At 42.6% G+C, this 50904-nt stretch overlaps 2 protein-coding genes across 2 annotated transcripts; both read left to right on the top strand.

The window, feature by feature from the left end:
• Positions 1–16489: 16489 nt before the first annotated feature.
• On the top strand, positions 16490–37840 carry LOC5517600 (translation elongation factor 2). Its single transcript, XM_032362055.2, has 14 exons — positions 16490–16659; positions 16934–16954; positions 17963–18156; positions 23901–24088; positions 24557–24765; positions 27054–27287; positions 29895–30170; positions 30472–30644; positions 31142–31280; positions 31405–31524; positions 32614–32721; positions 33210–33749; positions 34035–34167; positions 37381–37840. Exons 1-14 carry the CDS (start codon positions 16657–16659, stop codon positions 37572–37574), a joined length of 2532 nt encoding a protein of 843 aa, XP_032217946.2. The 5' UTR covers positions 16490–16656; the 3' UTR covers positions 37575–37840.
• Positions 37841–41420: 3580 nt separating this feature from the next.
• On the top strand, positions 41421–45269 carry LOC116618858. Its single transcript, XM_032382994.2, has one exon. It carries the CDS (start codon positions 41421–41423, stop codon positions 45267–45269), a length of 3849 nt encoding a protein of 1282 aa, XP_032238885.2.
• The last annotated feature ends 5635 nt before the right edge of the window (positions 45270–50904 follow it).

The raw sequence follows: 50904 nt of genomic DNA, 5'->3' as shown, positions 1-50904 counted from the left end.
CTAGAGCACTGGCCGATTAGTGTCCTCGTAACAAGCTAAATCCTAAAGCTAGTTACTATGCTTTTCAATTTATACTACCTGCTCATAAATATCTGTTCAATCTGTTCAAACTGGTTTTGAGGATGGAGTAAGAATATATCGGGATGTTCGACTTTGAGAAGAACATTAAAATACTAAACGACTAAGACTAAACTCCTTCGATAAGAATAAGAAGAGCAAGATGACGGAAGAGTTTGACTAAAGTATTGTGCAAATTTAAGAAAATGTATCAGCACAGGCGCGTACCCAGGATTGGCTGAGGGGGGGGGGGGGGGGGTGCGCAGTCATAGGTACAATATGGAAAAAAAGCATAGTATTTGAAGATTCCTTAATACGCAGGTATAAGCCAAGGGTATACTCAAATATAGCCAAATCCCTTAATAGTTTGACAGTTTTGTTTGTTTGAGCGGCGAGATCAAGTCAAGAAGAAAAAAATTAAAACGGGCGATAAAATCCACGGCCGTGATACCACGTTTGATTCCAATCCCGACTTCAGCTAGTATAAGTGCAATAGGTATAGGGACGTCATGGCCCAAGCAGGGGGTGGGGCACTGGAGGCATGTGCCCCCGAATATTAAAAAAAAAATCATAAGGAAGTGATCAGTAGGGGCGTGGCTGTGCCCCAATATTTTTTTCTATATTGTGCCTCTTAACATTTCTAAGGCCTGCTACGGCACTGAATGTCTAGAAACAAAGCCAAAGAGTAGTAACATCTTTTCAGCTACCTCGGCTTGCTGGGTTTGATCGTCACAAAAATGCATTCTCATAAAGTGTACGGCTTTTGTCTTGAATTCCTTCCCATCTCACCGAGATACATTCACAAAAATCAACAGCAGCAGTTCTTTTGTTTGACTCAGGAAGATAATGAATGTTTAAAAAACCACGATGAAGTCGCAAGTTCGAGCAAAAGAGGTATTTGATGCACGAGACGTTTCGCACTTGAATGAAGTCTCTATTTGGTCGCGGGGGGGGACTAGGGGGTTTCATAGAAACTAGTGGGAGGCGCGGATCGCCCCTCCGGGCCCCCCAACCCCATCTTAGGCTTGGGAGGCGCGGCGCGCCCCTCCGAGCCCCCCAGCCCTATGCTGAAATTGCTTACGCTACCCACCTCAAGCAGATAATGTTTCACGTACATAAATAGTTAGGGCAATTGTTCATGTAGGCCGGGCACGTTTCACGTACACGACTTTTTGGGGCAATTGTTCATGTAGGCCGGGCACGTTTCACGTACACGACTTTTTGGGGCAATTGTTCATGTAGGCCGGGCACGTTTCACGTACACGACTTTTTGGGGCAGTTGTTCATGTAGGCCGGGCACGTTTCACGTACACGACATTTTGGGGCAATTGTTCATGTAGGCCGGGCGCGTTTCACGTACACGGCTTTTTGGGGTAAATAGCGATGGTGTCGGGGAGGGCCGCGAAAACAAGGAGGGCCGTAAATTCAAAGCCGCTGGCGTGGCGTTTAAACCTGAGTTTTACTCGAACACCTCGCTCCCGAACTCCTCTCGAATTTCTCGCAGCCTCTTTTTCATCTTTTCGCGTGTCTCCAGGGAGTGCCCTTTCCCGCTTTTTTTCTCACGCGGTGCGAGGCCGTGCCGAGCTCTGATAGCGGCCTTGAGAGCGTAGTATCTCTCTTGTTCCTGAAGTATTAGCCGAAACTCTTCGTCTGAGATATGCCCGTCCTGCAGAGCCTTAGAGACCAGCTCGCTGATCGAGTTTTTCTTACTCTCCGCTAATACCATCGTGTCTTCGTGTTTAGCCACCTTGCTCGTAAGACCCCTAGGGACTACCCCCGCGCCCGCGCCCACGACACCGACCAGCCCGGCGACCCCTGCCAGCAGACCGCCGACCAGAACCCCTATCCCACTCAGAGAGACCCCCACCCCGGCGCTGGAAAAGCGCCCCTGCGGCGATGCCGGATGCCACAGACACAGCATGGGTAACGACAAAGGCGCGCTTATACTTTTTCCGCACCTGTCGATGATGCGTTATCTCGTTGTCTAGGACCGCCTGAGTGTCACATATTTTCTGGAGTCGGAAGCTTTGCACGTCGCCGCCGATGCTTGCCGGAGCGGTGGGCGTCATGTGCGTTTGCGGGGAGCAGACGCTGGGAAGCGAGGGGTATATGGCACCGCTGCTAACGTCGCTGTTTGCCATGCTTGTTATGTCGGACCTAGGTTAGCTCTAATACGAGGCGAACAGGCTTGCCCTTAAAGTCCACCCGTCTACCGCGGTCATCCCTGATCCATATTCGGATACCCGAGACAAACTCAGAGGAAGATGCTGCGACACAAACGGGGATGTCGGGTCCATAGACGACTTTCTCGTGCGGCCTCCCGCGGGTTTCTAGGCAGGCGAGAACGTTTGAAGGCTCGTCTAAGGCGAGGCATTGTGTGCGGTCTACGATATCGCAGAAGATGTAGAGGGCCTCTATTTTCGGCAAAGTCACCTTAAGTGGGGGGGGCCCCCACGGGCAGTACGAGGCCCCGCCCACCCAGCTGATCTCTTTAGCCTCTAGGCCAAACAGTGCGCAAAGCTCGGCATTCAGGAACGCAACGCCTTTGGACACGAGCGCGATCTTCCCGGTGAGGGGATCCAGCTTCGCGGTCAGAATCTTGCTTTTAGCGCCGTTGATCGTTTCCACGATGGACTCGGCCGTGTGGTGCCCGGCTGGCAGAGTAGCGATGGGCGGGAGGGAGGCTATAGTCGTTATCTGATGCTCCCGCTCGTGATTATACCAGCTGTTAAATAGCGAGCACTGCCGGAGCGCCACGAAGCGTGGGCGCCTTATCGGCTGCTCGAAGAAGAGCGTCAGTTCGCCTTCGGTGAACACAGCATGTAGGACCAACATTGTGTCGAACATAGCCCGCCTTCGTGTTTAATAGGGCTGAGCATGGATTGGGAGGGCTGGCGGATGCTGAACGAGGAGGCGATTCCCCGAAGGGAGGAGGAAGAGACGAAGAAGGCGGCAGTTGCGGCGGGAGCCTTTATAGCCGAACATATCAAACACGCTATAGCCGAACAAGTCAAAAAACCGGTTTCCCTAGGTCTCTGACCCCCGCGCAAAAGCTGCTCTACGCCGTGACCAGACCCCCGTGGAGAGCACGGCCTCAGACATCACCCCACTACTCACGCAGCTGGAGATACACGTGGCTGAGGACAAATCATTCACGACTAGGGTCCGGGACATATTCAAAGAGACAGTAGTCACGCACAAGTCCGCCAAGGAGTCTCGCCGGTGGCTATCGGAGCCTTCCTATGGGTACTGGCCACAGCAACTCAACTTTGCGGTCTGGTGCGCAACCGCCGGATGCGGGGTGTCCCTAGTCGACCCCGCTTTCGCCACGCTCCCCCCTGTCATCAAGTGATTTCTAAGGTTTCACGTCTACTTTACCACCCGGAGGATACTCTACGAGCTCGGCGCCCCCCTGCCTGGCGACAGCCCGTTCACGCAAAAAGGTAACCCCTACAAGAAGGCCGCTTTCGAGCGTCTATGTATAGAGTTCGGTTTGCCGCGTAGGCCGGACTTCCGATGGAAAGGCGGGCGGAACCACGGGCTAGGCGATGTGTTTGTATTCTACTCGGGGGAGGGGTATCGCAACGTGCACGTGATCCGTGGCTACGACACGGCGGCGGACGAGTACCCGAGCCACCTCAATCTGTTTAGTGACGAAGGTTGGACGTACAATAGTGGGAAGAAGGTGGGTTACATACGCAACGACGACCATGGGGGCGTGCAATATAGCAGGTTTGCGCCTCCCAAAGGTGAGGGGCTGACAAAAGCAGGGCTAGGAAGACTCGATCGCTCGGTCGAGGCGTTCGTCTACACAGTGCTTGGTGCGCAGGTAAACGTCCGTTCCTCTACCGCGGGGGCCGGTGGGCCGGCCATGGAGGCGCAGGCGGAGTTCACGAAGCTGCTTGAAGACGCGATCATAGAAAACGACATCGCTCAAAGCGTGCAAAGGTGATGAACGAGGTTTCAGCGCTTGCCCATCGTCGGGGTCAAACGGGATAAGGGGCGTCGTCTCGTCGTCCCCCGCCCCGCGATCGGCGGACGCACCCGGCAAGGTATCGTCAATGTCAACGTCAACATCACCCATGATGCGTGCGCATAACTCGTGCTATGCTATATTAGACATGTCTAACAGTCCGCACCATAGCCACGCGGCTTCGTACTTTATGTATACATATATACGTATATATATACGATGTCAGTCAGCGATAAACTTGACCCCCAACGAACACCCAGAACTCCTCTGGGGTTGAAAGCCGAGAGAACTGTTCACCGGGTCACTCTCAACCCGTCGACGGCCTCCCCAGGCGAGACGCTATATGTGGCGGTCCCAAAGCTATCGGAAGGCGTCACGCTCGTGCCTGGATCCTTGAGGGTCGGTCTCGATCTCTCCATCTCAGGCCATGCAAATAATACCGTCGTGAACAACTTCGGCCGAAATCTCGTGAGCCGCCTGAAAATCACGTTTGCAGGAGAAACGCTCCAGGACACCAACCGCTACGACGTCTTCAAGACGTATGAGGAGCCTTACCTGTCCAAGGTCGAGAGAGAGGACCGCCTGGAGTAGGGCATACAGTCAGAAAACATGCGCAAGCTTCGCTCCAAGGCTGGCGATAAAGCGACTAGTAACGCCAAGGAGAACGCTCTAAACGCCGCCCACGGGGCGAGGTACACCATCCCGCTAGACCATTCTCTGCTGACGGACCACGGCGTGCTGTACCCAAGGGCGCTCTCCGAGGCGCTGCTCTTCGAGATCACGTTCGCAGCGGTTGACCAGGTAGTAGTCGGAAGCGATGCTACCAAATTATCCTATGGCATCAAAAATCTGGAGCTGGAATACGAAAGCCTGAGGGAAGACAACCTCGCCCGGTCTGCAGCCGCCGCCTACCAAAACGGCACAACGTTCTTCTACGAGCAAGTGAACCTTCACAAGACCTTCCATATTAGCAAAGGGACGGACAGCATAATCAACGAGAGTGTCAACCTGCCGCGAAGGTCTATGAGTGGTATGCTGCTCCTCTTTGTGGAGCCATACACGGCAGGGGCTCGCGACTCTGAGAAGTTCGAATACCCCGACATCAAGAGCGTTCGCGTTACAATCGACGGCATGCCAAACTAGGTCTTCAACCAGGGGCTGCGCCCCACGGATTTCTGGAGGGAGGCGAAAAGGCGGTTCGTCCGCCCCTCCCCGGGGGGGGGGGGGGGCACAGCGGAGCGCCTGCCGCCCCGGCAATCGGCCCCGAGTCGTTCTATGGCGATAACAAGTTTGCTCTGTGGATCGACCTTCGAACGACGGACGACAGTGCTATCCATGGGGGTGGTCTCCGATTGGTCAACACCCGCGACGGTGTGCACCTCGAGATAAAACGCACGGCGAGCGGCACGGGTACCGTAAACTGTCACATGTTTGTGGTGGCCGACGCCCTAATGAACCTTATGAACGGACAGCTAGAGTCCATACAATACTTAGCACATACGCCGGAGCGTGTTTCTGCGCGAAGCGGTATGGACCCGAAAAACATCCCATTTAACGCTCTCATCGTGGGCCCGACGTCATGCGGGAAGACCCAATTCGTAGTGGACCGGCTGCGCGGCCCTTTCCGGGGCAAGTTTGACTACATCGTACTCGTGTGCCCTACCTTTGTCTACAACAAAACATACGACGGCTTCGGCGAGGGCGGCAATCGTCTGTTTGTCATCGCACCTGAGGCGGGTCAGATCGACATACTGCTGAGGTTTGTCTCCGCTCTATTCGAAGGCACTAATACGCTAATTATACTCGACGACTGTGCGGCCTCAAAAGACGTAAAGAGGCGCTCTGACCAGCTCGTCAACTTGGCGTTCAGCGCGCGCCACGTGGGTATCAGCGTGTGGGTGATCACGCAGCAGCTCACCAGCATCACGAAGCCGTTCCGTGAGAACATCGCGGCCTTGTTGGTCTTTTATACCCCGGGCAAGGCGGACATGAAAGCTGTCCTGCATGACTACGGCGCGGAGCTCTCAGAAGAAAAGATGAAAGAGTACACGAAGGCCCTCAAGACGAAAAAGTTCTCGAAGTTAGATTTTTGCTTGCGTCACCCTTATACCATCGCCCTAGTTGAACGGTAACCACCGCCCTAGGGCATAACGTGTGTGTGCACACACGTACGTACATAATCACACGTGTTGCACCTTAGCCACGGCATGATGAGCGACGAATACTTTGAGAGTCTTCTTAAGGGGGGCGCCGCCGAATCGTTGGACTGCTCGGCGCATCCTGCCGGAACGGCAACCGGAGGTGAGCAAACTGAGATAGCAGACGCGAGGGAGAAACTCGCGATTCTCGTAGCCTCGGGGAAGTCGAGAGAAATGGTAGGCAAGGCCCTGACTCACGACGACGTCAAACGCATGAGCGCCGAGGAGGTGAGGAAGTACGAGAGGCGATACGAGACCGCTCTAGCCAGCCGGACTACAGACGCCCTGGCAGACAGCTTTCTGAAGCTTACGACCAAGCTAGTAGGCATGGCGCTGCCGATAGACAGTGTGGTCGATCTTCACAATGACCTAGTGTCCGACTACATCATCAACAACGAGCTCCGCACATTGTGCGGAAGCCTGTCTCTACGCTGCGGTAGTTTGATGGCTTTAGCCGTCGGGGCGTTACACGTAGCGCGTCATGTGAACACCGCCGGAACGGCAAGCGCTGACGCGCGGTGTCAACGCGAGGTAGCAGCCGCGGACTCACCTGTGGTTTGCCTGCCGGAACGGCACACGGACAGTGGCGAGTCTGCCATCCCAGAGTAGACGTTCATTTGAAAGCTTGCCACTTCTTCAGCAGCCAAGTAGTTGACACCGCGTGTCAACACAAATGGAAGAACCTCAAGGAAGTACTAGTGCCCAGCCTGCCGGAACGTCAGCGGAACCTGACAAACAAGCTGCTGATGAGCATCGTCAAGAACCTGCACGTACGCCTTCGGCGTTGGCGGAGAGAATCACGAGCCCCGAACCACCCGCGACCCGACCTAAACACCCTGGGCGAGTTGAAGCCGGAAGGCGCTTGGCAAAGTGGAACTGGATTGACAGAGCGAAGAAAGAGACACTTCGTGTCGTGCAGTCACCGGTCGCTAGCGAGCCGCAGGGACGCGAGGGCTTGCGCGCCGACGGGTGGAGGGCTGAGCCAGGGCACCACAGGAGCCAAGCTTTAGCCGAGTCTTTCCATCGCTGGCTGGCACAGCGCCTATTTCGTGCGCAGTACTCGAAGGAGCTTGCATCCGGCAAGACAAACCGCGAGTGGGTTACTGCTTTGCCAATCGTCATCTCGGACATAAACGCAACGAAGACTCGCATGACTGGCTTTGCGCCTAAAGACGCCATAAAGCTGAGGCGCGTGCCTCTCAAAGCCGAAAAGCCCCCCTTAGAGGTCCCCTTAGAAGTAGGAACGGAGGTGTACATCGCCGTAAACGAGGAAGACCTTCAGGACAAGGGCCGACGGCGAGAGACGGACCCGTGGTGGACAAGCAAGGCATACCCAATACTAAAGAGGGTCATGGAGCCCGGACAGCCAGTGTTGTATTACACGGCGTACTCTAAGCACGGCTTCACGCGTTCGCAGTTGCGTAGCGTCACGCTAGCGTGATCAGCGCTTGTGCCTTCTATTGCAGCTGAGGCACGTGAGTCTGACATTCCACTTGTAGTGACCCTGACTGTCGTCCAGCCGGTCGATACTGAAGCATTGGGGATGACTCTTGGTGTACCCCTGAAGCAGAAGCTGAGTGCCACAAAGCGTGCACTTCTTTTCCGCGTCAGCAATCATGCCGAGTACGTGGTCTACCGTCAGAACGTGGTGCGGTCACGCGACTTTGTGCGACCCTTTTGCCTGTCGTCTATAGCGTATCGCTTGATTCGCGCCATAATGAGGTCTTCACTGTGCGCAGCCTGCAGTCCTGTGGGAACCAAGGCACCGGGGGTGTCATCGGGGGGGATCACGCGGACTATCTGGTCGGCGCGCCGCACGCGGGAGATGCCGGTGTATACAGCATTCGTGATCCAGCCCCCTAAGCTGTGGTCTATGATAAACAAACGTCTTGGAGTCTGGATAGTCTTGCCCTGCACCCGGTGGACTGTCCCCCAGCCCGCGTATTTCCATTCGAGGGGAAGCCCGTTAAGGACCGCGTCGAGAGGAACCTCGACTACCGTGCCTTTGTACGCGTCGACCTTCTCTTTCCGCAGTCTTCACACTGGCAGCGGTAGTCGGACTCGAACCAGCGGATGTTCCCTTGTGCCCACTCCTTGAGCATATCGTGAGGCCCCTCTTTATCTCCCCAGGGCGGGACCTGCCCATAGTCGCCACAACACACTACATGACACGGCCGCGTGGCGAGATACCCTAGGATGGCGCGTAGCACTTTAGTCTGTACCTTACAGCACTCGTCAATGATGATTACTTCTGCGAGACGGTCGAGTTTGTGCCCCAGCTCGGAAGGTCTCCACTCCTCTATCGGCTTCTCCGCTGGTATGCAGAGATAGTGGTGGTAGGTTTGGGCCTTCACCGCGAGGCGCGGGTTGTTGCGATGGTCGTGGGCGAGGTCGTTCTCGGGGGTGAGCACCACAACGTTGCGGCCGCGGAACATGCTCACCGCCCACTCGGTCTTCCCCGATCCTCCTCGGCCGGCTAGATACATCTTTGCAGAGGTTGCGGCCACTAGATCGCACGGCAGACTCGGCGCAGTGCTTGGCTCCCTAGCCAAGCACCCCGACCTCTTCGGACCCCAAGCCGCTTCGGGTCGCCACTCGTACCCAGGCTTCTTGTGGCGCCAATCTCCATACCTCGGGTCTCGCTCCACGAGCTTCACACCACTGGGCACCGCCTTTGCGTATATGTCATCTGTGCACACTCGGAGGACGTCTTCGCAAGGGATTTCCCTCAACATGCGTCGCAACGCTATGTTTGTGTACGCCAAGACGAAGGCCCTGATATGGTACCATTGTGAGCGCCGGACACCGTCTTTGGTATTGGATCAGATGAGCCCCGTCGGCATGCTCGAAGTTAAGTAAGTGGTCGGTGCCCGCAAGGAGGTTTGTCATATACGCGGCTTCTTCAGGGTCGCGGACTACGATCGAGGACTCGTCGCCATGGCGAGCGCACTTGCCTACGAAACGGACAGCGAGATCTCGACCCTCAGGGTACTGCGAGTCTCCGCCGCCGGGGCGGCACGCGATGGAGTGGGGGAACTTGATGGAGTCCTTTTTTCCGACGCTATACAACACCTCCCTCGCCGCGGCAATGACGAGGTCACCCGAGTCTAACAGGTCCTTGAGCTCTGGCGTGGTGATCCAGCCCTCGTTTTGTTCCAAGTGCTGCCCTACCCTCCCGGAAGTGTAGGGGTGGCAGCCCTCAAAGAACCCCCACTCGGTCAGCTGAATGGCCCCGGTCAGTTGAAGAACCTCGCTCAATGGCCGTCCCACAACATCCGCGATACGATACACGTTCGTAGGGAAGCCGTATTTCCGTACCAAATCAATGGCATCCGAGGCGCCGCCGAAGACGCTGTCCTCGCACCCTAGGTACGCCGCACGCATGTCGATGTGCGCATGAGGCTGCGCCCCTAAGTTTTCCTTGCTATTCCACACTTTGGACTCAACCTGCGCCGCTCGCCAGATGTCCCTGTATTTAAGAGGCGTTGGCCTGATGTTCTCTCTTTGGGTCCACTTCTTAAAGCGATACCCTTTGCACCGCCCATCGAGTGCGTAGCTTCGGTGTACTCTTGGTAGGCTGGGTGATCATCAGGGAGCCATTGAGGGTCATGTCCAGTCTCGTCTGTAAACGCCCTGTCGATAGCCGCTCCGTCTTGTCCCGATCGGTACAGTTTGCCTTCGTGCGTGACTATAACACGCCCACACAGCCAGATCCTTGTGCTTCTGGGGATCGCCCTGTTTATAAAGCGAATGAGCACCTCTCGCACTTTTGCCTCGCGCGTTTTTGTGGCGGCACTGGTAGCGCGAGGCGCTGCCTTCTCCTGACATAACGAACGAAGCTCCCCCTCAGCCTCGAAGTCTAGGCCGTGGACGCTCGCGATCGCAGGTGGTTCAGTCGGAAGCTCCGCCCAGGCGTGGTTATTGTGGCAAGGGATAGTGATCCTCGTCTTGTACTCCCCGAGTCCCACAGGACGTTACCCAGGGCGTCCACGGCTACTAGCTTTACCTCGGGCTTCTTTTCCATCTCAAAGAGGTCTTCTTTGGTGCATTCCGTAGTGGCCAGCTTCTTGTCGAATCGCTCGAGGATCTCGCCTCGTGTCTTGGTAAGACCAAGGGAGCGCGAGGTGCCGCGATTCCTCAAGAAGTCGGCAACATAGCTCACAACACAGTTAGCGAAGGCGTCACTCCCCTCTCGCTCAAACATCGGCCCAGGCTCACCATTTTGCTCAGGTAAAGGGCGAAGCTCGTATCTCACGTAGACGAGGTACTCACGTCCTTTCTCCCAAATACCCGCATCGATGCCTTCCAGGGCACCGACTGCGATTTGGCCCCCTCTGTTGACTAACGACCCACCGATCTTGTGCTCCGAGCGCCCTTCCTCCTCTGTGATTGGCGCCTAAGGCTCTGCGGGGGCCTTACCAACGACCGTAAAGAGTCTGTAACGCCGGTCGAGGTCTACCATCTCGAGCACCAGCGGAAGCACTGCGTTCGCCCGCAGAGACTCTCGCTCGTGCGAGACCCACCACACCGAGCCGTCGTCATTAATATCAGGCCCCCGCATAACCGGCTTTAGAGCAATGACACCTGTCCCACCAAGATCTCGTATCTCCTGGTAAACACTGGCGCTTATGTCTTGGCCCCGAAGATGGGCGCCGCCGACGAAGAGAGAATAGCAGACCCCGGGGTCTAAGCCCTCTTGGGCAAAGGGTCGACTTCCTCCGTCCACACTTTCTCCGGTACGAGCGGCTTAAGCAGCTTGTGTTTGACATCGTCGGGGAAGTCCTCGTCCAGGATGTTCTGGACCAGCCCTGCCAGTACGGCGGGCGCCTCTTTGTCAGGCATACTACCGAGAATCTCCTGGTAAACACTGGCGTTTATGTCTTGGCCCCGAAGAGTGGCATCCACGCTTGGGAACCAAAGATGGGCGACGCCGACGAAGAGAGAATAGTACTCCTCGGGGTCTAAGCTCTCCGGGCCCTCTTGCCGCCGTCCCGGCAGCAAAGGGTCGACTTCCTCTGTCCACACTTTCGCCGGTACGAGCGGCTTAAGCAGCCTGTGTTTGACATCGTCGGGGATGTCCTCGTCCAGGATGTTCTGGACCAGCCCTACCAGTACGGCGGTATGGGTATGCCCTGTGCCACCCAGTCTCTAATTGACCGTACTGCGGGCTGCGATGTCAGACAGGACGAGTGCGAACCATCCCCGAGCGCGCCTCTCGATGACACGCATCCTCTGCCCTTCACGATTCGCTCGCAGGGGCGGCACAACCGCGTCTCTGAGTCCCTATGCCGCAGACCCTGCACGGCACAGGGAGGGGGCTGCCCTTACGGAGCCTTTGGAGGTGCACCTTGCAATAGGTGTCCATGCACCTCCGGCCGCACGTGCCTGCGTGGCCGACCTTTAGCCACCCGCAATAACCCTTTTCACACCTCATCCTTCGAACGCTCGGTATACCACAGGACAGACAGATGTCTAATTGCAAGTCCTTGCGGGTTCGAACTGCAATTGCCCCAAAAAGTCGTGTACGCGAACCGCGCCCGGCCTACATGAACAATCGCCCCAAAAAGTCGTGTACGCGAACCGCGCCCGGCCTACATGAACAATCGCCCCAAAAAGTCGTGTACGTGAAACGTGCCCGGCCTACATGAACAATTGCCCCAAAAAGCCGTGTACGTGAAACGCGCCCGGCCTACATGAACAATTGCCCCAAAAAGCCGTGTACGTGAAACGCGCCCGGCCTACATGAACAACTGCCCCAAAAAGTCGTGTATGTGAAACGTGCCCGGCCTACATGAACAATTGCCCCAAAAAGTCGTGTACGTGAAACGCGCCGGGCCTACATGAACAATTGCCCCAAAAAGTCGTGTACGTGAAACGCGCCGGGCCTACATGAACAACTGCCCCAAAAAGTCGTGTACGTGAAACGTGCCCGGCCTACATGAACAATTGCCCTAACTATTTATGTACGTGAAACATTATCTGCTTGAGGTGGGTAGCGTAAGCAATTTCAGCATAGGGCTAATTCTTCAATATTATCATCCTGTTCTACTCCAAATATCACCTGTATACTAGTTTATCTGTGGTATTGCCTTAGCGCTAAGATTGCTTGTATAATAGTCCTCTAATTTTAGCTGATGATATCATTTGGATACTAGTTTATCTGTGGTATTGTCTTAGCGCTAAGATTGCTTGTATAATAGTTCTCTAATTTTAGCTGATGATGTCACTTGGATACTGGTTTATCTGTGGTATTATAAGATTGTTTGTATAATAGTCCTCTAATTTTAGCTGATAATATCACCTGGATACTAGTTTATCTGTGGTATTGTCTTAGAGCTAAGATTGCTTGTGTAATAGTCCTCTAACTTTAGCTGATGATATCTCTGCTTGTATAATAGTCCTCTAATTTTAGCTGATGATATCACTTGGATACTGGTTTATCTGTGGTATTGTCTTAGAGCTAAGATTGTTTGTCCTCTAATTTTAGCTGATAATATCACCTGGATACTAGTTTATCTGTGGTATTGTCTTAGAGCTAAGATTGCTTGTGTAATAGTCCTCTAACTTTAGCTGATGATATCTCTTGGATACTAGTTTATCTGTGGTATTGTCTTGGAGCTAAGATTGCTAGTATAATAGTCCTCTAATTTTAGCTGATGATATCACTTGGATACTAGTTTATCTGTGGTATTGTCTTAGCGCTAAGATTGCTTGTATAATAGTCCTCTAATTTTAGCTGATGATATCACTTGGATACTAGTTTATCTGTAGTATTGTCTTAGAGCTAAAATTGCTTGTATAATAGTCCTCTAATTTTAGCTGATGATATCATTTGGATACTAGTTTATCTGTGGTATTGTCTTAGTGCTAAGATTGCTTGTATAATAGTCCTCTAATTTTAGCTGATGATATCACTTGGATACTGGTTTATCTGTGGTATTGTCTCCGTAGAGCTAAGATTGCTAGTATAATAGTCCTCTTATTTTCTTTAGCTGATTCAATTATTCAATTGTTGATTATATCACTTGGATACTAGTTTATCTGTGGTATTGTCTTAGAGCTAAGATTGCTTGTATAATAGTCCTCTAATTTTAGCTGATGATATCACTTGAATACTGGTTTATCTGTGAAATTGTCTTAGAGCTAAGATTGTTTGTATAATAGTCCTCTAATTCTAGCTGATGATATCACCTGGATACTAGTTTATCTGTGGTATTGTATAGGAGCTAAGATTGCTTGTATAATAGTCCTCTAACTTTAGCTGATTATATCACTTGGATACTAGTTTATCTGTGGTATTGTCTTAGAGCTAAGATTGCTTGTATAATAGTCCTCTAATTTTAGCTGATAATATCACCTGGATACTAGTTTATCTGTGGTATTGTATAGGAGCTAAGATTGCTTGTATAATAGTCCTCTAACTTTAGCTGATTATATCACTTGGATACTAGTTTATCTGTGGTATTGTCTTAGAGCTAAGATTGCTTGTATAATAGTCCTCTAATTTTAGCTGATGATATCACTTGGATACTAGTTTATCTGTGGTATTGTCTTAGAGCTAAGATTGTTTGTATAATAGTCCTCTAATTTTAGCTGATAATATCACCTGGATACTAGTTTATCTGTAGTTATTATCTTAGAGCTAAGATTGCTTGTATAATAGTCCTCTAATTTTAGCTGATGATATCACTTGGATACTAGTTTATCTGTGGTATTGTCTTAGAGCTAAGATTGTTTGTATAATAGTCCTCTAATTTTAACTGATAATATCACCTGGATATTAGTTTATCTGTAGTATTGTCTTAGAGCTAAGATTGCTTGTATAATAGTCCTCTAACTTTAGCTGATGATATCACTTGGATACTAGTTTATTTGTTGTATTGTCTTAGAGCTAAGATTGCTTGTATAATAGTCCTCTAATTTTAGCTGATGATATCACTTGGATACTAGTTTATCTGTGGTATTGTCTTAGCGCTAAGATTGCTTGTATAATAGTCCTCTAATTTTAGCTGATGATATCACTTGGATACTAGTTTATCTGTGGTATTGTCTTAGAGCTAAAATTGCTTGTATAATAGTCCTCTAATTTTAGCTGATAATATCATTTGGATACTAGTTTATCTGTGGTATTGTCTTAGCGCTAAGATTGCTTGTATAATAGTCCTCTAATTTTAGCTTATGATATCACTTGGATACTGGTTTATCTGTGGTATTGTCTCCGTAGAGCTAAGATTGCTAGTATACTGTAATAGTCCTCTAATTTTAGCTGATGATATCACTTGGATACTAGTTTATCTGTGGTATTGCCCTAGAGCTAAGATTGTTTGTATAATAGTCCTCGAATTTTAGCTGATAATATCACCTGGATACTAGTTAATCCGTAAAATGAAGATCAATGAGACCATTGTTTTTTGTAAACATTTATTTATCAACATTAAAAAGAATACAGAAAAAGAATTGTTAGCTGGAATACAAACAGTTTAATTGAAAAATACTTTGTTAACAAAAAATCTAATTTCAAGTTTCGCTATCTCAGTATCCTCATACAAGTCTGTCCACTAGATTATCTCAATTTCGCGGGAAATCGGCCCTTCGGGGGTGTGCACGACAATTGCGGCACGTGGGTCTGGCCGACTTGGTTTTCCCTGCCCGATTTCGCGCTAGTTCTAGTTTCTGGAGTGATTCGAGCGATTCCTCTTCGTCTTCTTCGACAACTGCGTTTCCTCGCCAGCTAGCGTCTTTTTTGAACTCGTATCCAGCATTTTCTATAAGTCTAAGAAATCGCTCGATCTCAAACAACTTGTAAGAAATCCGCATAGCAACATCCCGTAAAACTGGTGGACGAAAATGATGCATCCTTTTCACACTGTCGGGCCATGGGCTCCCAAGTTCGCTGATTAAATTCAATATGAAGGCCTTTGGTACTAAATTGAATTCAATCTGGTCCTGGATGGAGAAGCTGGCAATTTCAACCCGGTGATTATCGACTTCGGGAGCGTCGTCAACGCAAGCCTGGCTAAATGCCGCGTGCCACGGGCTCACCACTTGAGCCAGACTCATACATCGCCCCCGAAGTTGTAAACGGAAAGGGCAAGCCTTCACCAAGTAGTGATATTTTTTTTCCTTTTGTAAAATGGCTATCTTTGTTGCGGCACGTTGTAATCTATCTAATGTAATCAATCCGTGATTCCGGCGATACAGCTAGCGACAAAGCAGTCGGGTGAGATGCGCCCTAAATTATAAAGCCTGAAATATCCGTTTTCCGGATTATAGAGTCGGCTAACGAAACGGCAATAAATAAGTTTTGATTACTAGATACAACACGCCTATTTACAGAAACGTTTGCTTTACTCGGTTGATATCAATTGCATTCTTTTAGTGTTTTGTTCATAAATAACGTTTTGTAAATACTGTTTTAAAGTTATAGAGTATTAAAATGATTTCTTCCTATTGTTGCTGTTATAATCAGTTTAACATTTACTTGCCTTGAGTGTAGTCATTTATGCTTCGCTACTGAAAACTGTTTGACTAGATATTGATAGAAATATAAACAAGGAACCATTAGCGGTAACATTACACTCTGTGAGATGTTAAGCGCATAAAGCCAGGCCAGGCCAGGCCGCCCAAAGGTGTTGCGGATTAAAACACCATCTCGAGTGTAAGGATGGTTTGAACTCACCCTTACGTCACTTTTTCCCTATCAAGGCTCCTCATGGGGGGGGGGGGGGGGGGGGGGGCGGAGGGGCGATCCGCGCATCCCACTAGTTTCTATGAAACCCCCTAGTCCCCCCCGGTCGCATTTTTTCCACATTTTTTCGAAGTCTTGCAAGTCTCAAAATACTGCATTCCCTAAATAATCCGCTACTGCCTGTGTCCACAATAGCCCAGGAATAGGTCATTGCAGGATGGCCCAGTTGATTCGTATGAATAAATCATGGCTTTAATGTAAAATCAATCTTCACAGGTATTTGGGCAAAAAAGAGTGAACCAAATTGTCATAATCAGAGCCCCCGTGTACATTGCAGTTGCTCTCCAACAGGGCAGGTTGACGGAGACTTTAGACCGAGGTCTTGAAATCTCTTAAAAAAAAACTGAACACCAAAAATTGCTACCCTACCCTAGAAGCAAAAATTTTCACTAAAAATACCAAAACACAGATTACAATTGTATAACAAACTCTCGAAAAACGTCCCTCAGATACCCCCTAAAAAATACCTGAGGCCCGATTGGATGGCGGTTTTGACCACTTAAAAATACGACGAGAACTCGGGCCCTCATACCCAGTCTCCGTTTTTTCACGGCAACACGATACCGAGGCTAAGTAACGTCACATGGTGCAACTCGTCCTTCCTTCGTTCCTTTTCATCGTTGGTCGCCTTCTCTCTACGTCGAGTCGCTGTGCTGGTAGAAAGAAAGACCAACTCCAAGATGGTAAGAGGTCATCTTTACTCAATCTTGTAATATCCGAATTACCCAACAATCTTTGGCTAATTCTGTATAGTAAATAGGCTCAGATGACACGGTGTTTCGCGATATTTTGCGAGGAAAGTAAACCAATATGTTCATGTGAAGACGAATCGGCAACCCGTATCGAGAAGTCTACTTTGTATTTTAGCTTACTCTTACTTGTCTTTCCCTTCTCGCTGTCTCCTTTTATTAATCGTTGTGTACAGCCTTGCTTATCTTCTATTTTCTTGCTTTCTAGGTTAACTTCACGACTGACCAGGTAAGATTTTGTTTTTAATTCAAAATTACGATTCATTCCAAATAATGCATACGTGTACCAAATGAACATTAGAATGTTGTTCAAGAAATGCCTTTGATTTCTCTGAAATTTACTCAGTTCCTTAAAATTTTGATATTACGGAAAGCGGAATTTATTTCGTTTTGGTGCGCCCTATGTATAATCAGGTTTGAACATTCTCGTCTATCCAGTATTCCACGTACCTACCAACTTATCGTTCTTATTATGTAGATATAAGTAATGGTGATAGCTAATATACATATATATTTTTCTTATTTAATTGTTCTCTTTCTTTTTCTGCTTGTGCAATCAATTGTTAGACCATTTTTAAAAGGTGATTATTTGTCCACGGGAATTAGGATACTTTTTCAGTGATTTCTTAATAAAATAGACCAATTTAATCCCAATCTGTGTTGAATGTTGGATTCAGCCAATAAAATATCTATTATATTTGTGCGAAATGTCTTCTGCCTCCCAATTCAGTAAAACCCTTTCTCATTATATTTCACTTACTCTTGTCTGAAAACCCACGTGATTGTTAACTTCCTGTTATATAAAATAAGAAGGGAGCGAAACAACGCTTGATTCCATTGTTAAAAAAGCTGCCTAGTTACGGCCAATGTTATGATGTTAGTATGAGACATGATTGATTGACAGCTCACTTTCTCTTTGAATTTTTTGTTTTCCTGCTCAAATAGCAAAAGATGTTATATAACTGCCAAATTAATTTGTATTTTTACCTGAAACAACAGACAATTCTTCAAGTTATCAACAGAGGGCAAAGTGTTTTTCATTTCAAAGGAGAAGGGGAATAGACCAAATCAAATTATTAGCTGGTCATCAGCTGCCATTTAACTTTTTGAATGAAGAAACACAACGGTCCGTAGAAACATTAAAAAAAATATGCCCCGATCCCTGCACTTGTCGCATGCCTGGGTGTGTGTCGGCGGCGAGGTATAAACTGTTTCTTTGTTTTGTTTCCTCCGATAGATCCGTGGGATCATGGATAAAAAACTCAATATCCGTAACATGTCTGTCATTGCCCATGTTGATCATGGCAAGTCCACTCTGACTGACTCCCTTGTGAGCAAAGCGGGTATCATAGCTGCTGCAAAAGCTGGAGAAACAAGGTTTACAGACACTCGTAAAGATGAACAGGATCGTTGTATTACCATCAAGTCAACGTAAGTGTTCATGCCTGTGTTGCTCTCCCTTATTTTTAGCTAAATTTAACTGCTTTTTAATTTAACTGTGGATGGTTATTTTAATATTTTCCTGCAAATAGACTTCTTAATTTTTGAATTGCAATCAATAAAGTAAAAATAATCAAGTAAAAATAAAAACATGTTTATCATTCTGATGAGATCAAAATTGGGAGCATGCGGCCCTTTTTATCTTTTATTTACTTTTTCTCCTTGGTTTATCTAAGATTATCTAAGATTTGTATAATTCACAATGCGATGTCGCGAACGGATGAAAAAAAAAATAGAAAGAAAAGCCTTGAAACGTGAATGTCTGCCTTTATTTTAGTGCCCAGGCACTGCTAACACACAAAATTTGAACTTCTAAGCAACAATCAAAAAAGCAGCAGAAATAACTAAAATAAAAAATATGTTGATGTGACCCTGCAAAAAGATGCGAACGGGAACGATAAACATGTCTTTATTTACTTGGCCGAACAAAGGTAAAGTGGTTGATCAACAATGTTTAATTAACCCATTTGCTCCTGGGATAATAGCGCGCGGGAATTCCTCCCTTCCTGGGAGTTTTCACAAGTTTTGCAAATTCCCTCGAGCAGAAAGCAAAACACATATGTGCAGTAAATTGCGAGACAATATTACATAAAAGCAAATAGTGCATCCTATTCAGGAAAAGACGAGGAATCTGATGGTGTACAAATTTATCTGTAAACAACTAGGAAAATATAAAAACTAGACTATTTTTTATCAAGCTTATTTAAATGTCTTCAATTTAGTGAACGCGAAGAAACAAAACACAACTTCTTTTGACAAAACTCTTCTTTAATAAATACACAAATCAATACAATACAGTGGAACCTCTATATAACGGACCGTGAAAAGTGTCCTTTATATAGAGGTGTCCGCTTAATGGAGGTCTACTTTTTCTCGATCAAATTCGAGAGTAAACACATTTTTTATTGACTTTAACTACCTTAGATTGCATAACTAGCAGGCTCCGTACATTTTTTGCGCAATTTTTATATTGCTTGAGACGCGATTGTCTACAGCATTTGGTGTACTGTATAACACCTGAAACAAAACAATGGCAAAGTGTACACGAAGTTACAAATCATGAAGTCAAAAGGTAGAGACTGCGATCCCTATTAAAAAGAAAACTATCTACCGTAGTTTGCTTCTTTTATACTGCTAATTGTAAAGAATACAGAATGTCATTTGCGCGGGCAAAAAGAAGAGACAACAACATGGCTGATAGATAAATTACAGAAAGAAGGGTTTGAGGTTGCATAACACAAGAACCAAGCAGCATTAATGACCATTTTGTCATCACTTCGAGCTGTACAAGTCTCAGCGTATTTTGCTTACTTTTTATAAAATAAAGTTTCTAGGCAAAGTGTATCGTTAATGGTTATGTCGTTTGGCCGGTTCCATGAAATTATTACAAGAATTCTCGAAAAAGGTAACCACGGTGTCTGCTGAATAGAGGTAAAAAAATACAGAGATTGTTTAAGACAGGACCGTGAAATGTGGCCGCGTCCGCTGAATAGAGGGTGTCCGCTTAATAGAGGTCTGTTATATAGAGGTTCCACTGTATTAACCCTTTCGCGCCCAGATACGGAATTTTCCGTATTTTGCTGTATGCCTCTTTGTCATTGGACAAAAAGACAAAAGGACTGCCTTATATGGACCCCTAACACGTGGAATCGATAGAGCATGAAATTCTGCACGTTTCACTCTTACAGCTCAAGTCAGTACAACGAACCGTCCGTCATGAAATTTTTATCCAAAGTTAAAACTTTTTCGCGCGTTCGAAATCCATCCACGACCACGGACCTTGCCTTTAGATCATGGACTTGACTCATGATATTTTGGGTGATTTTAATAGCGATTTAACCCTTTCAGGCCTAAGTTTCCAGAACTGACAAATGACCCCCTGTCCTGAATTAATTAACCTCACACAACTCAAGTTATATCACCTTCAAACATTGCTTAATTGTAAGGAAACTACTGATTATTGTAGCTAACAATATAGAAATTGCTTACTCCCCATATAATAAGTATTCTTTTAAGCCTAAAATGGGGTCAAACAAGCTTGGTTTAAGAGAATTACAAAGCAATGAAAATCATGTTTTTGAATTTCCCGCCACTAATCCACCTATTGTACAGTCTTTGTCAAGAGAACAATTTACTATACCTAAGCAGAAAGCTATAGAAACTAGAATTCAGTGGCATGGAGTATTAAACTAAGCTCTAATGTTATTGCTGTCCTTTCCTCAAGCAGGGGAATGTCCGTATTTCAGTTTATTTGTTGTTGTCTCTGCGCTGCTGGTGCCATTCAAGAAAGCAGTCTCCCACGCACAAGTGAACATCACACTTTCGGCACCCGTTTCCCGTTTCATTTGCACGTTTCACTGCCTTATTTCCAGCTTTTAGGCGCTTGTTCTTAGATTGGCAGTTTTTACAGGCTTTCGCCTTGTCTGCCAATTTCTCCGAAAAGTGCTAGACATCCGCGATAACCGGGAGAACGCGCGGACGTCCGGCTCGCTGTCTTCTCTCGTAAGTTCCAATGAGGCTCTTTGCGAGTGCAAGTCTAAACTCGAAGTTAGTAAGTTTCGCTTCAGCACTCTGGCCATGGAGCTGCCATGCGTTGATTATTGAGATGTCCATGTAAAAATAAAATAAATATTTCCACCATTTCACGTGTCGTCTCGAGGATACCGTATAGTATGAGGTTGATCGCTGAGGTCAACAATGCCCATCATGATGGTGATGCCGAGAAACGCCTTCAGTTCTTTGACTGTTAGAGGTTTGATGTTTCCCTCTTTGTCGAACCAATTCGCGTCCTTAGCTTTCTTCCTTCCTTCGTCGTCAAACTCGTCAGTGTTGCATTGAAACGCATACTTATTAGTCTCGGTCACAATGAGTTCTATCACCTCTGAGTTGAAAAACAACTCAAAGAAAGATAGGGGAGACAAGTTTCCAGGTAGGTTTTTCGAGCTGCATCTAGGAGTGAAGTCAGGAATAGAGATCGGCGAAGAATTTCTCGACAAATCTCGTCTTCAATGTCTTCGCTCTCGTGGCCTTCGTGTCCGAAAGAACTATCCGAGCTTGAACCGCCAATTTCTTGGCTTTCAAAGCCCTCAAACTCTTCATCATCGGACTCTCCGAAGATATCTTCAAACCGTGAATCCATTTGGTCAAAATGGAGTTCAAAACAGTGTAAAAAACGGTGATTTATCACAGTAGATATTGTTCGAATGATCGCAAGTTGTATAAGAAAGTTGTGTGAAATTTCACGCTCTATCTACTGAAGCACATGGCATTCCCATATAAGGAAGTGGTAAAGAGTTATTTGTCAGTTTTTGAAGGTCACTAGGGAAAACGTCAAATGACGTTCACCGTAAGATAACGCTATGTAACGCAACACGTCATTTGACGTTCACCGGCCTGAAAGGGTTAAAAGAGTTTTAAGGCCTGGGAGAGACAGTCACAATCGGTAAACAACGATGGCCGTGGGCTATTTCTAGCAGAAAAATGTCTGTATTTTGCGACCCAAAGACCAACTTTGGTACAGAACTGGTACTGCCATTGAGGAACAAGAAGCTACTCCATTCATCGGACCGAAGAATCATCCAAATAATGACTTTGAACTTTGTTTTTTTTTATATTTTCATCATCCTGAATTGATTTAATTTCTTGTCAATCGAACAAACTTGTTTGAGGCGCTTCTAAATGGCAAAAAGGAAACAAAGAGAAAGATTCTGAGTGGTTTGAGAGCAACAGCGAACGATGCACGAACTAGCGGTGAATATATTCAGCCACCATCTCGGTATTTTTGTAAGTACTCATGGCACGGACTATTGCCAACAATTCGCAAATATTTAAGTGTTTCTCGTCCAGTTGGATATTGCAAAACCAATAGCAGCAAATAATACTTTCTTGCAAGCCTATTTTGGCCGCATCTGAACAACAATGCAGAAAATTCTTTACAATACCATCTTGAATTTGTTCAATAGTCACCACTCGTTCCGATCGATGATGTTCTCAAATCCTCGTGTTGTTGTGCTATACTTGATTTATTCACAGATTATGGCCAATTGTCAATCAATTAGACAATCATGAGCAAAAATGGACAGTTGAGTTTTGTTCAATCCATGAAATAAAGCCGCTAAAATTTAGAAATGAAATGACCATGCAAGCCGTGCTTTTATTGCCGCCATGTTGATGCTGTATTGTGTAGAAACGGTGCTGACATGACTATCACAACCAGCTCGCTTAAACCTGAAAATAGCTATGTATAATGCTTGGATATGCTTCCCTAAAGAGTTAACTCTGAATCTTTGAAGTTAATTTGATGTAGTTTATCTGAAAACATGCATAAACTGGAACTAACAAATAACAAGCACGCAGTTAAATTGCGCTAAATTCAAAAAAGTTTGTCTTTGCTTATAAAAAGTGTTGCAATACAATATTTGGAAAACCAGTACTTTATTCCGATCAATAATTATGTGGGCAATAATTGTTCTTACTATGTCGGCCCATGAATGGGTTAACCCATTCGCTCCTATACCGCCCAGAAACACCCGACAGAAAAACTGTCATATTTCCCTGTACCACCCCGGCTATCACGCTTTTACCAGTCCTCCCCCAAGACGAAAAACCCCAGAAATTCGCCTGAAGCTTAAAATATGATTGACCAAATGAGTAAACCAAATGAGCTCTAGTGCGCATATCCTAGCAATCAAACAACGAGAACAATGAGTTCAATGAGTGTGACAGGTGTGACAAGTGGTATGCGCGGCCTTTTGATCTTTCATAGTATAATGGCAGCTTGTGTAGTTTTGGAATCTTTGCCTTCGTGCTTTGGAGACTAGGATAATAAAGGGAGTTTTGATGAGGATAGTAGCGGTTGTTGAAAATGGTTTGGACTTTGGATTAGAAAGTGACGAAGATGAAGAATCAAGTGGAGAAATCTCCAACCCTGGAGAGATGTCAGACGACTCTGATGCACTCGAAGATGATTGGACTTAAAATCTCCGATTCTTTGACTTCCCAGCCTTCACTTCACCTACTGGAGTTAATGTAGACCTTCCCCAAAAGCAAATAAAAGAAATGTTTCATGACCTAATTAGGAACTAACTCTCATACTCACTCGTGCTGTAGTAATTTCGTAGTTGGTGTTATTATCGGCGGGAAAATTCAAGTTTTTTTTGAAGAAGAGGATTATTGGGTTGGGTTATGATGTAATGAATATGGTTTCCCTATTTATGAATAAAAGCCATCCTGTTTATTTTGATAATTTCTTAGAGCGTAGAGAAGCGCAGAATACTTTTGTGTGCAGTACAGTTCTGCTGAGGAGCGCAAAACAGAAGCTTCACAACAACACCTTCGATTGTTCCCAGTGTAGTGTGTTATGCCGAGGTGTGCGCTTCCGCGATTATAATTTCAAGCCCTACATTATCCTTGCGAAGAAAGCTTTTATGTGCAATAGACACTTAAAATTGACAAAACTGTGTATATTTGTTTTGTTTTGTGCTTGCGCATCAATGCAGAAAGTTGGAATTTTGCCAGGGAGAGAGCAAATCACGGGTGCTATTTTCTCATCGTTCTACATCTTTTTCATTTACTCAAAAGTTGGGTTCTTATTAGAACCCCTCGACTCACCACTAATTTTATTTTAAAAATTAAAATTCAATTCAAGCATATTTAATAATATTTCTTCTCTTCAGTGCCATCTCTTTGTACTATGAGCTACCAGAAAGTGACTTTGAATACATTACACAACCGAAGGACCCTAAGGAGCGTGGTTTCCTGATCAATCTGATTGATTCCCCTGGCCACGTCGACTTCTCCTCTGAAGTAACTGCTGCTCTCCGTGTGACTGACGGTGCCCTTGTGGTGGTTGATTGTGTTAGTGGTAGGTTTGTTTATATTTATTTATATATTCATTTATAAGCAATGTTTAAGCAGGTGGGTCTAATTTAGTTTTAAATGCCTGCATTCCAAACGCAATATAATAAATACAACGATGGTACAATTACATACAAAATTCACTACAACATAGATTATAATTTACCTATTCCTTTTGCACATTTGTTTATTGAAAAAAAATATTTCAGCATAAACTTTGAAAAGAAATAAATATCAGAATCGCAAAGTCAGTCAGCATTATATTGCCTAGGTACCCTTTCAAGAATTTATGTGTAAACTTAGGCTAAGTTCAAACGTCATATTTTCCATGAGCCTTATTCAATGGAGATCAAACAATTGACTTGATTCATTTGTATGCATTTGCATTGAATATGGCTCATGGATAATACAATGTTTGGACGTAGCCCAATACCAAAATATGACCTAATTTTTAAGTCCTACATATCCCTTCCAGGTGTCTGCGTGCAGACCGAGACTGTGCTCCGTCAAGCCATCGCTGAGCGCATCAAGCCTGTCCTGTTCATGAACAAAATGGACCGCGCCCTACTGGAGCTTCAGCTTGATCAGGAAGATCTTTATCAGACTTTTGCCAGGATTGTTGAGAGCATAAATGTGATCATTGCAACATACAGTGATGAGGATGGGCCTATGGGCAACATTCAGGTCAGTGGTAGATATTTTTTTCACGTTTTGACTGATCTTACACATGCCAATCACTTTGTGTGACATTGATCACCCTCCCTCCCCCTCATTGTGCGACTTGAATGTGTATTCCTGCACATACAGTGCTGACTAAAATTATTGCAACATTTTCTACGGCAAAACCGCGTCCAAGATTGTCCACAAACCATGTTTGGTCGTGTTGACCATGGTAACGCTACAGTACAGCCTGGAAAAATGTTTTACAGGGTCATGTACATTTTTCGTGTGTATTTTGAGTGTAGTGCATGTGTAAAACACTGACTGTACTACATATTGGGGGCGTGTACTTTTTCTTTATGCAGTAATGTTGGCTATTGTTCGTTCAAATTTTTAATGCAGGGAGAACTATTGATAATGGCAAAGATACTTTCTATGAAAGCCACATAAAACATGGGCGTTTTAATTGAAGCATATGGCAGGTATGCTTTAAATTAACACTGTAATTTGTTCATTCTCTTGGCTTGTGTACGACAAAACTAAAAAGCAAGAGAAAACGACATTACACTGTCTGTTTTGCAAAGGCAAGCAAAACAGTATGATAACTAGTTCCTTATCACTTCATATTAAAATTGTTCTATCTTTTTTGCGGAGGGCCCAATGCTCATGATTTCTTCTAAGAAGACTAAAAATTTACTTATGCATATATGCACAGAAAAGACTACACATTTTCAAATTGATTTATGTTTTTTTCTGTTTGCGGTTATAGTTCTATATCACTCAAAAATTTTGTTGTCTGGTAGTGGTAATGTAGAAAAATGGTTTTAACTTCGCAGTGCAGCAGGTTAACAAACCCAACAATTGTTTATGGGCTTTTTCTCGCATGTTGCTAACAAATCCATATTGCAAGAAACAAAACGGTCTGATAGAACTCTTCCAAAATAAATGCCACAACCCACACAAATACCGAAACGGCAAAATAGACAAAATTAAAAAATGTAGGGATAGGGTGAGTTCCTTGAATCCAGATTTTGTTCTCAGAAGCTGATTGGCAGGTAATCACTCCTGCTAAGGTGCACGCTGATTTGTCTATCCATGACACATGAACTAGGTTGTGAAAAAAACCGGTTTTCACATAGACCCAATGCCAATGGCCGATACAACTACTAGAATTTCAGAAACCCTAGCATCTAAATTTCCTGACATCTAACAGGTAAAAAAGGAACGAAAAGGAGCAATAGTAGCACTTATTGAGAGAGTATGTTTTTTTTTATTGTTCTTCCAAAGGGCTGGGGAAATCTTTGTGCTTTCAAGTGATACCATTGCTGTGTGTTGTGTTAAAATCAAAGGGATTGTCGAACTACTCGGCAAAACCTATAGTTATTGTTGTTTGTCCCTTGAAATCTCTTGTCGAATCGCATATCAAGGAATTAGAACTTCAAGGGATAAATGCATACAACCTCTTAAGCGATGATTTGGATGCTAAAGGTGTTTTAGCAGGTGAATATCCATTTGTGTTCACGAGTCCTGAAGCAATTTGACTGTAAACAGACTTTGACAGCTCTGAAAACACACGTTCTGGATGACGTCATAATTGCCAAACCATTTTTTTCAAGTAATTTGAACCGATTATGTACCTGGAACTTTGAAAACCTATCTGTGAGGCTAGAGTCTTGTCGCTTCGCTCCTCGTAGTCAGTAAAGGGCGCATAGTAAACAAACAAAGCTCAAAACTCTGGTACCCAGGGTACCCGTGACACGAGGACACTTAAATCCTTGCTGTTGACAACTCAACTAAGGTAAAAAGAGCTTGCACAAAGCGTCAACCAGGACCAACCTGGGTTCAGTTAACCAAGACTCTACCTCAGTTGGCATCCTAGTGTAACCACGGCATAAGTGAATATCAATCATAGAGCAATGTCATGGATTGTGTGTACTTTTTTGGTGTACATCCCAACCACGGTAAAACCAGGTTTTTGAACCGCTTTTAAAAATGTCTGCTAATTACCACACGTTTTTGTTGAGGTTAGAGTGTCCGACCAGAGGCAGAGTTGTGACCTTGGTTACTACGTTTTTCCCCAAGGTTACTGCCATTGAATGTTGCAATAATTTTGGTCATCACTGTAGTTTCAACCACATATTTTGCGGAGACTTATTGTCACCTGACATTGTGTTTTTGACATGCTTCACCACTGAACACTTTGTCATATTTAATGTACTATGTCACTAAGTAGTGTTGTCCTTGTTTTATTCATAATTGGCAACATTTCATGTCTCAAAGCATAATGACTAAGATGTGTTTTCGTGGTTAAGGTTGGCCCAGAAAAGGGTACCGTTGCCTTTGGAAGTGGTCTTCATGGCTGGGCCTTCACACTCAAGCAGATCTCCGAGATTTATTCTGCTAAGTTTAAGATTCCTCCCGCAAAGCTTATGAAAAGGTTGTGGGGTGATCAGTTTATTAATGCAGAAGACAAAAAATGGAAGAAGGAGCAGGCCACTGGCAATGTCCGTGGCTTTAACCAGTTTGTCCTAGACCCTATTTTCAAGGTATGCATTATAATTATACTAAATTGTTCAATTAAACTTGTTTCCAAGATTAAAGATCCTGTTAGAGTTGTATTGAATTGACCAATTGACCCCATGGGTCTCATTAAGTTTCAGAGTAGGTAGGGGATTGAAAGGTAGGTGTTGGAAGTTTGTTTATTAGTTCAAATAAAACTTTAATCAACTTTAAAAAAAAAGTAGCAGGCACGTGGTGGAAAATTAGTTCTGCTGGAAGAACTAATATCTTTAAAACAGATATCTTTGCAAAGTGAAGACATTTTAGATATATTTTTATTACAAAAACAAAATGTCGGCGTTTAAGATGACAAAAACTGGAAACAGTGCCTTTCGGCCAATCAGTTTGTCTTAAGAGCCAATAACGATGCATTATATATCTGCACTAGTTCGCTGGGTCGGAGCAAGCAATAAGCCACTATTTTGCAGGCCGTAAATATAGATGGCTTTGCAGCCGGCACACAGGCTAGTTGAAGGTCCTCAACAGTTATTGGAAACCATTGAAGAACCAGCATTAAAAAATGATCACTGACACTCCAACCAATCAGCGCATTTGAACCCCCCATTTGAACCCCCTAAATCTCATAGTAATGAAGTTGTCAAGTGGCGAGGGGATTAAACAATAGGGAATTAGTGGGGAATGTAGTTAGTAATTAGTGGTAATCTACTTAGATATTAGAATTCCCCAAGTTGCACCTTAATTTTGATTGTTTTTCAGGAGGAAAACAATAAAAAAAGGTGCAACTTTAGGGAATACTAATCACTAAGTAGATGACTACTAATAAATTACTAACTACAAACCTCACTGAAATGTCTCTGTTATTTAAAATGCCTAACTGCTTCACATCCTAGAGAAAAACCAGAAAGCAAAAATACAATGTAAATTGTGTTTACTAATATCAGTTATTCACAAATATTTCAACATAGCTCAGCGATGGAAACAAAGAAATGACACCTGAAGACCTTGGTTTATCCTTATCTTCACATGTCTGTAAAGCATACATTTCTGTGTTTTTAAAGGGTGATTCATTTCCGCTTTCTCCAATGCATGTACATTTTTTGCCGAGTGGTTTTTAAAACCCTTTGCTTTCTTTTTCGGGGACAGCGTTCTGGCTATGAGTCTTGCAGCTATGACTAGAATTTCAACAGAGCGAGAAATCTAGTTTTATCCGCACACAATTGACCCGTCATATAGCCTTATGATGTTAATAACTTGTTGACAACCATACAATGGCCTTTGACAGTAAGATATTATTTTAATTGTTTTAGATTTAATGATGTTGTTTGCCAGTGACATTTAGTATAATAGCATTTTAAAATCAGTAGTTACTTTTGATCAATTCCATGGCAGTTCAATTTTATAACAAGCCCAAAATACCCCGAAATAGCTGGTGCTAGTGCCTTAAAAAAGAAAAATTACACTCAGCAACATCATGAACCAAGAACAACAATCAGAAATTACCAAGATGTTTTTGTCTTGCAATGCTGTGTCAAGTTGATGGAAACTATTACAAAACCATTACAAGATTTTGGCCACATCACTTATTGCACTAAAGAGCTTAACCAGTGAACTAGAAATGCATGACATGCAACTTAGGAAACAGGAACTCAGGAATATCACACAGGAATAAAGCTACAGCTACTATGTGGCACTATAATATTGCAGGCACTGCCATTATTACACGAGCTGTACAATGAGCAGCCAAAAGATTCACAATTGATGCATATTAATAGTGCAAAGGCCCCAAAAGCATTAAAAGGCAAATGGAAACCACACACATTTAATGCTACATCAATATTTTAGCTGAGACCCAAACAGTCGTGCTAATAAAGTTAAAAAAAAAAAAACAGGAATAAAGCAAAAACAATGGGCATCATTCAAAATAATAGTAAGCTATATTGGTACAGTCTATGCTACCGCAATCCTGCAATACATTTAAAAGGCAGTCAGCAACATACTGTATTAGTGCACTGCCATGTTCATTTGCCAGAAAAGGGTTTATCTGGTGTTAACAGCAATTATCCACAATTTGTGTAACCAGACACGGGTGGATATCACATGACTGCTGCCTTCTATGGCCTTTTGTTTTTATTGGGACTTTCCCGCTAAAAATGCCATGTTTGTCAATAGCCATTGGCATCACTCAACGATTAGGTAATTCCACTGCTTTTATTTCCCATAGATCCATGTTTATGTTCTACTATGTGAATAAATAGGACTAATGGAATGCAGTTGACGTGTTACTAACAACACTTCTGCATAAAAGGGTAGCCTGTATCCCCTCAATATACAGGAATATCCAATTACCCTACCTTTTTTTTCTCATCTAGGGGCCTGACCCCAGACCCTGGAATTTCTAATAAAACAATAAGGTGATTGACTGGGTGAAAGTTAGCGATGGCCCCGAACCTTTCCGATTTCCACAATCCCCTTGATTCGTGGTGTGAGGGCTGTATTAGTAGTTTATATCGAGGGGAAAACAGATGTCAAATTTCACTTGGACATCACCTAGACATATTCTATTCTTAATATTTTCTGTACAAAACTTACACGAGTTTGCCATTGCGTTGCCTTGATTAAAACTTGTTCTCTAGATGTTTGATGCCATCATGAATTTTAAGAAAGAGGCCACAGCAAATCTTCTAGAGAAACTTAAAATCAAACTCACTGTGGAGGAAAGAGAGTTGGAAGGCAAGCCTCTTTTCAAAACCGTCATGCGCAAGTGGCTTCCGGCTGGAGAGGCAATGCTTCAGATGATTGCTATCCATCTCCCCTCTCCTGTTGTTTCCCAAAAGTACCGATGTGAACTGCTGTATGAAGGGCCTCAGGATGATGCTGTGGCTCTTGGAATCAAGGCCTGTGACCCAGAGGTAGGAAGCAAAAACAAATCCTAAAACTCTTTTGGGGGAAAGGGCGAATATTGTTTTTCGAGGCAAGCATGAAGCTATTTCAAATAAATCACAAAAAAATGCATAAACCCCAATATCTTATGGATGGGAAGACATTCATTTGGGGACTTTGAGTTTGTTTCACACTTTCAATCCCATAGCCTATTACCTAACTTTGACATTTGAAAGATCTTGCTGTGTTCAATTTCTAGAATTTTCACATGTTTGTACATTTTCACTTGTATGGTGTTAACAAGGTACTGAGAAGTTTTTTTTGCACCAGGCTCCCTTGTGCCTTTACATCTCCAAGATGGTGCCAACCTCCGACAAGGGTCGATTCTATGCCTTTGGGCGTGTGTTCTCTGGTAAGGTTGCCAGTGGCCAGAAAGTTCGCATCATGGGGCCCCACTATGTCCCAGGAAAGAAGGAGGATCTTTATCTCAAGACTATTCAGAGGTACGTCTTCAATTCAATTTTTGGCGCATGTTAATTTAAGATTGCCAGCTTAAATGTGAGCTGATAAAGGTGCAAGAATGTCACTGTGTACTGTGTAATAAATCTTATTTATTCAGTATGCCTTTGTAACTGTGTTGAAGAATCAAGCTGGGATTTTTCCATCATGATTGGCTCTTTTTAACTAAGAGGACAAAACTTATCCATTTCACTTATTAGAAGATCTGGGATTAGACATAATAAAACAAGTTTCTTAATATATTTACCAAATTCGATACAAGAATTACAGAAGCAACACTTGATTGATGCTTTCCGGCCATTTGCAAGTCTCACAGATTTCCCTAAAAAAACCTACACTGGCTGTATTTAAAGCTTAAGCTTGATTTGTACATATCTCTTACCCATGTTGTTCAACCAAGGTGTTTAGAAACAAGACTCCCTTGTAATAATGTCAACAAAGGAAAACCTCCTAATGAGCTAGTTCCTTTATTCTGCTTTAGGACTATCCTTATGATGGGCCGATACATTGAGCCTATTGTAGACGTCCCCTGTGGTAACATTGTTGGACTTGTTGGTGTCGATCAGTTCCTTGTCAAGACTGGTACAATCTCTACCTATGAACACTGTCATAACATGAAGGTACACTGTTTAAAAAGCCCCTCTTCATAACTCTTATATTTTAGTCACCTCTGAGCTCCTCTATTTTCATAGGCTTTGCAGCAAACATCAGTCAGTAATTGGGTTGTACTTCTTTGTCTCTTAGATGATGAAGTTCTCTGTGTCCCCCGTCGTGCGCGTCGCTGTTGAGCCTAAGAACCCCGCTGACTTGCCTAAGCTGGTAGAGGGACTGAACCGTCTTGCTAAATCAGACCCTATGGTGCAGGTAATAGTCAACTTCAAGAATTTATTTATCATGGTCATAAGCATCCAATCCAATCCTCCAACAATCCAATCCAATTTTTGCCTACCTTAGCGCATTACATTTTTAAAATGCCCATAATGATACTTCCCTGATTCAATTGTTTTAAGACATTTTCCTAATTGGTTTCCCTGTCAGTGCAGGACTTAATGTTTGATTGATTGTGTAGACGATAAAGCACTAGTAATATGCAGAATAATGCAATATTCCCCAGGCCAGGGAATAACGGGGCATATGCAGGGGATTTGATGAACGAAGTGTAACGGCTACCCGGGCCATTTGCAGTCTTTTGTCATGCTTTGGAAATCTAGCCAGGAAATAAAGCAGGGCGTTTGACCGAGTGGCTGTCAATCTCCAAGCTGGAGATTGTTGGCATGAAATTCTTTTAGTTTTTAGGGGCGTAGCCAGGGGGTTTCAAAGTGGACCTGGGCCCCCCTTCTAGCAGCCAAAAATTGCAGAAGAAAAGACTTTATCTAAAACACAGGAGAAAATGCATTAAAAGGGGCCTTTTGGGCCCCCTTCTTGTTAAAAATCCTGGCTACGCTGCTGGCTTTGTCAAAAAGTTTGTTTGAACAATATCAAGCACACAAAGGATGAATTTATGAGTGGAAAGGTCAGTATTTATTACAGTAGCCCCTGACTCGATTAGACCAAGTAAAAATGGAGCCATGTATATCTTCCCCTCCTGCATACTTTTTGGGGGCTGTGTCAATATATGTAAAAACATTTATTGAGTTATTCCTGTTGCTTTTTTTTTATTGTATGTTCCTCAGAAGTTTTTTGTTTGTTGGCAGTGCCTGGGCACTGAAATAAAGGCAGATGTTCCCATTTCAAGGCTTTTCTTACGCTTTTGGCAACATCACAGATTCCTATGTGAATCATACAAATCTTTAATAAACCAAAGAGAAAAATATAGATAAACAAATAATAAATAAAAAGGGCTGCATACCCCCTATTTTGTTCTTATCAGGACGATAAACATGTTTTTATTTTAACTTGGCCTTATTTGAAATTTAATTCGACACTAACATTATAGTGATTTATATTGACCAGTCCTTCACTGAGGAGAGTGGAGAGCATATTGTGGCTGGTGCTGGTGAACTTCACCTTGAGATCTGCTTGAAAGATCTTGAGGAAGACCATGCATGTATCCCGCTCAAGGTACAGTAATATTTTTCTTTTTGCACGGTAGCAAACAATTAATACACCATGATGGAAAATCTGACTTATCTCATGACGTCTGCCATACTCATGATCTGCCTATTGATTGCGAAATAGAGACCAGAAAAAATCTTGATTGTCCAATAAGAATATTGATTATTTGTCCTGTTCTATTTTGATGTCATCTACATCTACTGCATATTGATTGTTGTAAGCTAAGATCTCAAATTCAAATTAGTCAAATCCTAAAGTCTTTATATAATTTTCTTGCATAATCGCCATCCCCTTCTGTTTAAACTCTAACGACCCTTGATTGAATTCACCCACATGTGACCAATTTTGATAAATTGCAAAATAAATATGGTGGAAAATTGTTTTATCCACTTTTAAAGTTTATTTGAAAAGCAGTCTCCTGTGCAGTAAACCAGTCACATGGTGCAAATTCTACAAAAATTAAATTTCCTGGATTTCTTTCCATTTTCCCATAGAAATCTGAACCTGTTGTGTCCTACCGAGAATGTGTATCTGATAAATCCAACCAAATGTGTCTTTCCAAGTCGCCCAACAAGCACAACCGTCTTTTCATGACAGCCGGTCCCCTTGAAGAGAAGCTGCCAGAGGACATTGATGATGGTTGTGAGATCAATCCTAGGCAGGACTTCAAGATCCGTGCTCGATACCTGGCAGACACATACGGCTGGGATGTCAATGAAGCCCGTAAGATCTGGTCCTTTGGCCCCGAAGGAACGGGACCTAACTTGCTGGTTGATGTGAGCAAGGGAGTACAATACCTAAATGAGATCAAGGACAGTGTTGTTGCCGGCTTTCAGTGGGCAACCAAGGAGGGACCCTTGTGTGACGAGAATGTGCGTGGTGTGCGCTTCAACATCCATGACGTCACCCTGCACGCTGACGCCATCCATCGCGGTGGAGGGCAGATCATCCCCACAGCTCGCCGTGTGTTGTACGCTTGCATGTTGACAGCAAAACCTTGCTTGTTAGAGCCTGTGTACAGTGTTGAAATCCAGGTAGGTCTCTTTTAACCCTTTCCCAATTTCTACTGTAGTGTACCCTTAGTTTATTTAGTATATCCTAAAAAAAGGTAATCAATGTTTTCTTTGAGCCAATAAGTTCCACCCCCTACTTATCAATTTCCACCCCTACTCTGAAACTTAATGAAACCACTGTTTATCATTTTTGATGATCCCATTGCCACTAGAATTCAGCAGCATGGCTAAATACATCTCTATATCTCATCTTTTTTGTCGCCATTGTTTCCTTGCTTTAATCGTAACGCTTTATTTATTTCCCAGTGCCCAGAAAGTGCTGTAGGAGGTATCTATGGTGTGCTGAACAGGAGAAGAGGACAAGTCCTAGAGGAGTCAAACGTTGCAGGAACACCCATGTTTATTGTCAAAGCCTACCTGCCTGTCATGGAATCATTTGGTGGGTGTGCCATTTGCACACAGTACTCTCTGCATCACTGTGTTTCGACTACATTTGACCTGATTTCTATTTATTTCTCTCCCTTCATTTCCACGGTATTCATTATTTGTAAACATATCCTCTTAACAGGGTGACTTAATGCAGGAGCATGCGCTTGGACTGGCCACTTGTAACACGGGCTCAAAATATTGCGCCATTGTTCGTAATTTACTGTTGTCTGGGAATCGCTGAAGCATTTCTGTATACATTCCAAATCTTGCTCTCAAAATGATTTTTTTTTTCTTAAAAAGCTTCATTTCTCAATAAATTTTACGCTGATTGCAACCAAATTTAGCGGGAAATGTCAAGAGCTGCAAATAAACTATGTGAGAATGTTTTTAAGGTATATCTGACACATAAACGATCAAATTGCTTAATTTTGTAATATGGCTATTTAAAAGAAAATTGGATATTTTCTCTAAAATCTGCTAGATATCCAATTGTGTTATATATGCTTTTAAAGGATGTATGCAGTATACATATCAAGGTTTGTTACAAGGGAAGAACCTGTGGTTCAGCTCTGTGCATTGCACAGACCAAATAAACGCGATAGATTTCTGTGATTTAATTTATTGCAAACACATTGAATCAAAATTCATTTAAATACTATTAAAATCAATTCCTACAAATTCCGATCTCTTGTTCATTCACTAGCCAAACACTAAAACTTGAACAAGATTTGTTTTTCAGTCACGAATTTTATTAACAAAATGTCATAATGTACAATACATTATGCATAGTACTGAGCCCTGAAACTCTTATGTGGTATCATAATTGTGCTTATTTCGTCGTACTCCCCAATTTTCAAAATGAATTTATCATGCTACCCATCTAAGCTAATGTTCATGGAACACACCGAGAGTTGAGATAGTGTGGTACGAAGCCTGCATGTTTTAATAATTCGGTTTTAATAATTGTAATTTTATGCAATTTCACAAATTTGGGACTAATTCACCGAAGTGTAGCTCCGCGAATCTAAGCTGTTTAAGATAATAACAAACCTTTTACATCACGAAATGGGATATTTTTTATAAATCCTTTGTTTTCTACCTTCCAGATTCTATAATTCACAAATGTAATATTCCGTCCATGGCTCTTTGACCTGATTTATTCGTATATCCCAGAGATTCAAAAGTTAAAAAACGCAACATAATATAGCCGAATTGCTAAATGAACTCTATAGATACCTTGCAATAGCATACTGACATAGACATCCTCTGAAAAAAAAAAAAGCCTTCCTGCTTGCATAAAGCAAATAATTGAGGTCCAAAAGTTCAACATATTTGTAAACATCGTGAGTGAATTTCGCTACTCGGCCCTTCAAATGGGATGTGATACGCATGCTCAGACAGAAAGTCACCCTGTTTATCCTCTTAAACACGAGGTTCGGCTATAAAAGGGAAAGCTCCTCCCACCCCCAGGCTCAAGAACAATCAGATATCAATCAGCCGTCAATGAGAGAACATGTCAGGATAATTGCTCTGAGCGCTAAATTCAAATTTCACATTCTAAACCAAAATAAATATCATTCCTAGAGTTGTCCATCTAAAAATGTTTCTATCGTAAAATAATGCTATACTAAGCTGCTGTGTGCGCTCTAAAATAAGCATTTTCATCACAGCGCGAGAATAATTTATGCAGGTGCTCTAGATTCCTCAAGGTTCCATTCTTGGGCCCTTACTATTTCTAATATACATTAATGATGTCCCTAATGCCATGGAACTGTTTTCATTTACTCTTTTTGCTGATGACACAAACTTAATTTTCAAATCGAAATCTGCTGAGGACATGGATGAAATTTTATACTCCGAGCTATTTAAACTAACAGAATAGTTTAAGACAAATAAATTATCACTTAACACTAAAAAACAAACTATATTATATTCAGAAACAGCAAAAGAAAAACGAAACATACAACCAAAATGGAGATAAACCAATCCAGATGGTAAATGAAACTAAATTCTTAGGACTCATCATTGATAGTCAATTAAATTGGAAGTCGCATATCAACCATGTCAGAACTAAAATCACTAAAAATGTTGGAATAATGAATAAACTTCGCTTTTATTTGCCTAAATTTAGCCTAAAAACTTTATATTTTACATTAGTTCAACCGTACATATATTTCCGTATACACTATGGAAACCTCAACTGGGCAAGTAATTATGACACAAGTTTAAAACGAATATTGCTTTTGCAAAAAAGGGGTGTTAGAATAATTACAAATCCTCATTACCTCAGTCACACTGAGCCCTTATTCAAAGAAGAAAGGCTTCTTACGATCTATGGCATTGACACCCTTGAAACTGCATTATTCATGTATAAATTCGACAATAACCAATTACTGGGGACTTTTGATAACTTTTTTAAAAGAAATAATACAATCCACAGCTATAACATGACAAATTCATGCGACTATCGCACAACTCTTAGAAAAACAAGACGGGGCCAATTTTCAATTTCGTACAGGGGTCCAAAAACCTGGAGCAACCTCACATGTCAAGCAAAACAATGCAGATCAGTAAATATGTTCAAAAAGATTGTAAAGGACAATATCCTCTCTCAAAAAGCAGCTATTGATTTATAGATATGATTCTACTTTATTTCATCAAATCCGCCACATGTAAATTTAATAATAAGGATCCCTTAGTCAAATCAAGAACATTCATATATATTTTAGTAGAGACGCTACTTAGTCTGCGACAGGGGTCTACACCTCATAAGCATTGTGCTTTTAGTAGACTCCTCATCATAACTATTTTTTGCATTAGTATAATTATACTATTATTTGGTGAAATAAACTTGATTGAGATTATGAATAGCACAAAATTTAAAATTTTGCACCGAAAACGTTAGTGGACAGCCAATAACTAGTTTAACAATCTCTTAAAACAACTGTCTTGTTACCTGTGCAAAAATAGTTTTATTCCAGCCGACTGAGGCTCAGAGGTAAGTAATTTTACAGGAGGCTTATCATTTATGACTGCTAGTTATAATTGCAAATTCGAGCCTGGGGGTGGGAGGAGCTTTCCCTTTTATAGCGGAACCTCGTGTTTAAACTTTTCTAACATGTTCCAATATTGAATGAAAACAATTACATGGTTGGCTGACAAGTGCTCTTTAAACCATGGTTTAGTGTTAGTCTGTGCTTACCTTTGACCCAATGCTCAACAGGCTTCACTGCAGATCTGCGATCCAAAACCGGTGGCCAAGCCTTCCCCCAGTGTGTATTTGACCACTGGCAGGTGCTGCCCGGAGATGTCCACGACCTTGCCTCCATGCCCGGCCAAGTTGTCGTCAACACAAGGAAGAGGAAGGGACTGAAAGAGGGTATCCCCGCACTTGACAATTATCTCGACAAATTGTAAATCTTTATTCTACCTTTCGAGGGCTCTTCATGAAAAGAAAGATACCCTTTCTGCTGTCTGCATTCCCTTGGATCAGTCCTCTGAGTTGCTAGAATTACCTAAGAACCAGTTGTATGGAAGCCCTTAGAGAATCCTAAGAACTCCTTGCAGTATGACCCCATTGTTGAAGACACTGGGGTATTTCTTTGACATGTAAAACCAAAACTCGTCCTCGAGCAATGGCCGTAATTTGTATGGAAGTATGAGAATAAAGATCTGTAAACCAATAGCTGTAAATGTTTTAGTTATTTTTTTTTTTTTTTTTTTTTTTAGGCTTGTGATGCTATTTAACGCAATTTTTTTTTTTCTTGTTCTTGGTCGCTTTCACCTTAGTCAACAGATCACAAACTAAGCGTGCCATTCAATTTTTAGTCCAGTCAATCTGTGGTTCCATTTCGGAGCAAAACCACAGGGTACCCGCGGCGCTAAAACGGAAAAATAATAAAACACATCTCAATCAGTACATTTAAAAGGCCATTGGTCAAAGTTGATTAAAGACGAAGTTTGGATATCGAAACAAAGCAAATTGCCCCTGTTTAATATATTTTTTCCAATATTTCTGTATTCCAAAAACCACAGGGTACCCCTGTCGAAAACCCCTAAAGGTACGGAAGCCCAGGCCGGTCACGCGTGAAGTTTAGTTTTGAATTTCACTTTGTGACTTCAACTATCAAATTGCAATCTGTTATCAAACTCCAACTTTCAAATTAAAGTCTATTATCGAATTCTAACTTTGAAATCGCTCTCTTCGGGGAAATTTTCTCCAGGGACTAAACCCGTTTCTGCGCCACAATTCCCCTTAATTACAACACACGAGGCTAATATAGTAATGTAACTAGCTTTATTGAGAAAACTGTCAAGACACAACTTCAAATTATATTTTATTTTCCTGAAGGATCACGAGGGACTGATTCTAATCCTGGTCCGCCTGTGCCTTCACTTGTTGTCTCATAATCCATAATCTTAACCACCCGAACATAACTTGATAACCTAATCACCCCTTTCCCTTCTTTCACACTGCAACTTCCCAAACATAAATTAAGTTTCACCATTCGCTACACAACCACCTCTCCACCTCCTTATCTCAACCTATCACCATCTTCATCTTCTATCACCGCCTTCCTATATACTACAATACCACACTCACTCACTCTATCATAACGATATATTATCACCCACATTTACACCATAACCTCACAAATTTTAAATCGACCTCCGCACCACTACCAATGTAACACACACACACACCCATCACGCTAAATTATAAGCCTCATCTACACCACATCTCCCTCACCACCACTCTTACCTATACACCATACCACTTTTTCCCCCACCAACACAGCCATTAGCCATCTCTATACCACACCATATTATTATTATTATTATATTATTATTTTCTTTTTCACCTACCCACCACACACTACCACAACCTATTCTATAGTCCCACTTTATCTTGTCACCACCCTCCTCCACCTACTAGTCGAACCTATCCACCTTTTCACCGTAATTACATTACTACCATCTCCACTCTACATTACCTTACTAGCCATCCTTCACCATCACCCTCCAACATCACCATACCATATGATCACACCCACTCACTACCACACCACTTTAAGGCCCCTACGTCTTGGTACGAATACCCGATCCAAACCAAAAAGTCAAGCAAAAGAGCCTGTAATGGCCGCGCTTTGAAAGTGGGCAACACAGCGTATTTCCCTCGCAGTTGTCCTGGAAACGTCACTGTAGGTTGTGCCCCTAAAACAAACCATTCCTATCAAACAAAGTTCTAGCGGCGAACTACACATATGGTTCTAATTTCACACAGGTTGACAAACAACTAATCTTTTAGGGAGAGAGAAAACTACAAGTTTGAAGTGTGAAAACCTAGCAAAAATGCTTCAAGATGCTTAGGAGTTCCGGAGTGCGAATGAAATGTATGAATGTATGATGTATGATGAAAATGTATGAGTAATACAAAATATATTTATGGATGAGAGAGTAAAGTATCATGCCAATGCTGCTGTTCTCGAAGGTTCTTTACCGCGTGAGAGGCGACTGATAGCGCATCCTGAACCATGCTGAGCGTACCAGATCCACAAAACTCAAGTGTATTATAAGAATTACAGACTCACCTGTCAAACAACTTCCTTTTAAAGCTTCAAAAGACGGTGTGACCGACCTTACGATCTCAAGGTATTGAAGCCATTTTACAGGGGTTTTGGAGAGGCTATCACGGATTTGTTATACAACAGCAACAAAATATATTTCATGAAGGAGATTTCTAGGTTTGAACTACGCCTTGATTTTTGCTTAATGTGTAATTTTTAAACAATTTCTTAAACAGTTCCGCCCCGATTTTAGAGTGTTAATCGATGATAAAAGAAGTATTGTACGAAAAAGGATCTTTTTAAAGAAAATTGGTCCTCCTTGGCCTGAAAGTCCCTAGGAAATCTTTTTTTATTTATTTTTCATCAACTTTTGTAGTCTGTCTGTGTGTTGTATGCCCCCCCCCCTTGTCATTAAGTAAAAGAATTCGTTGCGAGCGAAAGAAAAAAAAAAAGTAAAAAAAATGGCGAATAAGAACAAATACATAATATGATGCATCTACATATAAAATTATTTCCCCTTTTCAAACAGGGTGGGCGAATTGTAAATGAATATAATCCCAGTCCAGAGTCCAGATTTTAGCATTGCCGAAAGAGCGATAGCCAAGAACGGCAAAAACGAGACCATGGACCTAGAACAAGTAGGGGCAAGACAACCAAGAAAGTAATAATATGATAGTTTTCTATATTGGTTACAGCTTACATCGTCTAGTAGCAAAAAATAAGTGTTACAGTAAGCAAGTTTAGGTGGCCGTTCTAGGCTATCAGCAAAATCGGGTGCCCCAGAGCGGATACCTAAATAGGCCCCTTTAAAACACTCAACAGCCACCCAAGGGATAAAATAGCTATCCATGCTTGGTGCTCATCATATTATTAATTCAGTCCATGCAGTCTTTGCTCGTAAGAGTCAGAAAAGCGCGCACACGCTCCACGTAATCAACCCTTGGTCCGGTGGTGGCCGCCCTGGGCTTCGCGCCTCAACTCTTCAACTCTCAAATCGCTCTACAACTTCAACTTCAACTCTCAAATCCAATTGCGTAATCGATCTTCAGAATGAAGTCACAATCACATTAACGGATTAACATGTTCGATTACATTAAATTAGATTAGAGAGAGAGAGAGAGAGAGAGAGCAATTCAAATGCAAAAGTGCTTTAAGTGATTTGAGAGTTGTATTTTGGAGATGAAAAGCGAGTGTTATTCGAGAGTTGAATTTTGAAGATGAAAAGCGAGTTTGATTTGGAGTTGAATTTTGAAGATGAAAAGCGAGTGTGATTTGAGAGTTGAATTTTGAAGATAAAAAGCGAGTATGATTTGAGAGTTGTAATTTGGAGATGAAAAGCGAGCTTGGTTTGTGAGTTGTAATTTGAAGTTAAAAAGCGAGAGCAATTAGAGAAGTTGAAAAGCGAAAGCGTTGAGTGACTTGCGAGAGTGACTTGCTAGCTCAAAAGCGAAGGCGCAATTTTATGTTGACTTAAAAATAGAGCGACTTGAGTAGCAGGCGGCAACGAGCGCAGACTGCTTAAATTACGGGATTGACGGTAATTTTACGTTATTGGTATAACACCCACCCCTCCCCTTAAACAATGACTCGCGGCGACCGAGCGTCAGCGAGCGAGCCACAGCAACATCATTATTAACCACATATGACTCACATCTAAAATTGAAAACTGGTTTAAAGATATAACTATTTAATAAAAATGGAGAAACAAACCGTGAAAGTTTTGAAAGCTCTCGCCAAAGAGCGAGGTATCAAAGGATACTATAAATTACGTAAAGCCGAACTCATCGAAGTGCTGGATAATACATCACCACCACCACCACCACGTAATATTGTCTCTAACACATCATCGAGTATTCTTGATGAACCGATACCTGAGATTAATGTCCCCATTCTCAAACCTTCCCAACCAAAACTAAATTCACATGTCTCATCACTGAGAGATTTAGCAGGTAGAGTTGCAAACCCAGTCAAGAAAGAATTGAATAAGTTTGCGGATTGGATTTTGTCCCTTGTTCCCGAGCCAATTAAAAGAACCGTAAATAAACGAGTGGACAGTCTAAAGGAAAAGGTGAACGACCTATTCAAGAGACTTAACCACTTTACACCCAAAGAACAACAAACGGCGTTGCGAGGGTATCTAAAAACCTATAGGATAGATGGACAGAAAGGGTATGACCCCAAGACGTTCATCAGTAACATCGAACCGAAAATTATGGATCTTATCAAGCAGCGGAAGAAACCTATCAAGGTTAAGTTTATCTTTACCTGTAAATTCATAAAAGAGAATCCAGCTACTGGTCAGATTGATGAAAATTCAGGATACTTTCATTCATTTGTAGAAATCATAACTGAGACAACCGATTTTTCTGACTCATTTAATACAATGACAAATCGCATACTTGAATCGATTGACCAATTTCAAAACCGATGCTCTGGGTGGCAGTTTAATCAGGTTGAATACTTTGATATTAACATCAACCCTTTTAATCCGTTATCTGGAAGCTCATATATTAAACTACCAGCATCCAAGCAAGCAATAATTAACGTTAAGAACGAGAGGGATTATGATTGTTTTAAGTGGGCGGTAACGTCTGCTATGTTTCCTAAGAAAAAGGATCCTCAAAGACTAAATAAACAACTGAGAGAAAACTCCATGAAGTTTGACTGGACAGGTATAGAGTTTCCCGTCTCACTAAAACAGATTGATAAGTTTGAAAAGCAAAACCCCTATGCAATTAACGTCTTCGGATATGAAGGTAATGTATACCCTCTAAAAATAAGTAAGAAACATGAATCGGTAGAGCAATCTCATGTGATCAACTTACTTCTCATATCAAACGATGAGACAAATCACTACTGCTGGATAAAAGACATGAGTAGACTTTTAGCCTCTGAGATTAACAATCATAAATCGAAAAGGCACTTTTGCTATAGATGTCTTAACTCATTCCAGTCAAAGACCGCCTTAGAAAAACATCTCGAATACTGCTCTAACAATGAAGAAGTCAAGACTGAAATGCCTAAAGATAAAGAAGGCAACCCTCTTTATTTAGCTTTTAAGAATTTCAACAGAAAAATGAGAGTCCCCTTCGTTGTCTACGCCGATTTTGAAAGTTTCACAGAGAATATATCAACCTGTTCCCCAGATGAAAGTAAAAGCTTTACTAATCAATACCAGAAGCATAAACCATCAGGCTACTGCTATCTCATCAAGTGCTTTGACGAGAGCATATTTCCATCAATGCTTGTACGACACACAGCTGAATCCCCAGACGAAGATATCCCACAGCTTTTTATAGAAAATTTAGAGTCAGACATTAAGAAGATTTACAACAAATTTAAATTCCCTAAGAATGTAAAACTGAGTAATATAGATAAAATCACTTATAACAAAGCCACTCACTGTCACATCTGTGATGGTAAATTAGGAGAAGACAAAGTTTTAGATCACTGCCACATTACAGGAAAGTATAGAGGTGCAGCTCACAATAAATGTAACCTTCAATTTAGAATTCCAAAGTTCTTCCCAGTCATCTTTCATAATCTATCTGGATACGACAGTCATCTTTTCATTAAGAACCTTGGTACATCAAAAGGTAAAATAAATTGTATACCGAACAATGAGGAAAAATATATTAGTTTTACAAAAAAGCTTATAGTAGACATATTTACAAACAAAGAAGGTAAGCAGGTTGAAGTTACTCGGGACATAAGATTCATTGATAGCTTTAAATTTATGTCAACCAGTCTTGAAAGTCTAGTAAGTAATATGTCAAAAGAATCTTTCAAAAACCTCACAAGTTACTATGAAGGAGAACAATTACAACTGTTGTTAAGAAAGGGTGTTTTTCCATACGATTGGTTTGGGGACTTTGACAAACTCAACGCAAACCAACTTCCACCAAAAGAAGCGTTCTACTCCAGACTCAACGACACTGACATATCAGAGGAAGATTATCAACACGCTAAAAAGGTATGGGAAGCCTTTGATATGAAAACCATGAGGGATTACCATGATCTCTATCTTGAGTCGGATGTACTCCTCTTATCCGATGTATTCGAAAACTTCAGAAATGTTTGTCTTGAGAACTATGGTCTAGACCCAGCCTGGTATTACACAGCGCCAGGTCTTGCATGGGATGCTGCTTTGAAAATTACCAAAGTGAATCTAGAGTTGCTGACAGACTATGACATGCTTCTCATGGTTGAGAAAGGTAAACGAGGGGGTGTTTCTATGATATCTACTAGATATGGTAAAGCTAACAACCCGTACATGAACAAATATGACCACAACCAACCCACTAAATATATCACATATCTTGATGCAAACAACCTATATGGTTGGGCAATGAGTAAACCTCTACCAACTCATGGGTTTAGATGGATGACTGACCAAGATCTAACAGATTGGAAAAAACATTCATGCATCCTAGAGGTCGATCTGGAATACCCTTGTCATCTACATGACTTGCATAACGACTACCCATTAGCTCCAGAGAGCATAATAGTCGATAAGGTTGAAAAGTTAATCCCAAACCTAAACAATAAGACACAGTACGTAGTTCATCACGAGACCCTGAAACTTTACATAAGTCTTGGACTGAAAGTTACCAAGATTCATAGAGGCATCACATTCGAAGAATCTCCTTGGCTAAAACCATACATCGACTTGAATACCAACCTAAGGGCAAACGCAGCCAACGATTTTGAGAAAGACTTTTTCAAGTTGATGAACAACTCTGTCTATGGAAAAACCATGGAAAATATCAGAAACAGAGTAGACATTCGATTGGTTACGAATGAAAAAGATGCAAAAAAGTTAATAACAAAGCCAAACTATCAGCACCGAACCATCTTTTGCGAGAATCTAGTTGCTATTCACATGAAGAAAACAAAGTTAGTCTTCAATAAACCCGTTTACTTAGGCATGTCCATTCTGGATCTAAGTAAGACGTTAATGTATGATTTTCATTACAATTACATCAAGCCTAAATATGGTGAAAAGGCAAAGCTCTTATTTACCGATACAGACTCTCTTGCCTATGAAATTGAAACAGAAGATTTTTACAAGGACATTAACCCCGATGTGAAATCTATGTTTGACACAAGCAACTATTCAAAGGATCATCCGTCTTGTATTGAGACAGGTGTGAACAAGAAAGTCATCGGTAAGTTTAAAGACGAGGCTGGCGGCAAACAGATAACCGAATTTGTAGGTCTGCGAGCCAAGCTCTACGCATACAAAATGGATGATGAAGGAGAAGAAGAAAAGAAATGTAAGGGTGTGAAGAGAGCGGTCGTTAAGAAGTGCATCAGTTTCAATGATTACAAAGATTGTCTATTCAATGAACAGCCACAGATGAGGGAAATGAATGTTATTAGAAGCCATAAACACGAAGTTTACACTGAAACGGTTAACAAGGTCGCCCTATCGCATGAGGATGACAAGCGAATCATTTGTGATGATGGTATAAAAACGTTTGCTCATGGACATTATTCTAACACAGAATTAGGGGGTAACTCAGTATCTTCAGTAACGATTTGAAGTTCCTCTCTAACGATCGACCTCCTTGGTGCACCCTCCGATAGATAGTACAACACAGGCTGCCCAACCGAAACAACACTGCGTGATAAATCATAGATATTCAAACTCCAGATCGGATCCGTCGCACGACGGTTATCACCCCCTTCGTCTTCTCCCGGAGCAAGCAAATATCTTACTTTAACGGCGGGAGGTAATCTCATTTCATCAACTCCGACAGGTCGCTTGTATTCGACGGGTTTAACATCAACTTCTTTGAGTCTAACAGCTTTATCAGGTTCTTTTCCACTAATCCGTCTTGGCTTAGTATTCATTGCTTCTAAAACTTTAGGCAACCTCTTCACCCATTCTCTTGACCTTTCATTCTCTAATAACATCTCTTGAGCATATTGATGGCTATACAATCTTTCAGACAAAGTTCGATTTACCCGTTCTACCACAGATTGAGCTTTATGGTTTTTAGCCTCACTTCGTTGAATTCGAACATTATGCTTTTTCATGAGTTTTGTAACATCACCCATAAATTCTGTACCGGGGTCGACAATCACCGTATTTGGCCACTTGAGTTTCCTTGAATAGATTCTTTCAAACGCTTTGGAAAGTCCACTTGAATCTTTACTCGTTAACGCTTCAGCATCAACATACCTTGAAGCAACATCCACCACTAACAGCGAATATTTGTAGGTCTTTCGTTTTACAGTATCATGAGTTAAGAACAATAGATCCGCCTGGTGGATATAGTTTGTTCTGACAACAGCCCAATGCGGTCTGGGAATATGTTTTGGAGGTGGTAAATAGATTTGCCACAATGCCTGTTTCTCAAGCCACTTCTTAGATGTTGATTGGCTCACTTTAGCAGCATCTGCCAATTTATTAATGGCTTCATAGCCTTTCCAGTACCCTCTGGTACTGTAGTATATTTTTGATAATCTGATCTCGTTATTCATTTAAAGATTATCGATCTTTTCTTAAAATAAAGATGTCGCAGACAATTTCAGAAAAAAATAATCCAAATCGAATCACACTGAACCCCTCATCAGCAAATCCTGGGGAGACTTTGTATGTTAACATACCAAAACTTGCTGAAAATGTGGTTATCGTTCCAGGTAGTGCATACTTAATATTCGACTTAGGCGTCACAACCGGTGTGGTGATTAGCTGTATTGGACTGCTTGGACTAAAGTTTATCTTTTCCCAAAACCCTTTTTCAAGCTATATATTTGATGATGAACGTTAGATGGGTTGACCATGTCACTGTAGTATATTTTTGATAATCTGATTTCGTTATTCATTTAAAGATTATCTCTCTTTTCTTAAAATAAAATATGTCGCAGGCAATTTCAGAAAAAATTAATCCAAACAGAATCCCTCGAGAACCTTTCGGTTTGAAGGCTGATGCCTCACTAAATCGAATCACACTGAACCCCTCATCAGCAAATCCTGGGGAGACTCTGTATGTTAACATACCAAAACTTGCTGAAAATGTGGTTATCGTTCCAGGTAGTGTATCCTTGCTATTCGACTTAGGCGTCACAGGGCATGCAAATAATACTCTCGTCAACAACGTTGGTCGAAACCTAGTGTCTAGGCTCAAGGTTCTTTTCGGTGGAGAAACACTGCATTTCAAACGTATCACGACCTATTCATCCCCAAGGAGGAACGAGAGGATCTATTGAAACAGGGTATCTCATCAGAGAATATGAGAAAACTCAGAACAAACGCAGGAGACAAGTCTACCTCTGATGCAAAAGAGGTGGCTCTTGCAGCAGTACATAATACAAAATACAAAATCCCACTAGACCATCCTATTCTCAGCGAGCATGGGGCTTTCTATCCAAAGGCGTTACCTCATCCACTGACCTTTGAGATTACTCTAGCCTCAGTTTCCGATGTTGTTGTTTATGCTGACACAGTCAAGACTCCAACGTACACAATCACAAACCTTGAGTTGGAATATGCTTGCATCTCAAGCGAATACTTGGCTCGTGAGGCGTTGTCAGCTTATCAGGTTGGTAAAGGATTCTTTTACGAGAACGTCATTCTCCACAAAACGTTCACCATTTCCAAACCTAATGATAGTGTCAAAAACGAGCACATTAATCTACCGAGGAGGTCGATGACAGGTATATTGTGTTTGTTCACAGAGAGCTACACTGGAGGAACAAGAGATTCCGAAAAGTTTGTCAATCCAAGTATCACATCAATCAACATTAACGTTGATGGCATGCCAAACCGCCTCTACTCCAAGGGAATGGTACCGTCAGACCTCTGGGAGTCGGTAAAGAAACGTTTCGGTAGAGAGGGCGTCAAGCAAAAGGATTTTTACGCTAATAACAAGTTCGCTCTATGGGTTGACTTGAGGGCACACCCAGATAACAGCATTCACGGAGGAGGTCTGGTCTTGAACAACACGCGAGACGGAGTAAAACTAGAAATGAAACGGAAAGTTGGAGGAACGGGAAATATCAACTGTCACATGTTTGTAGTGGCCGATGCGTTGATGGAGGTTATGAACTCGAATTTAAAAGCAATCATGTATTAAAAAAGACTTGTGTGATAATACAAAGAATGGAAGAATTACGAGATAAAACACCATTTCATTGTATTATCACAGGACCTACTAATTGTGGGAAAACAAAATATTTAATAGAACAACTCCGAGGACCGTTTCGGCATGTCTTTGAGTACATTGTCTTGATGTGTCCGACCTATGCAAAGAATAAGACCTATCACAGATTTGCCAAGGGCGACAAACGCTTTATTGTGCTGTCTCCAGATGCTAGCAACAGTGATGAGATTAACGAACTGTTAAAGTTGACCACAGAATTGCTCTCTGGTACAAATACGTTAGTTATTTTAGACGACTGTGCCGTGTCCAAGGACTTGAAGCAACGTTCTAACAAGTTTATCGATCTTGCCTTTTCTGGTAGGCATGAGGGATTATCTGTATGGGTTTTGACACAACAACTAACCTCAATAGCTAAACCATTTCGTGACAACATCGCCTGTGTGGTGGCATTCCATAATCCATCTCAAATTGGTGCAAAAACTCTCTTTGAAGATTATGGAGGTGACTTGGATGTTGAAACACGTAAAAAATTTATAGAACTTTTAAAAGCAGAACGATATTCAAGGCTGTGTTTCTGTTTGAGGTATCCATTTCAGTGTTATTTGGAGATTCCTGTGGTGATTTAAAAGAATCTATGTATTATCATAAAGTAAGATGGCAAGCGTTGAGGATTATATGAAAGAGGAACCTGAGTCTAAGGGGAGCTCGAGGGGCGAGCCTCTCGAAGATGATGTTGAAGTAAAACGTGAGTCACTGGCCATTCTCGCATCGTTGGGGATTACTAAGGAGTATCTCGGTGTAAACATGAGTTTAGGTGATATTAAGAAACTCTCAAACAGTGAAGTCGAAAAGTACTTTGTTCGCTATCAGACTGTCTTGGGAAAACAGGTCACAGGGGGATTAGTGGAGTCAACTATTCAAGTAGCCACTCAAGCCATATCTTATGTAGTTCCTATTGATGACTCTGATGCTCTTTGCAAAGATTTGCAAAACGACGAGTTGGTAAAGCGGGAACTTTCAAACTTTGCAGGTCTCTTGGTATTGAGAGGTGGAAGATTGGTAGCACTTGCTAGCGGTCTCTTCCAGGTTTCTAAGCACATTAAGATAGCACCTTCAGAGGAGGCTTCCAACAAAATCCAAGAACTTTCAAGCACAACTGAGCAAGAACTTTCAAGCACACCACTAAGATGTCATTTAAAGATTATGTTTCTTATTTACAAACAAAATAAAAAAATGTCTGACGAAAATCAAGAGGTTGAACAGATTACTAAGAACCCACTTCCAGCAAAAAGCGGTGCTAGGGAAAAAGATCCTAAAAAAGTCGCTGCTGGTATGAAACTTGCTGAATATAATAGGAAGGCTAAAGAAGCGTTAGCTAGGGAAATGAAACGTGAGGCTGACCGAAGCCCTGAACCACAAAAAGCTCGAGCTTGGATTCCGGAGCTATCTTTTACAACCGTGCTTTCTCTATTTGGAATAGGGTTTACAGCAGTGGATATGTATATGCGTTTTTACAAAAAGAAAGAGGGTGAACTGTGTAAGATTGATAACGATTTCAAAGAGGTTGAACAGAGCAAGAGATCGGCTCAACCCTTAAAAATTCCTGTAGCCACAACTTCAAAAATAGGAATGTTGTGATTTAAAGATTATCTGAATCTGTAATAAAAAAAGTCATGTCAACCGAAAACAAACTTGTGAAAACAGTTATCGATTCTGCCGTCATTATTGGATTGGCTGCTGGAGTTGGGTACGCCGCTAAAAAGGCTATGAAAGAATCATTTATCAACGATCCCTCGTCAAGTGTTACAAACTATGCCAAGTGGGTTGCGGTTCTGTCTGGAAGTATGTACTTGAAAGATTATCTAGAAACTCAAAAGATCATACCTAAAACCATCTAAAAAATACTGCTTTGATTAATAAATGGCAAATATAGCGTTGATAATTGGTGGGGCTATTCTTAATGCAACAGCATTTGTTGGAGGGAGTTACCTAGCAAGATACTTATCTTCTGATGGTCATTATGTTGATAAAGAAAAAATACGACATGATAAAGCGCTTGAGAAGTATCAACAAGCAATGGGTGAGTGGCAGAAAAAAAAGACAGGAATATCAGGATTGGTTGGCGGAAGAATACAATAATAAAGTTCGTGCAGATGAGAACGAAAAAAAGACAGATGAGGCTTTCAGATTATATTCTCAAACACATCCTGATGCAGGAAACTTGAAAGAGCCTGAGTTCTCAGACTACTATAGACCGAGTAGCAACCAAAAGATGGGAGAGATGGCATATGTTGGAGGTGGAATGTTAGCTCTTGGCTATGTAGCGAGTAAATGGATATAAGTCAGCACATTCAGTGCAAAGATCGCTTAAAGATTTCTTATTTTCAAATAAAATAAGAAATGGATACTGACCCAGAGATTCCCGATAGAGAAAATCCTTTCGAACCCGCTGATCCGGGCGATGATAATGAGGGTGAGTCAATCCCCATGACATCCACATCAACTCATGATCCTTTCCACCGCCACACTACAGATGAAACATCGCTTATACATGGTGTGGATGAACATACACCATTAATACATAGAGAAGAGAGGATGGAAAACGCTTTGGATAGAATTCGTGAAAAATACCCTAATATAAACCCTGCGAAATCACCCTTCACAGCTACTCTCGATGAATATGGAAACGTCGCCGTAAAGCTTAAAAGGATGGGTGGGAAGTCCTATCCATTATTTGACGCAGTAGGTGAGTTGAATGAAAAGCTCCCTTCTTCTATCAAGAAAAGCCTTGGACCATCTGCTGAAGAGGTTATCCGCTCCAATGAAGAAGAGGTTGCAAAGAGAGAAGAAAAGTTGAGACAGTTAGAGACCAAGCGAAAGGAAGTCCCTGAGAATCAAAGAGAAGGAATAGATGCGCAGATTGGGGAAACACAGAGTGAGATTGAACAACTAGAGCGGGAGAATGAGGCCATAGAGGAAAGGATGTCTCTGAAGGATCGTGTAAAGGCGATTTTTAAGAAATATGGATTTACCACCGTTGCTGTGGTTATTGCTGTGGGTGTGGTCATC

The sequence above is a fragment of the Nematostella vectensis genome, chromosome 5 (assembly GCF_932526225.1).
Source record: "Nematostella vectensis chromosome 5, jaNemVect1.1, whole genome shotgun sequence".
NCBI lineage: Eukaryota > Metazoa > Cnidaria > Anthozoa > Actiniaria > Edwardsiidae > Nematostella > Nematostella vectensis.
This window is presented reverse-complemented; position numbering and strand designations above follow the sequence as displayed.

Coding starts and splice junctions, on each gene's coding strand:
- LOC116618858 (XM_032382994.2), top strand. CDS start 41,421: ATGGAGAAACAAACCGTGAAAGTTTTGAAAGCTCTCGCCAAAGAGCGA.
- LOC5517600 (XM_032362055.2), top strand. Junction 18,157..23,900: donor TGTATTACCATCAAGTCAAC/GTAAGTGTTCAT, acceptor TCTTCTCTTCAG/TGCCATCTCTTTGTACTATG. Junction 27,288..29,894: donor TCCTAGACCCTATTTTCAAG/GTATGCATTATA, acceptor CTTGTTCTCTAG/ATGTTTGATGCCATCATGAA.